This window comes from Tamandua tetradactyla, chromosome 6 (genome assembly GCF_023851605.1).
Source record: "Tamandua tetradactyla isolate mTamTet1 chromosome 6, mTamTet1.pri, whole genome shotgun sequence".
Classification (NCBI taxonomy): Eukaryota; Metazoa; Chordata; class Mammalia; order Pilosa; family Myrmecophagidae; genus Tamandua; species Tamandua tetradactyla.
Window position 1 is genome coordinate 44,014,940 of NC_135332.1, and position 72,089 is coordinate 44,087,028.

General features: G+C 46.3%; 2 pseudogenes; one reads left to right on the forward strand and one right to left on the reverse strand.

Moving 5' to 3' along the window:
- The first annotated feature begins 18,108 nt into the window (after nucleotides 1-18,108).
- LOC143685634 (small ribosomal subunit protein uS10m-like) lies at nucleotides 18,109-18,719 on the forward strand (annotated as a pseudogene).
- Nucleotides 18,720-41,677: 22,958 nt separating this feature from the next.
- Nucleotides 41,678-44,497, reverse strand: LOC143685635 (keratin, type II cytoskeletal 8 pseudogene; annotated as a pseudogene).
- Nucleotides 44,498-72,089: the final 27,592 nt, after the last annotated feature.

Consider the following 72,089-nt stretch of genomic DNA (forward strand, 5'->3'; position numbering starts at 1 on the left):
TCATTGTAGTTCCCAGTTGATTGACTGACTCATCCATTCAACAGAGGGCTGACTAGGTGCCAGGAACTATTCTAAACAAAAGCAGTGAATAAACAGACAAAACCCCCTGCCCTTGTGGAGCTGACGTTCTAGTGGAGGAAGACAGACAGTAAACAAGAAAAATAAGAGAATGATGTTGTTTATCAGGTGGTGGTAAGTGCTAAAAAGAAAAATAAAGCAGGGAAGAGGGTATAGGAGGTGTTGTGGGAGTGAGTTTCAATTTCAGTGGCGTGGTTACGGAGGGCCTCCCTGAGAAGTTGCCTCTGATGGAGGTGAGTCCTGCAGAATTCTGGGGGAAGAGAGTTCTGGGCAGTGGGAACAGCTAATGCAAAAGCCCTGAGGCAGCATTGGGCCTGGCACATTCGGGGAAAGCAGGAGGCTGGTGAGGTCAGTGGAGTGAGAGAAAGAAGAGGGTATGGTGGGACACGAGGTCAGAGAAGGGCAAGCGAGCTAGGATAGGCCTTGTAGACCATTGAAGAGGGAGCCATAGCAGGGTTTGAGCAGGAGAGGGGTATGAGCTGACTTAGGTTTTAAAGTGTCCTTCTGGCTATTGGGTTGACAGTAAATTGTAAGGAGACAAGAGTGAAAGCAGGAGCCCATCTGAGTCTACTGCAGTCATCCAGATGAGAGGTGATGGCAGCTCAGGTCACAGGGGTGAGGGAAAGTGATTGAATTTTGAATGGATTTTGAAGGTTCTGCTGTCCAGACTTGCCAGTGGCTTGGCTGTGGGGGTATTTGAGAGAGAAGAAAGTTTCAAGGGTGAGGAGGCCAGAAGGGGGTTGAGGTGTGTGGGTGTGGGTGTGTGGTGCTTCTGGTTGTGTTGAGGGTGAATTAGTGGTTTTCCTTGCAGAATATGCTCAGGTCAGTGCCCCCAGCAGCCTGCATTCTCCCGTCCCCTTCTCTCTTCTGCCACACTGAGGTCCGTGGCAGGCATGTCTTCTTGAGCATGGACCTCACCTGACACACACACAGACACACACACACACACACACCCTGGCTGCTCCCAGAACTTCAAGATGCTGTTTTGTGGGGCTGGGCTCAGATCTTCCTCCTGCTGAAGAATAATTAAGAAACTTCAGGACAAGCAGCTGGAGCCCATCCTGTAGTGGGGGCCTTGATGTGCTCATCTGAGAAATGGGGGCAAAGAGTATGGAAGAATCTTGGGCTGGCCTCAGGGCTGTAAGTGGGAACTAGAATGTCTGATTGTTGTTGCAGTGAGGCTAGGAAAGGGAATGGAGACTCAGGAGGGTGTCTGAGTTCTTGTGAGGTGGGTAGAAGGAGAGAAGCTGGAGGGAGTGGAATGGGCCCAGGTTATGGGCTTGGGGAAAAGTGTTGGGGTGGGAGGGGTGCTTGACAGGTGCTGGGGCATGGCAGGTGTTCATGGAAATGTGCTGGGTGCTGCAGCATGTGAACTGGGTGCCTGATGCGCACTCAGGTGTGTAGGGCCCTGTCTGCCTTGGCCCCATCACCTCTTCCACCTCATCTCCCTGCCCCTCCCCCTTTCCTTCATGCCACGCTGCCCCCAGGCTGTAACTCGTGTGCACTAGCCACGCTCCCATCTCAGGGCCTTTGCATTCTGTTCCCTCTGCCTGAAATGCTTCTCCCCCCAGGTAGCCACATGCTCGCTCCCTCACCACCTTCAAGTCTTTGCTCAAAGGTCACTTCAGCAAGGCCTTCCCTGGCCACCCTGTCTAATCCTGCAACCCAACCTCTAGCTCTCTATCTTCCCTGCTCCTGCTTAATTTCTTTCTATAGAACTTGTCACTATCTTTCAAATCATATATTTTCTTTTCTTCAGTGTCTGTCTCCTCCATGAGGGCAGGAACTACTGCCATTTTGGTCACAGCTGTATCCTTGGTTCTTCGCATAGTGCCTGACTCATAGACTACTCAATAAATAAAGATCTGTTGAATGAATGAATAAATGAATGAATGAATGACAGGACTGTGGTATATGCCGCCCATTGAGTTTCCGTGGCTGTTGTGGATGGAGGGAGATTTAGAGAGAATGGGCCTCTGGGAAGAGGAGCAGAGGTGTGAGGGGGCTCAGCTGCTCTCTACCCCTTGCGCCTGAGGTTCCTTCCTGCTCTAGGCATAGCCCCTCTGCCCTCCCTCACTCTAGAAGAGACTGGGAAGTGGTCTTTGGGAGAACAACTTAAGGCTCCCTGATTCAGCTTCTTTTCTGCCTTTGGGATCCTTAGATGTATGCAGGGTGCCCTGCACCTGTAGAAGGGGCCCTGGGCCTGGCTCGCAGGAGGTGGTGCCCCTGCTGGGCAACTGTCCTCGGCCTGGGTGTGCCGAGGGTCTGAGCTCACCTATGAGAGGGTCCAGATGTCCAGCCTCATTCCAGCTAATTAGTGTAATTAATTAGCAAGTGGCTCTGTGGCTCTGGAAGTCCCGGACACTCTTGGGGTGCTGGAGCAGAGGGCACAGGTGTTGAGGGCTTGTGGCAGACGGTGTAAGGAGACAGGACTCCAGGCTGAGCCTGCCCTGGGCAGAGAGGCCTGTGCCCCCTGGGGTGTTTGATTTCTCTCTAGCCCAGGAGAGCCACAGCTGGGAAAGGGTCTGATCAAGGATAACTAGACGGGAGGGGGCTCGGCTAAGCCCCACCTGAAGAAGCCCATGTCTCCTGGAGAGAGCCGCAGAAGGAAGAGGAAACATGGTGTTACCTTTTCCAAGTTGAGAGAGGGGACACGAGCTCTGTCAAGAGGACCCCTGGGCTGACTGGGCGGGGGGGTACATTTCGTGGCATGTCTCTGATGTGGGAGACAACCCCTAACCTGGGAGATTCCCCCAGTCTGATGGGGGAGACGCAGCCCCTGTCTCAGGGGAGCACCCACCCTCGTGCAGGAAACACAGCCCCAGCCCTGGGGAGCACCTAGTCTGATGGGGACACCTGGCCCCTGTTCTGACAAAGCCTCTAGTGTAGCAGGAGAATGAAATAAAGGCCACAAATTTGAGAAGGAGGCTCTTGGTCCCTGGGGTAATGCAGAGATAAGTGCCGAGGGAGGGTGTCCAGAGGAGAGGGGCAGGTAGGGTCTTCTAGGAAGCAGCTGTCCTCCTGACCTTGGAGGAGTTGAGAAGGGTTGAGGACACCTGGGCAGATTCTCAGCTCTCAGTACCTCCCAGAAATAGACAACTGCAGCACTGAATTGGGGTGATGGATAAGCTGGCCTGAAACAGAGGACTCATTTGCGGTAGGGGGAGAAGCGGGTGAGGCATAGGCGAGAATGGGGAGTCCAAGTCAGGGCTTAGGTACTCAAGAGGCAAGAGGTTTCCTGTGGGGAGCAGGGAGCAGGCAGTCAAGTGCCGGTGGATGTTTAACAATGAGCTCTTTAGGGGGGAAAAAAGTCCCATTTGTAGTGCCAGTTCCCACTTGGTGGATTTCAAGCAGCCATCCTGATGTCACTGATCACGGAACTGGACAGCAGTGAGCACGGTTGGCTCTGGGATGACAGATGCACCACTGATTCCCATGTGCGAATTTATGTTCTTGGCCGGAAAGAAGTATTGGATGAAACTGAATCAGTTCCCCCGTCAACTTTAACCTTTTTCCACCTCCCCCACTCCTGTAAGTATGGACAGGTGGACAGAAAGACTGATGGACAGATGGATAGATGTGCTATGCTAGTACCTCTGCAGTGTGGTTAGCTTTAGATGTTGTAAGTGTCTGTCTCCCTCCTTGGGGTTAGACTCAGTGACATGGTGGCCTCTGCCCCCTACTCTAGCCAAATGCCACGCTTAGCCAGCCTGCATTCCAGTATGTTCTCTCCGGAGCATTAGCAGTGGAAACTTGGAGCCCAGGCCTGCTTTGTTGACTCTTTTCATCTGACGCCTGATTTCTCCTAAGACCCAGCTCTTGGCCTTTTGGGTGATGCAGAGATAGAAGCAGGTAACCCGGCAACCCTGCTCCACAGCCAACCCCAAGTGTAACCTGTTTATTCTATTCCACCCAGCACCCCTGGGTCTACCCCCTCTCTCATCTACTGCAAAGTCCTGGGCAATGGGGAGTCTGGGCAGAGAGCTCAAAGCTCTGGGTTCCAGCCTTGCCATTGCTGCTTACATGGGTGACCCAGGAAGCCCTTTGTTAAAATATACATATCCATGCAGAGTGCTCTCACATTCCCAAAGCACTGGGACATACATTGTCTCACTGTATCCTGCTGTCAGTTCAGCAGGGCAAGTCCCTCATACCTTTTAGTTGGCTGTGGAAATGGGGAATCTGTGGCATTTAGAGAGTTACCCCAAGTCAAGAGCTGCTCCCTGCTATTGCTGCACCCTGCTGCGCCCCAGCCTCCCCACCTGAGAGTGGGACTAAATTCTCCTTTAAATTTGAGCATTGACATTCTGGGCATTTGGAAAGATATGGGGCTCCTTAATATTTTTTAAATATACTGAAAATTTGCACAGTGGACTGTGTATAGTGAGTGTCTGGATCTGTGTGTGTGGATGTGTATGTATGGGCACACATGCATGGGTGGGTGTTGTGAGCTTGTGGTTGTGTCAGGTGTATGTTTGTGTGAGGTGTGCATGCAAGAGTGTATAGTGCACAGGTGTACTTTTGGGTGTGGGGTATTGTGAGCGTGTGTGGGTGGGGGCGAAGGTGCATGGATGTGATTATATCTGGGTGCCTAAGTGTGCATAGGTGCACCAGTGTACCTACGGGCATTGGCTGCTGTGAGGATATGGACATGTGGCATGACAGTGAGGATAGAGTGTGTGAGTGACAGAGTGTGTGTGAATATGTGAAAGAGTGTCCACACTGGGTGGATAAGCAAGTGTGTGTTGGGGGAGATAAGAGGCAGCACAGGGCAGATGGACTTCTGTCTGCCCTCCTACCTCCCCCAGGACTCCCACTTCCTCCTCCCTACCCTGTGGTCCCAGCAGCATGCCCTACAAAGGATCTGTGGGAGGGTGGGAGCTGAGAGCCCTTACCCAGACCCTGACTGCACTCCACAGCGGGCAGGGTCCCCTCCTGGCCTGAAGTGGGTGGCCGTAGCCCCTTTCTAGTGCACTGGTGCCCACAAGACTGCTGGATTTGTGCATGAGTGAGACAATGGGTGTATATGGTCCCAAGTGCCAGGTCCAGCCCAGGGCCTTTACGCAGAGCTGCTAGGATTAGACCTAATGAATTGGAAGGAGTTAACAATGCTTCAGGCCGGCCGAAGCCCGGGAGGTCCGCTCAGACCCTGCCGTGGCTGCTTTTCACCACTGAGGTGTAATCCGCTTTGAAATCAAAGGTGGTACAAAGTATGAATTTAAATTTGACATTTCCAGCTCCGGTGAGATGACGTAGTCTGGAAAGGTCTCTTCTTAAGGGGGCTGGGGTGGAGAGAGAGGAGGAGAGGGCAGCCATCTGCTCTTCAAGGGAGGCCCAGGTTGGCCCAGTCCAGGCCAACTTGCCAAACCGCATGCCTTGGGCCTGGGGAGGGGGGGATTGGGGACAGCAGCAAAGGAGGAGGAGGGCAGCAGGGTACAGCCTCCCACCTCCAATCTGGAGGGTCCACTGAGTCAGGGGCTTCTCTGATCTTAGGCTAGTCCTCAAGAAGACAGCGGAGGCAGTATTCTTGCCAAAGAGGTTCTTGGTCCCATTTTTATAAATAAGGAAGCTGAGACACTAAACTCTCATGTATGTGGCATTCTGGACCTTTCACCATTTGGCCCCAGACACCCTCCAGGCTCTTATCTTCCCCCACCCTTGTACCTCCCAGCAGCCACAAGGGACTCCCATGTTCCCCAGACGTCTCTTGGGCTCTGCTGAGCTCCAGGCCAGGTAGAGGGAAAGGAGGTGGTGTCTGTCGTGTGCACGGTGCCATTTAAGCACAGCCTCTGCCGAGCCCCTTCTCTACCTTCTCAACACGGGCTTCCCACTCATTCTTCCAGGCCATCAGAGAGCATCTCCTCTGGGAAGATTTCAACATCTCTCCTCCAGGCTCCTAGAGAGCTAGTTCTGTTTGAGTCATCACGTTGAGCTCACCATGGTTACAGTAAGTGTAGGTTTGGGTTCATTTTCAGGGGTCTTCTCCCAGAGCAGAAGCTATGTTCCCTTCCCTGGGACCTCAGCACTTAGTCTCTCCCTGCTTCACCACATCTCAATAAACATTTGTTTGGAGTGGGAATAGGAAAACCTACTTTCTAACATTTATTGAGCCCTTCTTATGTACCAGGCATTTGCTAAGCTCTCCCATTGGTATTATTTGTCTAAACTTCACAACAACCCCATGAGGTAGATACTTTATCTCCTTTTTGCAGAAAGATTAATTATCTCCTACATGCAGAAACCCACAGCTGGGTCCAAGGAGGCCTGTTTCCCAGCCCTGCCCTCATATCTTTGATGTCCATCCTTAAGCCTCCCAAACCTTCCCGTCCTTTCCCCACTTAGTCCTCCAGGGCTCTGCGTGCCATGTCAGCTCACATCTGCCTTCCCCCCAGCGACGCATGGGGGTGACTGAGGATAGTCCTGCAGGTGAGAAAATAACGTCTGCCTCCTCACCCACGTGAGTGCCTTGAGGCTTCCAGAGCTCATCCGCAAGTATCGGTAAACCCTCCCCATGGTCAGTAAGGTGGGGTGATTCTCCCCAAGATACAGGTGAGGAAAGTAAGGCTCAAGAATTAAGCAGTTTGTTAAGATAGTGAGAGGGAGACTGGCCTCAGCCTCAGATCTTTTGCTCTGAAATCCAGAGCTCTTTTCTCTAACCAAGTTGTCTTTTTTGATCCAAAGGCTGGTTTCACAAACCTGTGACAGATATTTTAGAATAAAACCCCATAGCAGCATTATTCACCATAGCCAAAAGGTGGAAGCGACCCATGCCCATCACAGATGAATGGATAAACAAAATGTGGTAGGTCCGTACAATGGAATATTATTCATCCATGAAAGGAGTGTGGTGATGATACAAGTTACAACTTGGACGAACCTTGAAGACATTAAGCTTAGTGAAATAAGCCAGGCACGAAAGGACAAATAATTTGTGATTCCCCTTACATGAGGTTTCTAGAATAGGTAACTTCATAGAGACAGAAAGTAGCAAGAGTGGTTACCAGGGGCTGAGGAAACAGACAGGTATAATACGGGCATAGCTTCTGTTTGGGATAATGCAAATGTTCTGGAAATAGTCATGTTAATTATACAACATTGTGAGTGTACTTAATACCACTGAATTATAAACTTAAAAACAGTTAAAATGACCAATTTTTATGATGTATATTTTATAGTAAAAAGATGATTTACCAAAAAACAAACAGCCCCAACTTTATGTTGCTTTCCTCCAACCCTTAATTTTGTCATCCCTGAAATGGGAATAATAAAACCTACCTCCTAGAGCTGCTGTCGGAGGCAACAATGATTGAAAAGCATCTAGCACAATGCTTGGCACGTAGTAGGTTCTCCATAAATTACGTTCCTGTCACTCTTTCAGCAGAGTGTCTGCTTTTCTTTTCTTTTCTTGAGTGTCTGTCATGGTGGGAAATGAGAATTTCTGGGTTGGGGGGCGGTTGCCCTCGTTTGAAGTGACAGTGACAGATGGGTGCGGTGGCTCTCCCAGGCGCCCGGCCAGCCCCGTGGCCCGTGTCCGCCAGTCCCCGGACATGTCCTCCCTCTTCCTGGCCCACGATGAAGTGTCATTTGCTGCCTGTCCCTTCTCGTCATCGATTTCCAAGTCGTTAATTAACGGGGCTTGTCAGTTGGGAAGATGAATTCTGTCCTCGGCTCTCGGGGCCTTTTGTTTTGGGATTGTAAATGTTATAGATCTCCCATGATGGAAGGCCGTGGGGTCAGGGGGCTTCAGGCTGCCCTGCGGGGGGTGGCAGTGGGGGAGAAGCCTGTGGGCCTGGCTGGGCTCTGCTGGCCTGGGACGGGCCCCTAGTGGCCCCTCTCTGGCTTGGCTCCCTGGGGTTGGAATGGGATGGATGGGGACATTTTTCTGTCATCCAAAGCTCCATTCTGGGGAAAGCTGCCCTGGGCTAAATGGTAAAGATTTGGTCATGCCCAGGATGGGGACTGGCTGGAGGGGGCTATAGATCCTACTCAGTCAGATGGGGGAGACAGCATTGTCTTCGGGGGGGTCTAGTGTGATGGGGAGACCTAGTGTTACCCATGGGGAACAGCCAGTTGGATGAGGGAGGCACAATTCCAGTTCCAGAAGAATCTCCAGTCGGATGGGGGAGGTGTCCCTCCACCTTGGGGACCCCCACACCAAGCTGATGGAAAGACACAGACCCTGCCCTGGGGGGAAGTATAGGCATTGAGAAAAAGAATAAAATATTTGCAGGCAAAAAGCCACTGATGGCTTGACTGAACTAGGTTTGGATCCTGTTTGCCTCTATCTGAAGCCAACCTCTCCCTGTGCAGGGGATCCGGGCCATCCTCCAGCTTCCCAAGAGAGAGCTCAGGGCAGGCAAACAAGTTCACCATCAGCAGAGCTGAATGCCAGGAGGGCAAAACTGATGCCCAAGGACATGGGTTAACATAAAATGTAACGTTACACATCTGTTTTTTTTTTTGCTGATCTGCACCGTGGGTTTTGTGTTAAGAGGTGATTGTAGGAAGAACTTACAGACCACTGGCCAACAGCAATGGAACAGCCATGTACATGGAGCGGACGGGGAGGGGGAGGGCAGGTTCTCCCTTGCCTGGGTGGTGAGGGCTGCTGTGCCCCAGGGCTCGTGAGGACAGGCTGAATACAGAAGAGAGCCCAGGGTAGGCCCTCAGGAGACAGATGGACCAACAGGATTGCTTCCATCTTGCTGTGTGACCTTTGGGAGTTTTCTCCAGGTCTCTGGCCTCATCCATAACACAAGGGGAGTAAAACCTGGGTGCCACCCCCTCTAATGCTCAGAAGCAGCATGGGGGGCCCCTGGGGTTTCAGTCTGTCCCTGGTTACTTACTTTGGCCAAGAGGCTCAACCTTTTTGTGTTTCGTTTTCCTCATTTGTAAATTGGGGATAATAGTAGTACATGTTTCTTAGGGGTATCATGATGGTGAAATGCGCTGATGTGGGTAAAGCGCTTAGAGCAGGGTCTGGCTCAGTAAAGGTGGTCATCACTATTATTATCTGACTTTGAGATTACTGCAAAATGTGGGCCTCAGAAAACCCAGAAGAGAAGCCCCGCTTGGCTTAGAGGGACCGTGGGCCCCAGGGCACAGCTCTCAGCTCATCAGTCATTTATGGGACTGCAATGTTTGTCATACCTCAGTAATGTCACACCCACTTTTCTTTCTGATGTCTGGAGCTCTTTATAGAGCTACCCCAATTGGTACCTGGGCTACCCTAATCCTTCCTGCTGCTGGGGATGCTTAGAGGAGATACACCCCCAGTCTAGACCGCCCAGAGGCTCCTGGGCTCCCCAGTTCCTGCTGGAGCAGAGGGAAATGAAGCCTGGCTTGGGCAGGCATGTGGGGTGGGGGTGGGGATAAGAAGCCCCAGCTCCCCCCAGGGCTGGTCGGGAGGACCAGACTCTGCTCTGGGGCCTCAGGGTGTCTGCAGAGGAAGGCAGGAGAAGTCCCACTGGTAGTGGTTGGGGGGGAGGGGGAGCATGCATTACCAAGGGCCTGTGCCCTCAGGCAGAGGTAGGGAGGGGGCCTTTTGCCTCAGTGATGCTCCTGGGGTGAGGAGGACGCATTAACAGCAGCTTCCCACCCGTTTTATCTTGGGAGTGGGTCCAGGACAGCAGTCCCCATTCTCCATCCTCCCCCAGAATCAATGGGTGGGAGGCGGGTGGGCAACATAACATGCCTTGGGGTCAGGGCAGTCTCTGAGGCAGATCGGTGAGTGGCGCTCCCAGGTTGTAAGGTAGAGTCCAGGGAGGGAGGGCCACCTGGCCCAGGCCCACTTTACAGCTATGGAAACTGACCTCCAGAAAGAGCCAGACACTTACCCTAGGGAATATAGGGAGTTACTGGCAGCACTGGGACTAAAATCCAGACCTCTGGACTTGTAGCCCAGTGCTCTGTCCTCATCATGACCTGGTGGAAAGTGGCCCAAGCCCCAGCTAGAAAATGAGCCTGAAAGCTCCAGCTGCATTCCCCACGGACACTCCCCAGGTTCCTTTCTGTGCATTCTGGGGTCCCCCCTTGCTTGAATGAGTCAATACATGAGTTTAAAAGAAAGGGTGAATGCTCCTGGAGTGTTCCCCATTTCAGAGTGATCCCCCAGTAGTCCCTTCGCACAGATGGAAAACTAAAGGCCACAGGCAAGTGGCTATGGAATGAGCCTCTATGAGTTCTGATGCTTCCTGGCTCCCCCCGCCTCCTCCCAGGGTTCTTGGGGCCCAGGAAACCCAGGGTAGGGTAAGAAGGGAGACGGGGGCCCCAGCTGAGGATGCCAGCTGGGAGGCAGAAGAGATGTGCCCTGGAGACCTTTGGTGGATGACTGGAGTTCCTGCCCTGGGTCTGGGGTGAGGATGTGCCCTGCATCAGGGCTGCAGGCGTCTACTTCCCTCCTGCAGAGGCTGAACTCCTGAGGTTCCTGCTTCTCCCTCTATAAATCGCAAGCTAAGGGGCTGGAATCTGGGAGGAGGAGGCAGGTGGGGTGTTGCTTGGGGAAATTTACAGCTGTGATTTTCTCCTCCACATCAGGAGCTGAGGGGGCTGCCGTAACTCTGCTGTGGTTCCCTGCAAATATTATCCACGCCCCCATAATGATGTTCCATTTAACACACTGGGGCAGGGGCTAGGCTAAGGCAGAGAGGATGGAGGGTTGACTTCACCCAGAACTTTGCAGACTCTGGGGGGTCTGAGGACACAGAAATGGGTGAATGATGGAGGCAGCAGTGTACAGAGGCTGGGAAATAGATGGGATGGAATATGAGGTACTGCTCTTCCATTTAACGAATATTTAATGGGTGCCTGGTATGTGCCAGGCCCTGTCTGTGCCAGGTGCCGCTGAGCATGACAGATGTGAGCCAAGGTGCGCGGTGGACTTTAATGGAATGACTCCACAAACGTACCCCCGTGGGGATGGGGAGCCTGCCTGCTGATTCCTTATGGCCAGAGGAGATCTGAAGGAGGACCCTTACTGCCTTCCGACCTCTGGGTCAGGCCTGAGGTGGGGTGCCACCTTCTCAACCCATAATGACCTCCAATTGAGGGCTTAATTGCAGCTGCCTGCACTGTGCCCCCTTCTCATAGTGACATCTCATAGTGACAACTTCAGCGTCAGTTTTTCTGGCTGCTCCTCTCCGTCTCTTCCAGCCAAGTCTCAGGAACTCCTGCTTTCTGTGGGATAAAGCCTGGGCTGGCTCCGGGCTGGGCAGGGCTATGGAGATAGCCCTGCCCCTCTCCCTCTCACCTCTGCCTTCCAGGACAAAGACTCAGGAAACACTTCGTAGGCAGTGGGGAGGGTGGGTGGGTAGGGGCAGGGCCATATTTATGGCCCTCAGAGCATAACTGAAGACGCCCAACAGAGATCCCAGACCCAGAAGCAACCTGGTGAGGGAGAAACAACAAGTAGACATCAGGAGCCCTGACTTCCGGCTGGACCAGCCACCTGCCTGCTCTGGAGCCTTGGGCAAGTCCCAGAGCCTCGTTTCCCTATCTATGAAATAGGGACAAAGCATCCACTGTCCCACACTGTCGTGAGAATGAAATAGGACTATGCTTTGTAAGTTGAAAAGTGTACATGTGCAGGTGACGTAAGGGAACAGATTGAATAATAATAATAAACTTTATCAACCACCTACTCCAAGCCAGGTATTGCCTTACCTCATCGTCAGAGTAACCCAATGCATTGGACATTCGTGTTTTCACATTTTATGGGCAAGGGGGCCTTGGTTCAGAGAAGTGAAGCAATCTGCCACAATCTCACGAGCGCTGGCAGAGGGGATCAGGGCTCAGACATCTGCCTGCCGAGTTTTATCTCTAATGGGGGGGCGGGGTGTGGACTGGGGGGTGGGGTACAGCCTGGCCTAACCCTAATCCTATCCAGAGCCATGCCACCCAAGGAGTCTAAGTAATTTATTTTCAAAAATATTTTACTTAGTGTTTGACCAGGTAATACGTGGTATAACATCCAAAAGGTACAAAAGGATGAGAATCGAAAGTGAATCCCCCCCACCCCTGCTCTCTGGCTCCCAGTTCCTCTTCCTAGAAGTAACCATTGTTACTTGTTTATTAAATAGCCTTCCAGAGACAGCTTCTCTGTGCAAGGTCGGTACATGTGTATGTATATATACTGAGGTAGATTGGGGGTGGGGGCAATAGATGGGCATGCACTAGACGCATCTTATTTCCAGGAAGCACCTTCCGATGGTAGGAGCTCCCCATTACAAGGCATTTCAGACAGGGGCCGGGTGACTCTCTGGGGTGTGGCAGAGGAGGGCCCAGCGTGAAATGGGGCTGGTGGCGCTTCTAGCTCAAATGACTTACCGAGCCTTCTCTGCCCCCACGTTTTGCAGAGGTGGAAACGAGGTGTGGAGAGGAAAAGGTACGTGATCTAGGTCCCACAGTGAATTTGTAGAAGAGCCAGAGAAGACGAGATAGGTGAAAATGCCCCTGGGGCCAATCCCATGGGGAGATGCCCAGTGGTTTGAGATAGTGGCAGGCTAAGGGAAGCCCAAGATATCCCAGGAGAAAGCCTTCCCTGCCTGGGATTGAGCAAGGAAGGGGAGCAGCATAAGCACGCCTGCACATTTCAGGTTTGTTTGTAAAGTCTCAAGCAGGAATCTGCCCTCCTGATCCCGAGGCCTCAAGTCACAGGGCCCAGAGCTGGCCCGGGGGGCGACTGGTGTCTTATCCCTTAAACCCGGTGCCTCCAGCGATCACCAAGCCAGATAAGGGATGGGTTGACCTCTGACCTTTAAGCCTTGGGACCCATGGCCCAAAGGGGGTGATGGTGCTACAATTGGAGGAGCCCATTCTTGTTTAGGGAAGCCCCTGAGAAAGCTTCTTGTCCCCTATTTCATAAACTTTAGTCACTTGTATTCTACTTTCATGATGTTGGCCATTTCTGAGTTCCTATTGCGTATATATATTTTTTGCATTCCCCATCCCCTGTGTTTTTAAAGTTAAAATAAGCATATATCTTAGGTCTACACCTCGATCAATTTTCACACACATATTCACCCATATAATCATCTCCCCATCACAATACAGAACATTTCCAAAACCGCTCATGCGCCTTCTCAGTCAATAACCCCTCAAAGTAATGACAGTTAAGTTTTGTCTGTTTTTTAATTGTTTAAAGGGAAGTTGTAGGTTTTCAGGGAAATCAGGTAGAAAATACAGAGTTACCATATACCACTCCCCACAGATCTCCTTATTGTTAACAATTTGTATTTAGTGTGGTACTTTTATGTCAATTGATGAAGCAATATTATAATAATTATACTTTTAACTATAACCTATGGTTTATTCTAGGGTTTACTGTTTATACTGTTCAGTTCTATGGTTTAAATTTTTTTTTTTATTCTGGTAACATGTCTACAACTTAAAATTTCCCATTTTAACCACATTCTAATACATACTCCAGTGATGCTAATTACAGCGACGATGTTGTGCCACCATCACCACCATCCATTACCAAAATTTTCCATCACTCAAAACGGAAATTCTGTGCAGTTAACATTAACTCCCCGTTCCTACTCCAACCGTGGTCCCTGATAACCTGCACTCTAGTTTCTGACTCTTTGAATTTGCATATCTGAATTATTTCATATAAATGAAATCATTTAATATTTGTCCTTTTGTGTCTGGCTCATTTCACACAGCATGGTGTCTTCAAGGTCCGCTATCAGAACTGCATTCCTCTTTTGTTTTTAAACCCTTGCATGGGCAGGCGCCGGAACCGAACCTGGATCTCCGGCATGGCAGGTGGGAACTCTGCCTGCTGAGTCACCGTCACCGTCCAGGGCTTCAATCCTTTTTAAAGCTGAATACTATTTCATCGTATGTATATACCACATTTTTTGCATTCATCTCTTGATGGATACTTGGGTTGCTTCCATCTTTTGCTCATTGTGAATATAATGCCCCTATGAATATCGGTGTGCAAATATCTGATCCAGTCTCAGCTTTCAGTTCTTTTGAATATCGTTTTAGTCTGCTAGGCTGCCAAAATGCAGATACCATGAAATGGGTCGTATTTTAATAATAGGGATTTATTAAATTGCAAGCTTACAATTTTGAGGCTGAGAAAAAAGTCCAAATCAAGGCACGATCAGGCGATGCTTTCTCCCTGAAGACCAGCTACCAGGGATCCTGGATTCCTGCACCCCAGGACAAGGCCTGTGGCGGTGTCTGTGGGTCTCTCCCTTCTCTTCTGGGTTTTGTAGCTTTCAGCTTACTTCTGTGGCTTTCTCTCTCTCTCTCTGTCTGAATTTCATTCTCTAATAAAGAACTTCAGTAAGAGGATGAGACCCAGCCTGAATGAGGTGGGTGACATCTTAAGATTCTACTCGCGCAAAGATCCTATTTTCAGTGGGTCCACAGGAATGGATTAACTTCGAGAATGTGCTTTTCTGGGCCTCAGCTTCACACCATCACAGCTATATATCTAGAAGTGGGATCATTGAGTCATATGGTAATTTTGTACTTAATTTTCCCAGAAACCACCAAACTGTTTTCAACAATGACTGTACCATTATACATTCATACAAAAAAAGCAATAAATTTCACAGCACACCGCAACAATCAATTGTAGAACAGATCGCAGAGTTCAGTGTGGGTTAAGTTCACAATGTTAGGTTCTTACTTCTAGCTGCTCCAAGATACTGGAAACTAAAAGAAGTATCAATATAATAATGATTCAGCAATCACACTCATTTGTTAAACCCTATCTTCTTTGTGTGACTCTACCTTCTTCTTTGATCTTTCTCCCAAACTTTAAGGTTATTTGGGCTATGCCCATTTTAACTTTTTCATATTGGAAGGGGCTGTTGATAATATGGGGAAGGAGCATGGAACTAGGAGATATTGTGGGGAGGCTGTCCTCTCTGGGTTTCAGGACTTATCTGACCTAGGAACCCATCTGGAGGTTGTGGGTTTCTGGAAAGTAATCATAGTGTATGGAAATTTTGCAGAATCTCAGATAAGCCCTAGGTGTTCTTTAGGGTTGGCAAGAATGGTTTTGGTTGGGGTTTGGCAAACCATGATAGGTAGCAATGTCCAACTGAAGCTTGCATAAGAGCAGCCTTCAGAGTAGCCTCTCGGCTCTATTTGAACTCTCTCAGCCACTGATTCTTCGTTAGTTACACTTCTTTTCCCCTTTTTGGTCAGGAAGGCATTGCCGTTGCCACAGTGCCAGGGCCAGACTCATCCCTGGGAGTCATGTCCCATGTTGGTCAGAGAGTATTTTACCCCTGAATGTTATGTCCCATGTAGGGGGGAGGGTACTGATTTCACTTGCAAAACTGGGCTTAGAGAAAGAAAGGCTACATCTGAGCAACATACTTACATCTGGAAGTAACTCTTAGGCATAACTATAGATAGGCTGAGCTTTTCTGCTATATAAATAAACTTCACAAGAGCAAGCCTCAAGATCAGGGACTTGGCCTAATGACTTAGGAGTCCCCAATGTTTGAGACAGTATCAGGGGTTTCCCTGGTGGTAAAGTTTAACAGCTCCGTATTTTTTCTCCATTCCCTTAAGAGACTTTGCAATTTTTTTTTATTATCTGCGTAACATACTTTGGGATGTATCTGGGCATTACATTAAGCTGTACAGGATTACAGGTCCTCATTCTCATTCTGGGCTCTCTGTGTTTTGGTTGTTTAAATGATCTCTCCAAACAGGTTGAGTTAGATTATGTGCTACCGAAAATTTATGTTTTGGACAAAATAAGCATTTCTTCCTTTGGTCTCATAGGTGAAGTCCTAAAATACAGTCAATGTCTTCCTTCCCCCTATATTCTGAGTTACCTTAATCCTGACCTGATTGGCTTCATTCTTATCTCTAACTGAAGCCTGATCTTTTTCAATTTCTTTAACAGTTGTTGTATGTGGCAATGCTGACCTTCAGAACTGCAGAACTCCTACTCTGAGTTTCAGGTGTAACAGTTGCCGAGAGTTCCATGGAAATACCAGGTTATACAGATATAGCCCAGCCTCTCAACATCTAGAAATAACAATTACCACTCCGACTACATGTGACTGCTATGAGTTTACAATCTAGGCCTCAATTTTTTTTTTGAGTTTTATGAATAAAACCAATCAACATACAATATGAACATTCTTTTTTTATCACATAGTTGTATATTCATCATCATGATCATTTCTTAGAACATTTGCATCAGTTCAGAAAAAGAAATAAAAATAAAACAGAAAAAAATTCGCATATACCATACCCCTTACCCCTCCCTTTCCTTGATCACTAGCATTTCACTCTACTAAATTTATTTAAACATTTGTTCCTCCTATTATTTATTTACTTTTAATCCATATGTTCTACTCATCGGTCCATGTTCTAGTTTGCTAGCTGCTGGAATGCAATATACCAGAAACGGAATGGCTTTTAAAAGGGGGAATTTAATGAGTTGCTAGTTTACAGTTCTAAGGCTGAGAAAATGTCCCAATTAAAACAAGTCTATAGAAATGTCCAATCAAAGGTATCCAGGGAAACATATCTTGGTTCAAGAATGCTGATGAAGTTCAGGGTTTCTCTCTCAAATGAGAAGGCACACGGTGAACACAGTCAGGGTTCCTCTTGCATCTGGAAGGACACATGGCATACACGGCGTCATCTGCTAGCTTCATCTCCTGGCTTCCAGTTTCATGAAGCTCCCCGGGAGGCGTGTTCTTTCTTCATCCCCAAAGGTCACTGGCTGGTGGACTCTCTGCTTCATAATGTTGCTCTCTCTCAATCTCTCATTCTCCAAAATGTCTCCTCTTCTACAGGACCTCAGAAACCAATCAAGACCCACTCAAATGGGTGGAGACATGTCGTCACCTAATCCAGCTTAACAACCACTCTTGACTAAATCACATCAACAGGGAGATGATCTCATTACAGTTTCAAATATACAGTATTGAATAGGGATCATTCTACCTTTATGAAATGGGATTTATATTAAAACATGGCTTTTCTTAGGGGACATGCTTCCTTTCAAACCAGCACAGTCCATAAGGTAGATAAAAGAAGCATCAGACACAAGGTTTTCACAATCACACAGTCACACTGTGAAAGCTATATCATTATACAATCATCTTCAAGAAGCATGGCTACTGGAACACAGCTCTACATTTTCAGGCAGTTTCCTCCAGCCTCTCTGTTATGCCTTAACTAAAAAGGTGATATCTACTTAATGCATAAGAATAACCTCCAGGATAACCTCTCGACTCTGTTTGGAATCTCTCAGCCATTGACACTTTATTTTGTCTCATTTCGCTCTTCCCCCTTTTGGTCGAGAAGGTTTTCTCAATCCCTTGATGCTGAGTCCCAGCTCATGCTAGGATTTCTGTCCCACATTGCCAGGAAGGTCCACACCCCTGGGAGTCATGTCCCACGTATAGAGGGGGAGGGCAGTGAGTTTGCTTGTCATATTGGCTGAGAGAGAGAGTAGGCCTCAATTTTTTTATAAGTATTTTCTAAATGAGAGCAAACAATATTTTCTCTTTTGTTTCTGGCTTATTTTGCATCACACAATGTTCCACAGGTTCACTCACAGAGAGATCATCTATTGATGCACGAAAGTTATTGATTTTGATATAGTCCCATTTATCTATTTTTTTCTTTTGTTGCTCATACTTTTAGTGCAAAGTTGAAAATCGCCTAACACAAAATCCTGAAGATATTTACTTGTTTTCTTTTAGGAATTTTATAATTTGTATTCTTATATTTAGGTCTTTGATCCATTTTGAGTTAATTTTTATAGGGTGTGAGGTAGGCGTCCACCTTCACTATTTTGCATATGGATATCCAGTTTTCCCAGCACCATTTGTTGAAGAGACTATTCTTTCTCCATCGAGTGGACATGGCATCCGTGTCAAAAATCAGTTGGCCAGGGCAGTGTGATGGTGGCTCAGTAGCAGAATTCTTACCTGCCATGCCAGAGACCGAGGTTCAATTCCCAGTGCCTGCCCATGCAAAAAAAAAAAAAAAAAAAAAAAAAAAAATTAGTTGGCCAATCAAAACTACAAGATGGGAGCACAAATAATGCTGAGGGCTACGTGCTGCCACGTTTGGCAGGGTTCAGGGAATTTTTCTATAAACACGTCTCAGAGCAGTACAGCCAAGAATGGTGGCTTTCTTCCCAGTACTAAGAAGTGGGTACTGTTTTCACATCTATACATTGATATTCCCAAGGATTTGACTAAGCCTGCAATAACCATTTCTGATGAATCAGACACATTATATAAGCACCTGTCAGTTTTTTGGTAAAAGACCACAATAAGGCTGTTTTGGGACATCGCAACCATTTTGCCATGTTTGCTACTAAAGAACTTGTTTTCTCTATTAAAGTACAGGAGCCTCCAAGGAAAATAGAGCAATTTACTTTTCTCAAATCAGTGCATATTTTCAAGAAGTACAGAATTCAGTATGAAATGAGAGCACTTTACAGATGTTTAGAGTTAGAGCATCTAACAGGAAGCGGAAGTATAGAAGATGTCTACCTGGAATATATTCAGTGAAACTTACCTGAAGGAGTTGCTATGGAAGTTACAGAGTTGCTATTAGAATGGTTACCAGAATACACCAAGGAGCCAATCTGGGAAATGGTACCAGAAGAAAAAGAAGTGAGCAAGTCATAAAGGCTCAAAGAGGCCATTTGTGCCTTGAGTTTGAAATGAGATTGGACCAGATGTGCGTGTCTAAATGGAGATTGTTTCCAGATGAAATAATTTTGAGCCCACCAAACTGCTCTTTTGAGTCCACATGCTGTAATCAGTGGAGAGCAAGGAATTTAACTTCAATGATAGACTAGACTACGGTGAAATAACTATTTATCCGTTCTTTCATATATGCCATTGTTTGAGATCTGATTTTAACAAATGTGAATAAATGATTTGACTACTATGAACTAAAGAAAATTTATATTTTATTTAAAAAAAATCAATTGTCCAAAGATGTGTTGGTTTATATCTGTACTCTTACTTCAGTTTCATTGGTCTCTATGTCTGTCCTTGTGCCAGTACCATACTGTTTTGATTTTGTAGCTTTGCAATGAGTTTTGAAATACAGATGAATAATCCTCCAACTTCATTCTTCTTTTTCAAGATGGTTTTGGCTATTTTGGGTCCCTTGTCCTTCCATATGAATTTATCAGTTGGCTTTTCTCCTTCTGTATAGAAGGCTGTTGGAATTTTGATTGGGATTGAATTGAACCCGTAAAATCCTTTTGGGTAGAATTGATATCTTAATGATATTTAGTCTCCTAATCCATGAGCATGGAATGTCCTTTCATTTATTGAGGTGGTCTTTGATTTCTTTCAGCGATGTTTTATAGTTTTCTGTGTACAAGTTCTTAACATCCATGGTTAAAATTGTCCTAGATATTTGATTTTTAGTTGCTATTATAAATGGATTTTTTCTTGATTTCCTCTCCCAACTGTTCACTACTAGTGCATAGAAAAGTAACTGATATTTGTATGTTGCTATGAGACCATGCCACTTTGCTGAATTTGTTTATTAGTTCTAGTATCTTTGTTGTGGATTTTCAGGATTTTCTATATATGGGATCATGTCATCTACAAATAGGGAAAGGTCTACTTCTTCTTTTTCAATTTGGGTTCCTTTTATTTCTTTTTCTTGCCTAATTGCTCCAGTGAGAAATTCCAGTATAATGTTGAATAACAGTGGTGATAGTGGGCATCCTTGTCTTGTTCCTGATCTCAGAGGGAAAGTTTTCGGTCTTTCCCCATTGAGCATGATGTTAGCTATGGGTTTTTCACAAATGACCTTTATCATGTTGAGAAAGTTTTCTTCTATTCCTAATTTACTGAATGTTTTTTTATCAAGAAGTGGTACTAGATTTTGTCAAATGCATTTTCTGTGTCAATTGAGATAATTGTTTAGATTTTTCCCTTTGTTCTATTAAAGTGATGTATTAGTTAATTGATTTTCTTATGTTGAACCATCCTTGCAGACCTGGGATAAATCCCATTTGTATAATTCTTTTAATGTACTGTTGGATTTGGTTTACTAGTATTTTGTTGAGGATTTTTATATCTATATGTATAAGGGATATTGGTCTGTATTTTGCTTTGGCGGGGTATGTTTTTCCAGCTTTGGTATTAGGGTGGTGTTGGCCCCATACAATGAATTAGGAAGTTGTTCTAGTTTGCTAGCTGCTGGAATGTAATATACCAGAAACGGAACGGCTTTTAAACGGGAGAATTTAATGAGTTGCTAGTTTACGGTTCTAAGGCCAAGAAAATGTCCCAATTAAAACAAGTCTATAGAAATGTCCAATCAAAGGCATCCAGGGAAAGATACCTTGGTTCAAGAAGGCCGATGAAGCTCAGGGTTTCTCTCTCTAGTCAGAAGGCACATAGTGAACACAGTCAGCGTTCCTCTCGCATCTGGAAGGGCACATGATGAACACGGCATCACCTGCTAGCTTCATCTCCTGGCTTCCTGTTTCATGAAGCTCCCCGGGAGGCATTTTCCTTCTTCATCTCCAAAGGTCGCTGGCTGGTGGACTCTGCTTCGTGGTGCTGCTCTCTCCGAATCTCTCATTCTCCAAAATATTTCCTCTTTTATAGGACTCCAATAAACCAATGAAGACCCAGCCAAATGGGTGGAGACATGTTGTCCCCTAATCCAGTTTAACAACCATTCTTGACTAAATCAGATCATCCAGGGAGATGATCTGATTACAGTTTCAAACATACAGTATTGAATAGAGATTATTCTACCTTTATGAAATGGGATTTGTATTAAAACATGGCTTTTCTTAAGGGCATACTTCCTTTCAAGCCAGTACAGAAGTATTCCTTCCTCTTCAATTTTTTGAAGAGTTTGAGCAAGACTGGTGTTAATTTTTGGAAGTGTTGGCAAAATTCAAAAATGAAGCCAACTGATCCTGGGCATTTCTTTGTTGGGAGGTTTTTTTTTTTTTTGTTTTTTTTTTTTATTTTTATTAACGGAAAAAAAAAGAAATTAACACAACATTTAGAAATCATACCATTCTACATATGCACTCAGTAATTCTTAACATCATCACATAGATGCATGATCATTGTTTCTTAGTACATTTGCATCGGTTTAGAGGAACTAGCAACACAACAGAAAAAGATATAAAATGTTAATATAAAGAAAAGAAATAAAAGTAGTAGTAATAGTAAAAAACAACAACAACAAACAAACCAACAAGCAAACAAAAACAAAAAAAACCCTATAGCTCAGATGCAGCTTCATTCAGTATTTTAACATGATTACTTTACAATTAGGTATTATTGTGCTGTCCATTTTTGAGTTTTTGTATCTAGTCCTGTTGCACAGTCTGTATCCCTTCAGCTTCAATTACCCATTGTCTTACCCTGTTTCTAACTCCTGCTGAACTCTGTTACCAATGACATATTTCAAGTTTATTCTCGAATGTCCGTTCACATCAGTGGGACCATACAGTATTTTTCCTTTAGTTTTTGGCTGGATTCACTCAGCATAATATTCTCTAGGTCCATCCATGTTATTACATGGTTCATAAGTTTATCTTGTCTTAAAGCTGCATAATATTCCATTGTATGTATATACCACAGTTTGTTTAGCCACTCTTCTGTTGATGGAGATTTTGGCTGTTTCCATCTCTTTGCAATTGTAAATAACGCTGCTATAAACATTGGTGTGCAAATGTCCGTTTGTGTCTTTGCCCTTAAGTCCTTTGAGTAGATACCTAGCAATGGTATTGCTGGGTCGTATGGCAATTCTATATTCAGCTTTTTGAGGAACCGCCAAACTGCCTTCCACAGTGGTTGCACCCTTTGACATTCCCACCAACAGTGGATAAGTGTGCCTCTTTCTCCGCATCCTCTCCAGCACTTGTCATTTTCTGTTTTGTTGATAATGGCCATTCTGGTGGGTGTGAGATGATATCTCATTGTGGTTTTGATTTGCATTTCTCTAATGGCCAGGGACATTGAGCATCTCTTCATGTGCCTCTTGGCCATCCGTATTTCTTCTTCTGGTAGGTGTCTGTTTAAGTCTTTTTCCCATTTTGTAATTGGGTTGGCTGTCTTTTTGTTGTTGAGTTGAATAATCTCTTTATAAATTCTGGATACTAGACCTTTATCTGATATGTCGTTTCCAAATATTGTCTCCCATTGTGTAGGCTGTCTTTCTACTTTCTTGATGAAGTTCTCTGATGCACAAAAGTGTTTAATTTTGAGGAGCTCCCATTTATTTATTTCCTTCTTCAGTGTTCTTGCTTTAGGTTTAAGGTCCATAAAACCACCTCCAGTTGTAAGATCCATAAGATATCTCCCAACATTTTCCTCTATCTGTTTTATGGTCTTAGACCTAATGTTTAGATCTTTGATCCATTTTGAGTTAACTTTTGTATAGGGTGTGAGAGATGGGTCTTTTTTCATTCTTTTGCATATGGATATCCAGTTCTCTAGGCACCATTTATTGAAGAGACTGCTCTGTCCCAGGTGAGTTGGCTTGACTGCCTTATCAAAGATCAAATGTCCATAGATGAGAGGGTCTATATCTGAGCACTCTATTCGATTCCATTGGTCGATATATCTATCTTTATGCCAATACCATGCTGTTTTGACCACTGTGACTTCATAATATGCCTTAAAGTCAGGTAGCGCGAGACCTCCAGCTTCGTTTTTTTTCCTCAAGATGTTTTTAGCAATTCGGGGCACCCTGTCCTTCCAGATAAATTTGCTTATTGGTTTTTCTATTTCTGAAAAATAAGTTGTTGGGATTTTGATTGGTATTGCATTGAATCTGTAAATCAATTTAGGTAGGATTGACATCTTAACTATATTTAGTCTTCCAATCCATGAACACGGTATGCCCTTCCATCTATTTAGGTCTTCTGTGATTTCTTTTAACAGTTTTTTGTAGTTTTCTTTATATAGGTTTTTTGTCTCTTTGGTTAAATTTATTCCTAGGTATTTTATTCTTTTAGTTGCGATTGTAAATGGGATTCGTTTCTTGATTTCCGCCTCAGCTTGTTCATTACTAGTGTATAGAAAAGCTACAGATTTTTGAATGTTGATCTTGTAGCCTGCTACTTTGCTGTACTCATTTATTAGCTCTAGTAATTTTGTTGTGGATTTTTCTGGGTTTTCTACATATAGTATCATATCGTCTGCAAACAGTGATAGTTTTACTTCTTCCTTTCCAATTTTGATGCCTTGTATTTCTTTTTCTTGCCTAATTGCTCTGGCTAGAACTTCCAACACAATGCTGAATAATAGTGGTGATAGTGGACATCCTTGTCTTGTTCCTGATCTTAGGGGGAAAGTTTTCAATTTTTCCCCATTGAGGATGATATTAGCTGTGGGTTTTTCATATATTCCCTCTATCATTTTAAGGAAGTTCCCTTGTATTCCTATCCTTTGAAGTGTTTTCAACAGGAAAGGATGTTGAATCTTGTCAAATGCCTTCTCTGCATCAATTGAGATGATCATGTGATTTTTCTGCTTTGATTTGTTGATATGCTGTATTACATTAATTGATTTTCTTATGTTGAACCATCCTTGCATACCTGGGATGAATCCTACTTGGTCATGATGTATAATTCTTTTAATGTGCTGTTGGATACGATTTGCTAGAATTTTATTGAGGATTTTTGCATCTGTATTCATTAGAGAGATTGGTCTGTAGTTTTCTTTTTTTGTGATATCTTTGCCTGGTTTTGGTATGAGGGTGATGTTGGCTTCATAGAATGAATTAGGTAGTTTTCCCTCCACTTCGATTATGTTGAAGAGTTTGAGGAGAGTAGGTACTAATTCTTTCTGGAATGCTTGATAGAATTCACATGTGAAGCCGTCTGGTCCTGGACTTTTCTTTTTAGGGAGCTTTTGAATAACTAATTCAATCTCTTTACTTGTGATTGGTTTGTTGAGGTCATCTATTTCTTCTTGAGTCAAAGTTGGTTGTTCATGTCTTTCCAGGAACCTGTCCATTTCTTCTAAATTGTTGTATTTATTAGCGTAAAGTTGTTCATAGTATCCTGTTATTACCTCCTTTATTTCTGTGAGGTCAGTAGTTATGTCTCCTCTTTCATTTCTAATCTTATTTATTTGCATCCTCTCTCTTCTTCTTTTTGTCAATCTTGCTAAGGGCCCATCAATCTTGTTGATTTTCTCATAGAACCAACTTCTGGTCTTATTGATTTTCTCTATTGTTTTCATGTTTTCAATTTCATTTATTTCTGCTCTAATCTTTGTTATTTCTTTCCTTTTGCTTGCTTTGGGATTAGTTTGCTGTTCTTTCTCCAGTTCTTCCAAGTGGACAGTTAATTCCTGCATTTTTGCCTTTTCTTCTTTTCTGATAAAGGCATTTAGGGCAATAAATTTCCCTCTTAGCACTGCCTTTGCTGCGTCCCATAAGTTTTGATATGTTGTATCTTCATTTTCGTTTGCCTCTAGGTATTTACTAATTTCTCTTGCAATTTCTTCTTTGACCCACTTGTTGTTTAAGAGTGTGTTGTTGAGCCTCCATGTATTTATGAATTTTCTGGCCCTCCGCCTATTATTGATTTCCAACTTCATTCCTTTATGATCCGAGAAAGTGTTGTGTATGATTTCAATATTTTTAAATTTGTTAAGACTTGCTTTGTGACCCAGCATATGGTCTATCTTTGAGAATGATCCATGAGCACTTGAAAAAAAGGTGTATCCTGCTGTTGTGGGATGTAATGTCCTATAAATGTCTGTTAAGTCAAGTTCATTTATAGTAATATTCAGGTTCTCTATTTCTTTATTGATCCTCTGTGTAGATGTTCTGTCCATTGATGAGAGTGGTGAATTGAAGTCTCCAACTATTATGGTATATGTGTCTATTTCCCTCTTCATTGTTTGCAGTGTATTCCTCACGTATTTTGGGGCATTCTGGTTCGGTGCATAAATATTTATGATTGTTATGTCTTCTTGCTTAATTGTTCCTTTTAATAATATATAGTGTCCTTCTTTGTCTCTTTTAACTGTTTTACATTTGAAGTCTAATTTGTTGGATATTAGTATAGCCACTCCTGCTCTTTTCTGGTTGCTGTTTGCATGAAATATCTTTTCCCAACCTTTCACTTTCAACCTATATTTATCTTTGGGTCTAAGATGTGTTTCCTGTAGACAGCATATAGAAGGATCCTGTTTTTTAATCCACTCTGCCAGTCTATGTCTTTTAATTGGGGAATTCAGTCCATTGACATTTAGAGTTATTACTGTTTGGATAATATTTTCCTCTACCATTTTGCCTTTTGTATTATATATATCATATCTGACTTTCCTTCTTTCTACACTTTTCTCCATGTCTCTCTCTTCTGTCTTTTTGTATCTGACTCTAGTGCTTCCTTTAGTATTTCTTGCAGAGCTGGTCTCTTGGTCACAAATTCTCTTAGTGACTTTTTGTCTGAGAATGTTTTAATTTCTCCCTCATTTTTGAAGGACAATTTTGCTGGATATAGGAGTCTTGGCTGGCAGTTTTTCTCTTTTAGTAACTTAAATATATCATCCCACTGTCTTCTAGCTTCCATGGTTTCTGCTGAGAAATCTACACATAGTCTTATTGGGTTTCCCTTGTATGTGACGGATTGTTTTTCTCTCGCTGCCTTCAAGATCCTCTCTTTCTCTTTGACCTCTGACATTCTAACTAGTAAGTGTCTTGGGGAACGCCTATTTGTGTCTAATCTCTTTGGGGTGCGCTGCACTTCTTGGATCTGTAATTTTAGGTCTTTCATAAGAGTTGGGAAATTTTCAGTGATAATTTCTTCCATTAGTTTTTCTCCTCCTTTTCCCTTCTCTTCTCCTTCTGGGATACCCACTACACGTATATTTGTACGGTTCACATTGTCCTTGAGTTCCCTGATACCTTGTTCAAATTTTTCCATTCTTTTCCGGATAGTTTCTGTTTCTTTTTGGAATTCAGATGTTTCATCCTCCAAATCACTAATTCTATCTTCTGTTTCTTTAAATCTGTCATTGTAGGTATCCATTGTTTTTTCCATCTTTTCTACTTTATCTTTCACTTCCATAAGTTCTGTGATTTGTTTTTTCAGTTTTTCTATTTCTTCTTTTTGTTCAGCCCATGTCTTCTTCATGTCCTCCCTCAATTTATCGATTTCATTTTTGAAGAGGTTTTCCATTTCTGTTCGTATATTCAGCATTAGTTGTTTCAGCTCCTGTATCTCATTTGAACTATTGGTTTCTTCGTTTGACTGGGCCATATGTTCAATTTTCTGAGCGTGATCCGTTATCTTCTGCTGGCGTCTGGGCATTTAGTCAGATTTCCCCGGGTGTTTGACCCCACAGCTTGAAAGATTTTTCTGCGCAATCTCTGGGTTCTGTTCTTCCTATCCTGCCCAGTAGATGGCGCTCGTGGCACACGCCTGTCTGTGGGTTCCACCAGCGAAAGTTGCTGTGGGTCCCTCAACTCTGGAAAACTCTCGCCGCAGGGGAGGTTCGGCAACCGAAGCGTCTTGGAAGAATGCCAGCCGGCCCGGGGTTCCAAACGCGGGGAGGGTCGCCGGCCGTCGCAGCACAGGAGAGCGTCCGGCCAAATTAGCCAGTCGGCCCGGGGCACCAAGCGTGGTGGGAGGGCGCCAGCTGTCGCAGCGCGGGAGAGTACACTGTTCCCAGCCGACGGGGGAGTCACGTGTTTGGAAGGGATCCCCCGGTCACTGTTCTCCGCAGTCTGGGGATTTCCGACCCAACTATCTCAGTTGTTCCGGGGGGCCTCGTGTGGTGGGGGCACCAGCCGCCGCGGCCTAAGGGGACCGCCTGTCCAATTCTACCAGCTGTCCCAGGAAGGTGGAAGGGAGGGACTCCGGTCGCTTGCCGTCCCACCCAGGAAAGCCCGTGCCCCTTGGTGATCTCACCGGAGCTGGTTCTCCCAGATAGTCAGCCGTTCCAGGATGGGGTACGCTGTCCCTTTGATCTCCGTCGTGGCTCCGGGAGCTGCTCTGTATTATCTCCACTCCCCCAGTAGCTGTTCTGGAGGAGGAAAGGTGAGGGCGGCAAGGCTGTCGAGGCTGGTGGCGGAGGAGCTCGGTGAAGGCGGGGGAAGAGGGCACCGTGGTGGTTGGAGAGCAGCCGGAGCAGGAGGGGGAAGAGAGGGGAGAAGGAGGTCGGGCGGCTCGGCTGCTGCGGGGCTTGGGCGCCGCGCGGCGGGCCGGCGGAGGAAGAGAGGGGAGAAGGAGGTCGGGAGGCTCGGCTGCTGCGGGGCTTGGGCGCCGCGCGGCGGGCCGGCGGAGGAAGAGAGGGGAGAAGGAGGTCGGGCGGCTCGGCTGCTGCGGGGCTTGGGCGCCGCGTGTTGGGAGGTTTTTGATTACTGTTTCAATCTCTTGTTATTGGACTATTGAGAGCTTGTATTTCTTCTTGCCTCAGTGTAGGTAATTTGTGGATTTCTAGGAATTTGTCCATTTCATCTGGTGTGCTGGTTTGAAACTATTATGCACCCCAGAAAAGCCATGTGGTTCTAATCCACTCTTGTGGGGGCAGACCTATTGTTGGATGGGATCTTTTGATTAGGTTGTTTCCATGGAGGTGTGACCCACCCAATAATTGTGGGCGGGACCTTTTATTTAAATGGAGATGTGACCTCAGCCATTCAGGGTGGGCCTTAGTCCTTTTACTGGAGCCCTGTATGAAGAGAATAAAAGGCAGAAAACATAGAGCTCAGAGCCAACACAGAGGTCAGAGAGTGGAAACAAGAGACACGGATGCTTGGAAATCAGAAGAAAGGCACCCCGGGAGATGCCAGAAGCTAAGAGAGCTATGTGAAACCAGAAGTCGGGAGAGAGGGACAGCAAATATCGCCATGTGCCTTCCCATGTGACAGAGAAACCCAAACACGATTGACCTTTCATGAGTGAAGGTATCCGCCTATTGATGCCTAAATTTGGACAATTTCATGGCCTTAGAACTGTACATTTGTAACCTAATAAATCCGCTTTGTAAAAGCCAATCTATTTTTGATATATTGCATTCCAGCACCTTTAGCAAACTGAAACATCTACCTAATTTCTTGGGGTACAGTTCATAGTATTCTTTTATAATCCTTTTTATTTTTGTGGGGTTCATAGTAATGACCCCCCTTTTATTTCTGATTTTAGTTATTTGCATCCTCTCTGTTTTTCTTTTTCAGTCTAGCAAAGGTTTGTCAATTTTATTGATGCTTTCAAAGAACCAACTTTTGATTTTGTTGATTCTCGCTATTGTTTTTATGTTTTCAATTTTGTTTAACTTCATTCTAATCCTTCCACCTGCTTTGGGTTTGGTTTGCTCTTCTTTTTCATTCCTTATGGTGTGAGGTTAGGTTTTTGATTGGATATCTTTTTTCTTTTTTGATATAAGCATACTATACATTTCTTTCTCAGTACTGCCTTTGCTGCATCCCACAAATTTGGTATGTTGTGTTTTCATTTTCATTGACCTCAAGATATTTCCTAATTTCCCTTGTAATTTCTTCTTTGACCCCGTTGGTTGTTTAAGTGCACTTTTTAATTTCCACATATTTTTGGATTTTCCAATTCTTCCTCTGTTATTAATTGCTAGCTTCATTCCATGTAGTTGAAGAAGATTCATAGTATAATTTCAGTATTTTAAAACTTATTTAATTTTTAAAAATATTTATTTAGTCATTGAAATTAAAAAAAATTATTGATACTTGTTTTGTGATCTAACATATGGTTTATCATGGAGAATGACCCATGTACGTGAGAGAAGAATGTGGAGTCTGTTGTTGGATGAAGTATTCTGTATGTCTTTTAGGTCTAGTTGGTTTATGGTATCATTCAAATCTTCTATTTCCTTATTGATCTTCTGTCTAGATGTTCAGTTTTGTCTGGTTTTGAACTTCATATAAATTGATTCATCCAGTAGACCCTGTTCTGTGTCTTTCTTCCTTCAGAATCATGTCTCTGAGCCCCAGCTGTGTGGTTGGCTGAGGCAATAGCTTGCCCTTTTTACATTGTGCCTGGTATTCAAATGCATGAACATACCAAAATGTATTTGTAGACATTTGAGTTGTTTCCAGTTTGGGGCTATTAAAAGTAGTGCTGGAAAAAAGAAAGTAGTGCTGCTGTGAACAGTGCTGTATGTATTTGCTGGTGGACACATGAACACATTTCTGTTGGGCATGCACCTGAGGAGAAATTGCTTGGTCATAGGATTCCCCCCTTTATTACTATTTACTCAGAATCTTTTAACATGCCCACTTTTATGTAAAATTTTATTGTGTATGTTCTAGAAAAGTGCACAACTTCTGAGTGAATAGCTATATGAATTTTCACAAAGTGAACACACCTGTGTAACAAGCACCCAAAATGAGAAACGAAATATTGCTAGAACCCCAGAAGCCCCTACAAGCCCCCTTCTGGTTTCAACCCCCTTCTACCTATTACTGCTTTCCTACTCCCAACACCAAAGAGCAATTTTATGTTTTTAAATAGTCTTTGTTTTTGGCTTCTTGCATTCAGCATTGCTTGTGATAGTAATTCATGTTGCATATAGCAGTGTTTTGTTGTTTTTCATTACTGTATAATATTTCATGGTATGAATATACCACAATTAATTGGTCTACTCTTGTTGCGTGGCTATTACAAAGAGTACTACCCTGAAAAATCTGGTACATGTCTTTGCTGTACACATGTATACATTTCTAGAAGTGAAACTGCTTATTTCCAATATTGTAAACTTAATAAATTCATTTGAAAATGAAACTTCATGTCACAGGAGTAGTAGGGAAATCAGAATCATTTGCAATGAGAAAAAGGTAACTGTTGTGGTTAGTTAGTATTGTGTCCTTCCATGTGGTAATTAGGTTCAGGTGTCAACTTGATGGGTGATGGTGCCTAGTTCTGTTGCTTTGGACTGGAGTCATTTGTATGTGAAACTCATCTATGGCTGATTGCATCTGAAGTCAGCTAAGGGGAGTGCCTTCCTCAATGAGTGATGTCTAATTTAATTCATAGGAAGCTTAAAAGAGAGAGCTCAGTGCATCACAGCCTAAGCAGCTCAGCATACCTCATCTCAGCACTTGCAGCTCAACCCAGACCTTTGAGGATGCAGAAAGGAATTACCCTGGGGAAAGCTGTTGGAATCCAGAAGCCTAGAGAGAAGGCCAGGAGAGATCACCCTGTGACTTCCTGCGTAAGAGAGAACCTCAGATGAAAGTTAGCTGCCTTTCCTGGGAAGAACGATACGTTTTTAACTAAATAAATCCCCTTTTATTAAAAGCCCATCCAACGGCTATGGTATGTATGAGATTTTTATTTTTCGTTTCTTTTTCTGGAGTGATGCAGATGTTCTAAAAAAATTATCATGGTAATGGATAAATAACCATGTGATGATGTTGTGAGCCATCAATTGTACACAATGTATGAAATGTTTATATACTAAGAATGTTTGTAATGTAAAGATTTATCAATAAAAATATTTTAAAAAAAAGAACAAAGTTGGAGGAGTCACACTTCCCGGTTTTAAAATTTATTACAAAGCTACAGTAATCAAAACAGTGTGTGGTACTGGCACAAGGACAGTCATATAGATCAGTGGAATCAAAATGAGAGTTCAGAGATAAACCCACACATCTATGGCCAATTGACCTTTGAGAAGAGTGCCCCAAATTCACTCTATGGGAAAAGAATTGTCTCCTCAACAAATAGTGCTGGGGAAAATGGATATGCACATGCAAAAGAATGAAAGTGAACTTCTATCTCACACCATATACAAAAATTAATTCTTAATGGAGCAATGACATAAATAGGAGAGCTAAAACCATAAAATTCATGGAAGAAAAACTTAGAGAAAATCTTCAGAACCTTGTTTAGGCAATGAATTCTTAGATAAGACAGCAAAAGCATGAGCAACAAAATTAAAAATAGGTTAATTGGACTTTGTCAAATTTAAAAACATTTGCACACTAAAGAACACTATTAAGAAAGTGAAAAGACCCCCTACACAATTGGAGAAAATATTTGGAAATCAAATATCTGATAAAGGGGCTGACTATCCGGAATATATAGAGAAACTCTACAACTCAACAACAACAACAACCCAATTAAAGCAGAGCCAAAAGATTGGAATAGACATTTCTCCAAAGAAGATATCAAATGGCCACTAAACACATGAAAAGATACTCAATATCATTAAGCATTAGGAAAATACCATGAGATACCATTTCACACCCTCTAGAATATGGCTACTAGTAAAGAAAAATGGAAAATAACAAGCGTTGGAGAGGATATGGAGAAATAGGAACCCTTGTACACTGTTGGTGGGAACGTAAAATGGTGCAGTGACTTTGGAAAAGTTTGATAGTTCCTCAAAAAGCCACACATATAATTACCATTTGACCCAGCAATTCCAGTTCTGGATATACACGCCAAAGAATTGAAAACAGGGACTCAAACAGATGTTTGTATACCAATGTTCATTGCAGTGTATTCACAATACCCAAATAGTGGGAGCAACCCAAGTGTCCACCAGTGGGTGAAAGGATAAATAAAATGCGGTATGTCCAATGGAATATTATTCAGCCATAAAAAGGAATGAAGTTCTGATACATGCTACAGTGAATATGGATAACCTTGAAGATATCATATTGAGTGAAATAAGCCAGACTCAAACTGACAGATATTTTGTGGTTCCATTTATGCAAAATAACTAGAATATGCAAATTTATAAATACCAGAAGTAGAGTACAGGTTACCAGGGAGGGTGGGGAGGGAGTTAATGCATCATGGCTGCAAGATATTTGTTGGAGATCATGGAAAGGGTCAGTTAAGGATGTTAGTGATGGTAGCACAACTTCGTGGATGTGATTAATGCCATTGAGTTGTATGCTGAGGAGTGATTGAAATGGGAAATTTTATGTTGTACGTTTTACCACATTTGTTTTAAAAGACAGAAACTAGAATACAGAGACATGTAATACATGATCCTGGAGAAAATGTGCCACATGATTAGAACAATCAAAATACTCCGAATATACACAATATGTTTTTTATCAATACTAAATTTCTTGAACTTATTAATTGTACATAATGTGATTACATAGATGAATATCTTTGTTCTTAGGAAAGATACAGGAAGTATTAGATGGTAAAGGAATATGACATGCTACTCTCAAATATTTAGAATATATATTAAAAATTAGATAGATTAAATAGAATAGATAAATAGAATTATATAATAAATGTGGCAAAATGTTAAAAGTTGGTAAATCTTGGTATCTGGGTAGGTGGTATATTAGAGTTCTCTGTATTATTTTTGTATTATGTTTGCAACTTTTCTGTGAGTTTGAAATTATTTTAAAATAAAATGTTTTAAAAATACAACACTACTCATATACTCCTCCCACTTTTACACCTTCCTGGAGATGTCACATGGACATGCTGGTGATCCTGTGGCCAGGCAGACAAAGGCATCACAAAGGGAGCCTGGTTCTTGTATGTCTGAGTGGAGCAGAGTAGCCGTCCTGCCCACTTGCTGTGTGAGAATGAGGTCAGCCTTTCTGTCTTTAGGCCAGTGGTCTTTGTCACAGCATCTCAGCTTTTTGCCATAACTAGCATTAAGGTAAAGTCTAGGTGAGTAGAGGCAGAGGGGAAAATCACATGACTCCTCAGGGCTGAGTTCTGAGGGTCTCTACAGACTAGTTGCTGCTCCTCTTGTGAGGAATCCATCCCCTCTCCCTAGGTGATGGCTATTAGTCCATTCAAATGGAAGGTCCCTATCCAAAAAAATAAAATAATAAACAAATTAAAACAAAAAGGGAAATAAAGGAGGGAGGAAAAGGGAAGGGAAGGAAAACAAGCCAAAGAAGGAACCCTAGGGTCACAGAGCTATAAGAGGCTTTAGGGGTGGTCGTGTCCTCCTCCAGCCCTCCCCACCCCCTCTCCCCCATTATCCCATTTTGTGGAGGAAGAATTCGAGTCTAAGGGAGATATAGTTGAAGCATAACAGTTTGAGGTTGAGGACAGGCTGGCTGATGAGGGCATGCATGTTGCTGGCCATGGTCCTGAAACAATTCGCTCTCCAAATCATGCATATCTCGCCTGCTCTGGAACAGTGGTGATTCTTGCTCATTCTCTTCCAATAATAGTGAACCAAGAGAGGGTGGTGGATCAGAGGAGGTGCCAGAAAACAAGAATGGCACATGGACACAAGTTCTAGAGAGGCATGGCTGTGACACTGTGACAGATCGTCAGGGAGAAAAAGAGACTTGTTTTGACATTGTTTTCAAATAACTGCAGTTACCTGGAAAGAAACTAACCACTACTAACTCTAGCCTAGACATAAAATGACTGAAGAAAAGTAAGAAATGTGTGTCTCAAGTGATGCAAAGCTGTGCATATGTCAACATGAGAAAACTAATTCATGGGGGAGTGCCAAATCCAAGTGGGAGGGGTTGATTGTAGTTATTCTTTGTTTTTCTTTTCTAGCCTATTGAAAAATTTGTAGTTTTTACACTGTCACAGAGCAGTCAAAACTGTTATTATCTTTCACAATGTTGACAGCTAATTTCATGTACTTTAAGTAGTTCTATCCCGCTTTAGACAATTTGAACAATTTACTTTTTCCTGGGAAAAAGTAAGAAGAAGGACTACACACAACTCCACTTTCCACTAAACTTTTGTAGAGAGAGTAAGCCATACAGCTGGCATTTTTTGAACACTTCTGTACGTTGTTATGAATAAGAGAACTGATTTATTTTTCCTAATGACTCAGGGAGTACCGCAGATGAGGAAACGGAGTGTCAGAAGCACAAGTAACTGGTCCATGTCACCAGCTGGTAAAGGCAGGGTTAGAATTTGAACCAGGTCATCTGACTCCAGAGCCAGCATTCTCAGCCCTTAGCTAGATTGGCTCTCGGAATCTTACTTGGCAATAGCAGAGCCAGACTCATGCTTCCTGGTTTTCAGAGTAGAACCCTTTCCTATCTGCCATCTCCATGGAGGCACATCACAGAACTGGGTAGCATTTGAGAAGGGAGATGTGATGGTAAGGAGTTCTGCAAATCTCTGCAATCTAGGCACAGAGTTGTATTTAGAGGGGCCCATGGGGAGGGGAAAGCAGGCTCCAACTGACCCCCCAGTTTCCTTCATGCCTCAGGGAACTCTGACCAGGGAGAGGATCCAATTTCCAGGCCTGGTTGAAACTGGAGCTGGGCTGCCCCCTCCTCCCTGCCTCCTGTGTCCCTCCTTCGTGTGTGCTGATGTGGAATAGGCCGAGGGCACAACGGGAAGCATTGTTTCTGCCCCCACCTCGTACGACCCGGCTCCCATCGGAGCGTGGAGGAGTTTGTCTAACTTTCCTGGGGTTAAAAGCAGGTCAGCACAGGGCTGAGCCCAAGCTACTCTCCCAGCAAAGGGAGCCTCAGGCTAAGCCAGGCAGCCCCGTGGGAACAGCAGCGCATACCTGCTGCCCATGCCCTGAGACGAGAGGGCAGCCCCCAAATCCCCCAGCTGCCCTTCTCCCGGCCTGGGTGATGGGCACAGCAGCAGATCACAGAAGCCAGAACCAACGAAGAACCTGGAGCTCAGTGCCCATATTAGATAGAAGGGCAGACTCAGGCCCAGAGAAGAGAGGAGAGAACATGAATCGTGCATCTTATTGCCTGCCATTCACTCAACAAACACTTGTGGAATGTTAAGTAAAGACACTACCCTATCAGGTTCATTTTGTTTCTCATTCAGATTGGCACTCTGGTACTTGACAGTAGAGGAAACAGGGGCTCAGAGAGGGAATGAAACCTATCTAAGGTCACACAGCTGGTCTCAGACAGGTTTGCTGACTACCAGCTCTAGACTCTCTCCTATACGAATATGCAAACGTGAATATATATATATACAGTGCAAAGAAAGTCAGATGGAGGAGGGGCTCCTAAGAAGTAATCTGATCCCTTCCCATCTCCTGGCAAGTGATATGACAGAGTCAATTCCATTGAACAATTTATTTAGTAGGTAGGGCACTTAACTGATTTTCTTCTTCTGGGAAGATTTCCAGGAATCAGCAGGCTTCTGTGTTGGGAAGTTAGTTCTCATAAAAATCTTTCCTCCTTTAATTCAAGCCATTTTCCTACTTGTAGTATACAAGCCATGAAGGTAATTTGTGTTTCAAGCAAAGTTCTTCCCCATCACCGGACGTGTGAAGCTAGAATAGGGTCATGAACGTGGTAGCACCAAGTTGCATTCACAGGCCAGCACCTGGTTAAGAGTCAGAGCTCAACAGAAACTGTGAAATGGATGAAAATGTACATAAAATCCAACATTTAAGTAGTCTTTCAAGGGTTTACAGAGGATATTTATATATACACTCTCTTTCAGTCCACAAAGCAATCCTGGGAGGTAGATGTTTTCTCTCTATTTCACAGATGAGAAAAATGGAGGCTAAGAGAGTCAAAGTGGGTTGCTTAGGACCCCAGAGCTCATGGGCAGCAGAGCTGAGATTCGAGCCCAGGCCTCCTGACTGGGCAAGTGCTCCTTCTATGAAGAGTGTTATTCAGGTAGATGCACCTGGTACTGGTAGGCCAGTATAATATACTGAGAGTGGCAGGTGTATTCTCCGGCATTTTTGCAGGGAAGAAAATGCTCGGTTGGGCTGGAAGTCCAGTTTCTTCTGCCTCTGGATTGGGCGTCCTCTGCAGAAGTGGAGGAGGGACTCCATCCGGAAGATGTGTTGGGAGGGAGAGTGAGTTCATGGCTTGGGTTAATGATCCCTGCAGCCCACATCACTGGGTAGTGGGAACAGGTGGCCAAGGCTGAGGTGACCATCCGAGGAAAGGGGCTGGCCGAGTCAGGAAGGATGGCCTGGAAGGGTGGGTTGGTGCATGAGCTGCAGTTCAGGCATCAATTTTGCAGGTACAGACAACTTTTACATAGTCACTCCGCCCCTAGGAAGCCAGGTATAGGTATCTTATCCCACTGTGCCCACTTTAGTTAAGACCCTCATCTATACTCACCCAGACCTTTACAACTGCCTCCCAGCTGGTCCCTTGCCCTCATTCTCTCCCAGCCCCAAACCTTTTCCTCACTGCTGGCAGAGCTGGGTTTGTACCTCCCAGCTGGTCTTGGACAAGCTATTTAAGGGCAAAGACTCAGTTTCCTCAGATGCAAAACTGGGAGAATAATCCCTATTGCGCAGGGTTGCTGTAAGCATTAAGGTGGTAGATCTAAAGCACTGGTGCCTGGTGCTTAGTAGGTGCTCAGTAAATATTAATTTCCTCTCTCCCCACTGGAATTCCCTGAGGACTTCCTCTGAGGACCTTGTGCTCTTGAAAAGGAGATCTGTCTGAAACTGTCCTTTACCTCTCTGCCCACAGTCAGAAGTGCCTGGGAGCGTGTACTTGACTCCTCTGTATAAGGCCCTGGTCACTTTAGCCTCCCCCCAGCCCCAGACTCCTCTAAGGGTGGAGTGGTGGGAGGACTCAGTCCTGCCCCCAACCTGGGGCCTTCTTCCTTCACACTCCAGTCACTGGAGCTGCTGGCACTAGAGATGTCTGGGAGGCTGATTTAGTTAAGGAGGAAGGTGAAATCTGGTCCTGCTCAAACCACTTTCCCATCCCCATGGTTGGGGGGGGATACATTGAACTTCCCCCTACAGATGCTGTGAGCCCCAGGACCCGGGTTTTGGGGCTTATCTTGCCCTGGGCTAGTGGAGGGAGGGGTGCTCCAGGCCCCCATCTGTCTTATGCCCGAGGCCTAGGGGTGGACTCCTGCCTTGTCTCTTGGCCAAATTCCTGGTGGTCCCACTGTGAATCCCACGGACTGCCCTTATCCTCGCCTGTGTCAGGCCTCGCAGCCTGCACTCCTCAAGGAGGTCTTCCTGGACCCCAGGCAGCTGCTGGGGCCAGTCTCCATGGCAGCCCCGGGACAGACCCAGCTCTGCCCCTCCTGGGCTAGAGTCCTTTGTCCAGTCACCCTTATCCATGTTTTACCGATGGAGAGCCTGAGGCTCTGAGAGGGTGAACAACAGGACACTCAGTAGGATGTGCCAAAACTCAAGTCCAAATCTATCTGGCTCCAGAGTCCCGGCTTCCCCATTCCTATGCCCTTACCTCCCTGGTAACGCTAGTCCTGAGAGAGAGCACTTAGCAAAGGAAGCGTCCTCCCCACCTAAGTCGTGTGGCTTTTTAAAGGGCCTTGTTCCTCTTTGCCTAGGATGGACTCCCTATGCTCCGTCCCTGAGAGGGGGAAAGAAGAGGCAGTAAATTCCCTTTGTGTAGGTAGAGAGACTCTGAAGGCCTGGTGGGAATTGGTCATTAAAGCTGAATGATAACTACAGGGGCAGGCTTGCCCTGGACTGGTTTTACTCTAACCAGGATCATCTGGTGAACATGGCAGGCCCCAGAGAGAGGATGGGCTGTCAGGATAGCAGTGCAGGGAGACAGATTAGAGGACGCTGTTCTGGCTTTGATTTGTAGAGCTCGCTGGGTTCCTTTAGATCTCCGTACTGACCATTTAGTACCCCATGTATGTCCGTTAGGACTCTTCTGGTTGCAGGTGACAGAAAATCCTCCTCAAAGTGGCCTCAGCAAAAAGGAGGAATCTGTTGGTTCACATAATGGATTAGTTTGGTCGTAGGACCCATCTCTTAGTCTGGTTGCCCATGGTTGTCAGCACTCATCAGCTCACCCAAACCAATGGAAAACAAAAAGCTTCTTTTTCCCAGAAGCCTTACATTTCATTGCCTCTAATGAATATATGTGCCCATCCCTGAACCAATCACTGCAGCTGGAGGTAAGGGTGGTAGAAATAAAGATTGAATTAATTCGGAGCCCATCCCTGAAGCCATGGGTGGTATAATCACCAAACCACTTGGGAGAGTGGGGAAAAAACGTCCCAAAGGAAATTTGGGCTTCTGTTTTGAGAAGAATGAGCAGTGAGTGCTGGGCAACCAGTAGCAATAGCCCCCATACTACTACATGCAGCAAAGAGAACTCCAGCCCCACCCAAAAGCCCAGTCTTCATTCTGAAACCCCTCTCTGATCCTCTCCTTTCATCTCATCTCATCCTATCCCTGAACTTTCACCCAATCACCGTTTGGTTAGGCTCTCCAGAAGCAGAGTCTGAGACAAGGATCTGGCTACACATGATTTATGGGGGGAGTGGCCTCAGGAAAAAGACAGTGAAAGAATTTGGCAAGGGAAGCTGGGACTACTCCCTACCCCAGCATGTAGTCTCAGCTGAACTCTGGCTTCAGTCTGACTTTGCTGAGTGCTTTAGAGCATCAATTGTACTAAAGAACTGATCCCTCCTTGAGGCAAGCAAGCCTTTTACAACCCCCTTTTCCCATGTCAGCTAGTCATTGGCTGTGGGCTACCCAGGAGAATGGCTGTGACCTCTCAGGGGAGCATGCTTCCATTCTCCAAGGGCAGTTCTCAGGAGATGGGGGACAACTAAGAGTCCTTAGCAGCTCATACAGCAGGAAAGAGGATTTGGGCAAAGGGTCCATTCCTGGCACCTTGCCTTGCTCCTCAGACTGAACATTCATTTCTGTTTCCCTGGCGGTGACCTGGCTTCCTCAGTGATCCCCTGAGCTAAATCACCTTCATACTAAGAGCCTCCTACCAGTGACGCCACCCACACACTGGTCCATGTTCCTACCTGGCCTCTGGAGCAGGAACCAACCAGAAATAGCTGCCCTGCATGGGATGGAGCCTGCTGCTGAAGTGGCATTTAGAAGGGGCTGCCACAGAAGATCATCTCCAGGGTTCCTCTGCCTCACTCTTCTCCAGCTCTGATCTTCATCTGCTACTTCAACTCTGGGCTTCCTGGAGGCATCTCACGTCACTTTCTGCTATATGTGTTCGTATGTCCTCCCAGGATAGTAAATTCTGTTGGCCCTTCCAGTTCCCCAGCCCTTGATTCTTCCTTTGGCACCTGATCCCTTCTGACAAGAGTTGTTAAAATTAACCTTGTTCCCAGTTGCCAGCTGCTTTTGGAGCCTTGTATTCTGCCTGGCTTGGAGGCTTTGCTTATCTGGTTTAAGAGTGACTACCCTATACAGACTTAAAGGACAAACAACAAACATGTGAAAGACTGCGACCAACAAGAGGTTAATACTCTAATATACAAAAATATTTTATAAATATATGAACACTGCAACAAGGAAATTGGTCAAAGGACATAAACAGGCAATATCACAAACAAAGAAATAGAAATCATCAATATGCATATGAGAAGGTGCTTGACCTCACCAAGTAATCAAATAAATTCAAATGAAAAGTGCAATGAGGAATCATTTTTTCATTTTTCCATTGGCAAATATTCCATACTGATGAGAGTGTAGGGAAATGGCACTTTCCTGTCCTGTTGCTGGGACAATAGGAGAGTATAAAGAGGTTTATTTCAGGAGGGTAATTGAAACCCTTGGCAAGCCTGAAAAACATGCATAACCCTAGAATCTTCCATTCCACTTCTTGGAATTCATTCCATGGAAGCACTGGAAGATATACCCAACAATGTATGTGCAAAGATGTTTATCTCAGCACTATTTATAATAGCAAAAAAAAGGAAAAACTGACCCATCAGTAGAGAACTGGGTAAATCAATTATGGTTCATCCATATAATGGAATCTTATACAGCCATTGAGATTATGATGCACATCTGTATCTACTGACTTAAAAAGAGACCCATGACCCATTAAATTAAAAAAGGAGGTGTATTAGCCAGGGTTCTCTAGAGAAACAGAACCGACAGGAAATCTCTGTAAATATGAGATTTATAACAGCGTCTCACACAACTATGGGAATGGTGGAGTCCAAAATCCGTAGGGCAGGCTATGAAGCTGGCGGCTCAGATGAAAGGTGTGGATGAACTTCACAGGAGAGGCTTGCTGGCTGAAGAAGCAGTGAAAGAGTCTCTTTTAGCCCTTACAATTATTCAACTGATTGGATTATCTCATTGGCGGGAGGCATGCCTTAGTTGATTATAGATGTAATTAGCCACAAATGCAAAACTGAATGGTGATTTAATACACCAGCCTTCTACTTTATTAACCGGCCATGAGATACCCTTGCAACAACAGTCAGGCCAATGCTTGCCTGATCAGACAATTGGGCATCATTACTTGGCCAAGTTGACACCAGAACCCAATTGTGTTAGTTAGATTCAGTTGTCGACTTGGCCAGGTGAGCATACCTAGTTCTGTTGCTGCGGACACAAACCAATGGTACATGAACCTCATCTGTTGCCAATTACATCTGCAGTCAACTAGGAGGCGTGTCTGCTGCAATGAGTGACCTTTGACTTAATTGGCAGGTGCTTAAATGAGAGAATGCAATGTAGCACAGCCTAGCAGCTCGACATTCCTCATCCCAGCACTAGCAGCTCAGCCCAGGCCCTTGGAGATGCAGAAAGAAGTCACCCCGGGGAAAGTTGTTGGAACCCAGGGGCCTGGAGAGAAGACCAGCAGAGACCATCCTGTGCCTTCCACATAAGAAAGAACCTCAGTGGAAAGCTAAGCCTTTCCTCTGAAGAACCAACAAAATAAATCCCCTTTTATTAAAAGCCAATTCGTCTCTGGTGTGTTGCATTCTGGCAGCTAGCAAACTAGAACACCAACCATCACAGGAAGTTACAAAAGATCATGTACAGTGTATTTCATTTGTGTTGAGTTTTATACCTATGTGTGTGTATATTCCCAGGAAGGTGTGGGTGGTAGGATTAGTGGATTCTGTGATTTGTACTTTCCGACGTCCCTTGCCTTTTTGGGGTAACCAGTCCTCAAAGTCCTTCTGGGTTCCCTACCCGCCCCATTCCCAACCTGGTGGCGCTACCTCACCCTAGCATCAAAATGACTGGTTGTGTCCAGGCTTAGGGGATTGACCACAGATGGGGGCACAGTCTGAGCCAATATGGATTGTGCTAAGGCCCCTAAGAGATTGTGTTGAGTGATAAAGCTCTCTAAAATCATATCGGAGAAAACAACATCTAATGACCATGAATGTGATGGTCAGGAATTCGGAGAGGGCACAGTAGGGATGGCTTGTCTGTGTTCCACGTGTCTGTAGCCTCAGCTGGGAAGCTGTAGTTGACTTCAACAGCTGTGGGCTGGAATCTAGAGAGTTACTATTATTATTATTATTATTATTATTATTATTATTATTATTATTTTGGTGTGTGTGTGAAAAGGAGTAAATTTCAAAGTACATTTTAAAAGTAGTTATAGAACTGATTTCAACGTTTGATATGAGTTACAATCACAAAATTGCAGGTTTTTTCCTTGTAGCTGCTCCAAGACACTGGAGGCTAAAAGAAATATCAATAAAATGATGCAGTATTCATACTCATTTGTTAAATCCTAACTTCTCTGTTATAACTCCCCCTTCTCCTTTGATCTTCCTTCCAGTCTTCAGGGATATTTGGTTATGCACATTCTAATTTTCTTCTTTATATTTTTGGCAGGGGGAGGTTGGCAGAGCCAACTGAGGCTTTATTTTGGAAAAGGCAAAATTGGCTTCTAGGCAGGGACATGGGTAAGAAGAGGTACCCTATGTCTCCTGTTCCCTATGCCCCCATCACAGCTCCTTGTCCCCAGGCTCAGGGCAGCCATGGCAGGGGGGTAGCCTGGGAGGGGCTGCAGGGGTAGTTCACTTCGGCAGGTCATCGAAGGACTCGGACACCAGCTTCCCATTGTGAGTCTCAGTCTTCTCCACAACCATGGCTTTGGTGGAGCTGGTGCGGCCGCAGGAGCTGGAGCCCCCACTGGAACTGGAGCTGGACTGGACGGAGCTCAGGCCGTAGTTGTTGCTGGCGCCTGCGAGGGCCCTGAAGGCAGGGCTCAGAGGCTCTGATTAGCCCCTGGAGGTCGTTTATGAATACTCATGTTCTGCATCCCAGGCTCCAGCCTGCTTTCCTCAGCCTCCAGCAGCTGCAGCAGGTGGTGATCTCAATGTCTGGGACCAGCTTGACATCCATCAGCCCCTGGTACTCGCGCAGCTGCGGTGCCATGTCCTGTCTGACCTGGTGTGGCGCAGCCTCCAGCTGGGCCAGCTTGGCACTGGCATCCTGAGCGGCCAGCTCCCCACGCTGCCTAGCATCAGCTATGACGGCTTCCACGGCAACCCTCTGTCCCTTCAGGCCCTTGATCTCAGCTGGACCGGCTGATGCTCTGTCTTCATGCGACAGAAGTCATCCCTGCGCTTCCCAGCCAGTGTCTGCAGCTCCTCATACTTGGTCTGGCACCTGCTCTAGGCCGTGGCCCTGCTTCAGCTGGCGATTCCTCATACTGGGCCCTGACCTCAGCAAAAATGAAGTCCACGTCCAGGGAGCGGCTTTTGTTCATAGGGAGGACCCCAGACGTGTCCGAGATCTGGTCCTGCATCTTGTGGATCTCCTCTTCATACAGTTGCCTGAGGTAGTTAATCTCATCAGGCAGCCCTTCCAGGTAGGACTCCAGCTCCACTTTGTCCATGTGAGCTTCATCCACATCCTTCTTGATGAGGACAAATTCATTCTCCATCTGTTTGCGTGATGATCTCATCCTCATACTTACTCTTGAGGTCCTCCACCAGCCCCTGCATGTTGCCAAGCTCTGCTTCCAGCGTCAGCTTCTCCTGGCCCAGTGTCTCCAGCTGTCTCTGAAGGTCATTGATGTATCTCTCAGTCGTCCATGTTGCTCTGAGCTGTCTTCTGCTGCTGCAGGAGGTTCCATGTGATCTCCAGCATCTTGTTCTGCTGTTCCAGGAACCATAACTTGCCAATGATCGAGGGCCTGAAGGGGCAGAGGGTTGCCGTGGAAGCCACCATTGCTGATGCTAGGCAGTGTGGGGAGCTGGCCCAGCTGGAGGCCGCTTGAGGGTCTTGATCTGCTCCTTCTCCTGCATCTGCACAGCCTGGATATTGGGATCCACCTCCAGATTAAGGGGACGCAGAAGGCGTCAACGTGATGGCTGTGATGCTCCCTGCACTCCCTGCCCTGCTGTAGCCCCTGACGAGACCCATGCCAACACCCAGGCCACCCCGGAAGCTGCTGCTGCTACTGCCCAACCAGGAACAAGCCAAGGAGCTGATGTGGGTGCCAGGCCCACTCGTGTACGAGCGGCTGCTGAAGGCTCGGAGGGCCAGAGGTGAACACCTTGTGGGACTACTGGGTGACCCTGATGGACAAGTGGAAGCTGCAGAAGTGAGCGGGTGGGCCAAACCAGAGACTGAAGAAGGAGCCGAGCACTGCTGCTTCGTGGTTGCCCACCTAATTTTTTTTTTCATGTTAAAAAAGGGTTTTGATGGTATGGGATAGGAGGATGGAACTGGCTGATGTTCTTGGAGAGATTGGCACCTCTGGGTTTTGGGAACCATCTGAAAGTTTTAGGTTTCTGATAAGTAAACTCAGTGAGTACAGCTTTGATAGGACCTCATATAGAGCCCTGGGCGTTTTTTTATTTTTTGTATGCTGTGTGGTGGGGGTCACATTTCATACTTTTTCCATGTCAGTATCCTGTTATTGAAGCCCCATTTGTTGTTGTTGTTTTTTTTTTTTTTGGAGGTGGGGAGTGGCGTGCACCAGCCAGAAATCGAACCCAGGTCTCCTGCATGGCAGGTGAGAATTCTACCACGGTCCCACCCTCGCACCCCCACCCCCAGGTGTTCTTTAGGGTTAACAGGAAGGATGTTGGTTGGTGTTTGGCAATGTCTAGCTGACGCTTGCATAAGAGTAGCCTCCGGGATAGACTCTGGTCTCTAAATGAACTCTCTCAGCCACTGATACCTTATTTTGTTACATTTCTTTTCCCCATCGTGGTCAGGACAGCATTATCGATCCCACATTGCCAGGCTCATCTCTGGGAGTCACATCCCACATTGCCAGGGAAACTCATACCCCTGAATGTTATGTCCCACGTAGTGGGGGGTGGGGTGGGGTAATGATTTTACTTGCAGATTTGGGCTTAGAGAGCGAGAGAGCGAGAGAGGCCACATCTGAGTAGCAAAAGAAGTTTTGTGGAAGTAACCCCTAGGCGTAATTATAGGTAGGCTTAGCTTCTTTGCTACATAAATAAGTTTCATAAGAGCAAGCCCCAAGATCAGGGGCTTGGCCTATTGACTTGGGAGTCCCTAGTGTTTCAAGGGCTTCCCAGGTGGGAAAGTTTAATAGTTCTATATTTTTTCTTCAATCCCTCAAGGGACTTTGCCAATACTTTTTAATTATCTTTCCCACATATTCTGGGATGTATCTGAGTTTTACATTAAGCTATACAGAATTACAAGCCCTCATTCCCATTCTGGGCTCCACGTGTTTTGGGCTGTTTAAATGATGTATCCAGGCAGGTTGAGTTAGATTGTGTACTACAGAAAATTTAGGTTTTGAACAAAATAAAGCTCTCCTCCTTTTGTCTTATACAGTAGGTGAAGTTCTAAAATGCAAACACTGTCATCCTTTACTCTGTATTCTGATTCACCTTAGCCCCAACCATACTGGCTTCATTCTTATCAATCTAGAGAATTCTTCATGTACCGTCTGGCACCTGGGATGACTGCAAGCCTGGGCTTACTTGGGTCTGTTGACTGGAGCACCTACGTATGGGCTGCATGGGACTTGGGCTGCCGGGAGCTGGGTTCCAGGAGGGAGCATCCCCATTAGGGAAGAATCTGGAGCATGAGTGTTTCAAGAGACAAGGGCAAACACTACAAGGCTTCTGACTTAGCTTCAAAAAACTTGCCAGCATTGCTTCTGTCTCATTCTATTGGTTACACATGAATCACTAATGTCTCTCAGATCCAAGGGGACAGAATTAGATTCCACCTCTGGATGGGGAAGTGGCAAGGTCACATTGCAGAGGAGCGTGTGCAATGGGAGATACTCTTGTGGCCTTGTATGGAAAAAGACACTCTCCTGGAGACTTTCTTTCTTCCCCACTGGACTTGAAGCTGAGATTTGTGAGATCCGAAGCAGCCACAGCCACCTTGGAACCAGCAGGGGAAGCCTGTGCATAAAGCCCGCTTGGAGAACAGCCAAGGATACAGGGGAGCAAAAATAAGGGTGAGAGCGAGGCGGGGTGGGGCGGGGGAGGGGACAGGTTCAGGGGCGTGATCACGCACGGCACCTCTTCGAACCAACCCCACCCTTGACTCCTCAGACCCGTGAGCCAATAATCCCCTTATGCTTAAGCCAGTTTGAGCTGGGTTTTCTATCACTTGTAAAAGAAATAATCCTAATCAATACAGGTGGGAGTTTACAGGATTTTTATTCCCTTTTTATACGTTTCCATATTGCTTGAGTTTTCAGCAATAAGAACGCAATGTTTTCATCAAAAAAAAAAACAAAACTGAGCAGCCATTTGTGAGCCACCAATTAACACTAACCGCACACTGATGGATCTGAAAGCTGAAAATCCTTGCCTACCATATTTTTGTGTGTGTCCAAGTACAGCACCTCCCACTCCCACCCCACGACGCCTCACTGGTTCCTAAGTGTTCTCTAAGCTTCAAGCACCTTCCGACTATTCCATTCAACGTGCAGTCACTGGCATGGGGGATCCCAGCCCAGCATGGCACCTGGCCTCCAGAAGACCTCAATCTAGACAGGAGACAGAGGAGGGCGGAAATCATTCTGATGGAGGGAGACTGCTGTAAGTGCTAGGACGGAAGTATCATGTGCTATGGGAAGACAAGGACAAAGAGAGGAAAATTCTTACTAAAATGGGAGTGAAGGGGACATTCCAGACAGAGAGTACAGCCTGACCAAAGGCCTGGTTGTAGAACGGTATACGATGAATGGGTGACATGATACGAAACAGGGCAATTAGAGGAGAGGGAGCATGTTGTGGGAGCCCAGGGAGAGACAGGGAAGGTAGTTGGGAGCCCAAACTGAATGCCAGAATAAGGGGGACTGGCTTTATCCTGAAGATAATGGGGAGCCACTGGAGGATTTAAACAGAGAAGTGTCATGATCAGATTTTGACTTGGGAGAGTGGCTCTAATGGTGGTGTAGAGCGGGTGAGGGTGGGAGAGAGGCGACAGCAGCAATAGGCCAAGTGATCAGGAATGAGGACTTATGTTATCTTTCTTCGAGGATGCTGAAACTCTGTCTCAGCACCCCCTTCTCCCCAAGAGCAGGCCTTCCCTGCTGCCCCATTCCAGGGCCTGTGCTTGGGCAAAAGGTCATTCTAGTGTTCTCCAGAGCCATGCTGTGACCTCAGTCAGAGCTCTCGTCCTGCCAGAGCCCCATTCATTCTTCTCCCTCACTACACTCAGTTCCTGAATCCAGTTAGGGTGTGTGGGATATCCTATATCCACCCTCATTCAATCCACTTGAGTGACGAATCTCCAGCCTGGAAATAAATCTTTAAATAATAGTAGCTTAAAAAAGCAAAAACCACAACAGCCACCACATACTGCAAAACAATAGAAACATTTTACAAGAATTGCATGGATTATCCCATTTAATCCTTCAGTAGCCCTAGGAGGCAGATACCATTCCCATGTCCATTTCACAGATGGGAAAACTAAGTCTGAGTCATTAATATTTATGGATTGAGCTATGTCACCTAAAAAGATATGTTAAAATCCTAAGCCGTGGTCCCATGACTGTGCTCATATTTGGAAATAGGATCTTTGAAGATGTTATTAAAGACAAAGCTAAACTAGATTGAGTAGACCCTAATCTGCTATGACTGGTGTCTATCAATATCCCTTCCCAACATGAAAAAGTTAGAATGGGCATAGCCTGAATACCCCTAAAGAATGGGAGAAAGATCAAAGAAGAAGGTGGAGTTATAACAGAGAAGATAGGATTTAACAAATGATTATGACTGCTGAATCATTATACTGATATTTCTTTTAGTCTCCAGTGTCTTGAAGCAGCTAGGAGGAAAAACCCTAAAACTGAGGAACTGTCGCCCATACCGAACTCTGAAATCTGTCCTGTAACTGATTGTTGTGCTGTGCTTTAAAATTTACTGCTTTTTTTGGATTTGTTATTTTTCACAATAAACATTTAAATAAATAAATACTTTTTAAAAACGTGACCGGCATCCTTGTAAGGAGAGGACATTCGGGCACACAGAGAGAAGGAGGCTATGTGACTGTGGCAGAGATTGGGTGACGCCACGAAGCAAAGAACTCCATGTACCGCCACCAGCCACCGCCAGGATGCTGCAGTCTTCCGGGAAGCGTGGCCCTGTGGGCACTCTGGTTTTGGACATCTAGCCTCCAGAACTGTGGGGCAGTCGATTTCTGTCATCCTAAGCCACGCGGTTGGTGTACACTGTGATGACAACCACAGGACAGTAAGATAACGCCGTCGCCTCTCCCTCTGGGGCTCCCAGTGGTTCCAGCACCAGCACAGAGACTCTAAATAAATGCATGGGAGGTTGACAGGAGGAGTCGGAGGCTCCCTGCTCTGCTAGCTGCCGTGGGGGCTTCCTGTGCTCCAGGGGATGGGCTGTGTCCCCGGAGTTCCCCTGAAGCCTGCCGTGCCCTCTCCTTGTGAGGTCCGGGGAGGTCTTTCCCAGCTTGCGGGGTCCCCATCAGTCCTACCATTTCCCCACCCTCAGCCTTCTCTTTCCCAAACGGCTGCTGATAAACCCAGATAAAGAGAGTCTGGTAACTAGTTCAAACTCATATACCAGAGCCTAGAAACATTTTTTTTCAACCAGGAAAAAATACAGAGGGAGAAAGAGAGAAAGAGACAGAGCTAGGCATTGAGCTGGAGGCAGACGAAGAAGCCAGCGGGAGCAAAGTGCCTTATTCTTTAAGTGTCCTTTGCATCAAGAATTCTCAAAATGGGGGAGAAATTGGCACAGCCTTCAGCAGACAAAATTGAGCAGTTGTGGTGTGTGGCGGCCTGTGGTACTTAAACGCAATAGCCGATCTAATCACCAGTCTCGTTCTCAGGGAAGCTTTTTGCTGCATTTTAGCTACAGAAAAGCATTGCCCTTCTCTCTTTTGTGGCTCGAGCTGCTATTTAAGAAAGAAAAAAAAATCGATATGCCTTCTCTGGCTTTCAGTCTTTTTCCCCCAAAAGGTGTTTCTTTTTGGGGGGGGAAGAGGTGGCGGGGTGCGGGGTGCCGGGGAAGGGGGGGGGAGTCGAAGAACGTTTTTGTCATTCATAAGCCGTGGTGACAAATCCTTGACATCATTCGTGGCTCCTATCGATCAGCTCCATCCGCGGCACCAGAGGACAAATAGAAATCATTTGTCTGTCTTGGCTCCCAAACAGCCCGAGACAAAGGGCTCGGCCAGCAATCAGCAGCTGGAGGTATTAGCAGCGGGTCAAGTTCAGAGGTCAGAGGTCAAACAGGTTGTCATCAGTTTCTCACAGCTATCAGAGCAAGGGCAGGGGAGGGGCCAAGAAAAAAACCACCACCAACACAGCTGGTTCTTATTAGCCAAATCCTGCCTCCCTGTAAAGAGAGATGGGCCAGCCGGACCCATACCCACCCCAGGGACACCCTGGGGTGCTGGGTTTCATGTGCTGGCGGCAGAGCTGGGGGTGGTGAGAAAAGAAGCAAGATCTGAGCTCTGCCTCCCGCTATCCATCCTTCCTGCTCTCCCAGGGGAAATCCTGAGTTATTCTGAACTGGGCCCTGAAAGAGACAGAGAGATACCACAAGAGAAACCAAGCAAGCAAGTTAATCCTGTAAAATTGGAAGTGGCTTAGATGGCCTGGGAAACGGGAGGTAGCAGGGTCAGTTGAGTCATTTTAAGTCCCTGATTACTCACCACCTGCTTTGGTTTCTCTTCCTGCTCTCGGGAAAGGTGTGGGAAAGACACCAGTAGCAAATGCAGCCCAGAGGAGTGGCACACATGGGAGGCGACTTGGGAAGTGCAGGAGAGATGTGACTATTAGGGTGGCCCTTAACAACTCTCATTGCTGAGCACCCAGCACCCATACTGCTCTCACTAGGCCCCACAAGAGTACTGTGAGGTGGGGCTTACTGATCCCATTTTACAGATGAGGAGACTGAGGATGAGAGAGATCAGGTCACCGGTATCCTTGACGCCTCAAAGGGACCCCAGCACAGAAGGACCCTCAGGGAACACAGGTCCACCTGGTAGGAACATGGGAGTTGGCACATCGCCAAATACCCAAGGACTCTATTATTGTATGAAATTGAAAGGACCCAGAAATGGAACTTGCAGCTCCAAGGAAGACCCCACACTCAGGGAGAGAAAGGCAACGGAGGAAATGTGGACCTGGCCAACTGGGGACATTTTGAGCCCTGGCTGACCCAGATTGGACTGTGGGACTTTACCACACTAACCAGGTATTGGATCCAGGTTCCAAGAGCCAAGTGTCCCTCCTAATAAGGTAACAAGAACAGTGGTTTCTCTTCCATGCCTTGAGTCGGCACAAATCTACAGACAGATGAGTGACCTGCCGCTCAGGACGTCTGCTGGAACCAGGAGACCAGGGATGCACCGTCATGGAGATGACTAGGGAATACCGTGATGTACCTGTTAGTCCCAACTCTCTAAGGAGCCTGTAAGAGGTGGGAGGAAAGGAAAGGCAAACGGGGTAGTGGAGTTGGGTGGACTGGGATCTTTGAAAGAAACCTCAGTGATCCGCAGAGCAAAAGTCCTTCCAAAACAGGAGCCTTTAAAAATAACTGAGGGTGGGCAGGCCACGGTGGCTCAGCAGGCAAGAATGCTTGCGTTCCATGCCAGAGGACCCGGGTTCGATTCCCGGTGCCTGCCCATGTAAAAAATAAATAAATAAAAAAATAACTGAGGGTTCAGCTATAAAAGGTTAGCATGAGGGATCTACAAATCTACATGGGATAAAGCCACATGGAACTAGACACACACAGACACATAAATGAGTGCATGTAAAACTGGTGAAATTTTAAGACCAGTGGATTGTACAGTGTCCATCACCGGGCTGTAATAGGCTACAGTTCTGCAAGATGTTACCATAGGGGAAAACTGAGTGAAGAATATAGGATCTCTCTTTTATTTCTTATAACTGTATGGTAATGTACAATTATCTCAAAAAATTTTAAAGTTTTTTTAAAAGTTATAAAAAGTAAAAAAAAAAAAAAACAACGGAAAACTAAATTCTGTTTCCCAAACAGAGCTCCATCCCCTGCTGCTCAACAGGGAGACGGGGAGACGGGGAGACAGGGAGACAGGGAGACGGGGGAGACAAGGAGACAGGGAGACAAGGAGACAGGGACATGGGGAGACAAGGAGACGGGGAAACAGGGAGACGGGGAGACAGGGAGATGGGGAGATGGGAGACAGAGGAAAGCACATGCAGGAGAGAAATAACCCATAGGATCCACAAACTCTCAATGTAGAAAGCAAATAAGAACGATTCACATTATATTCAAAGACACATTATTTTCCAGGTTTTTTGGAGAAGAAAACTGAGGCTCAGAGAGCTGTACTCAACTGCCTGGGCCCACGGTGGCCGAGCTGGCCTCCCGGCCTGGGGGTGAGGACCCGACAGCCTGAGCTCTTTCCACCATCCCCCAGCAGTCGAGCTGGTAGTGTTCCTATTTCCAGAACTCCAAAAACTATGCTCTCCAAGGGAATTTTTAGTCCAAGGAACAAAGCATGTCCAGTCCATCAAGTATTTACTAAGAACTGCCACCAAAGAATATAGAGGGGTAGGTTTAAAAAGAAAAGGGGGAATTAAGGGGAGTAAGAGTTATTGCTTAATGGGTCCAGAGTTTCTGCTCGGGCTGATGAGAGAGTTTTGGTGACAGGCGGTGGGGATGGCAGTACACTGTGCATGTGATTAACACGCCGGGATTAGCTACTAGAAAGTGGTTAAAGTGGGAAAGCTTACATTGTATATATGTCACTACAATAGGAGGGAAGGAAAGGAGGGGGGAGGGAATGGAAAGGAGTAACACAAGCTCCTACCCTCAAGAATCTGAGTGTTTGGGGTGGGCCACGGTGGCTCAGCAGGCAAGAATGCTTGCCTGCCATACCAGAGGACCCCGGTTCGATTCCTGATGCCTGCCCATGTTAAAAAAAAAAAAAAGAAAAGAAAAAGAATCTGAGTGTTTGATTGTGAACATGAAACTAACACACCTAAAGATGAGCAGAACCTTCTCATGAGCAAGGCAGGGTCTGAGCAGGGCATGGAGAGCGGATGGCTAGGAAGGGGGCCCCTTGGAAGGGGACGGCTGTGTCTTAAGGGTCATGGTTTGGTTTGCTTTAATTGCTGCCTTTAAAATAGATAATAGATTTACATGGTTCACTATTCAAAGGGTTCAGAAGAATAGACAGCGAAAATCTCCCTTCCCCTCCTCTTCCCTGGTCACCCAGTTTCCCTCCCTTGAGGCAACTGATATTATTGGCTTCTTACGTATTCTTCAAGAGAGGTTTCAGGCATGTACAAGCCAATATATATTAGAATAATGTATATTAGAAGAGTTTGATAGGAAGAGCAGAAAGAAGGGGCACCAGGGAGGATAGAATAACTGTAGAGGAGAATCATTCTTACACTCAGAAATTTTTTGTCACTTTGTCTTAGGAATGTCTCTTATAAACAGCATATAATTTGATTTTAGTTTTGTCCCAATGTTTGTCTTTGTCTTTTAATAAGGAAGTTTTACACATTTACAGTTTTTCCTGTATTTAACTTATTTGGTCTTCCTGATAGACAACAGAGAACAGAATTCCTTTCGTGAAAACAAATGCCTTTTGGTTTTATCTCCTGGTTAATTTTTTTTTTAAGGTCTGCACATCTTTAAGGACGTGAATGCTATTGATTAACTTAAAAAAAATTGTATTAGAGCAGTTTTAGATTTTCAGAAAAATCATTCAGAAAGTACAGAGTTCCCATATTAACCCCCATGCAGTTTTCCCTGTTATTAATGTTTTGCATTAGTGTGATACCTTTGATACAACTGATGAAACAGTACTCCTATAATTATATTAGTAACTGGAGTCCACTGCTTACATTAAGGCTCACTTTTTGTGTTGGACAGCTCTGCTTTTTTAAAAGTTATTATATTGCGATAACACATATACAACCTAAAATGTCCCCTTTTAACCACCTTCAAATACACAATTCAATGCTGCTAATTATGTTCACTATGTTGTGCTAATATCACCATCATCCATGACCAAGACTTTCCCATAAGCCCAAGCAGAAACTCTGTCCCCATTAAGCATTAACTCCCCATCCCCCACCCTCCACCCTGGTATTCTGAATATTGGAATCTATGAGTTTACATATTCTAATTATTTCATAAAAGTGAGCACAGACAATATTTGACCTTTTGTGTCTGCCTTATTTCACTCAACACTTCAAGGTGTATTCATATTATCACATGTATCAAAACTTTATTTTTTTTCATGGCTGAGCAATAGTCCATCATATGTATGTATCATATTTTGTTTATCCATTCATCTGTTAATGGGACACTTGGGGTACTTCCATCTTTTTGTGATTGTGAACGATTCTGCCAAGAACTTCAGTGTGCAAACATCCATTTGAGTATCTGCTTTCAGTTTCTTTTGTGTATATACCTGGAAGTGAAATTGCGAGGACATATGTTAATTCTGTATTTAACTTTTGGAGGCACCATCAAACTCTTTTTTCACAGCAAATGTACCATTTTACATCCCTACTAACAATGCACAAGGGTTCCTGTTTCTCCACATCCTTGCCAACATATAATTTTCTGTTGGTTTTGTTTTGTATTTTAAATAGTAGCCATTCTAGTGGGTATAAGGAAGTAACCCATTGGTGTTTTGATTTGCATTTCACTAATGGCTAATGATGTTGAACATCTTTTCATGTGCTTACGGACCATTTGTATATCTTCTTTAGGAAGATATTAATATGCCTTGACCCTTTTTTTTTTTCACATGGGCAGGCTCCAGGAATCAAACCGGAGTTTCCCGCATGGCAGGTGAGAATTCTGCCACTGAGAGATCGTTGAACCGCCCTTGACCCATTTTTAAATTGGGTTGTATTTTTGTTGTTGAGTTGTAGGAATTCTTTATATATTCTGGATAGTAAACCCTTATTATATGATTTGCAACTATTTTCTCCCATTCTGTAGATTATTTTTTCACTTTCTTGGTAGTATCTTTTGATGCACAGATGTTTTTAATTTAGATGAAGTCCAGTGTATCTATTTTTTTCCGATTGTTGCTCATGCTTTTGGTATCATATCTAAAAATCCATTGTCTAATGCAAGGTCCTAGAGATGTTCCCCCAGGTTTTCTTCTAAGAGTTTTATGGTTTTAGCTCTTCCATTTAGGCCATCGATCCATTTTGAGTTGGTTTTTGCATATGGTGAGGTAGAAGTTCATTCTCATTCTTTTGCATGTGAATATCTAGCAAATATTTTCCCAGTACCATTTGTTGAAGAGACTGTTCTTTTCCCCATTGAATGGACTTGGCACCTTTGTCAAAGGTCAGTTGCCCATAAATGTGTGAACTTATTTCTGCACTCTCTGTGTTCTGTCCTGTTGGTCTATTTGTCTATCCCTGTGCCAGTACTCCACTGTTTTGAAAGCTTTGAAAACAGGAAGTATAAGTCCTCCAACTTAGTTCTTTTTCAAGCTGCTTTTTGGCTATTCAGGACCTCTTCACACTCCATTTGAATTTGAGGATTGGATTTTTCATTTCTGCAAAAAAGGCTTCAAGAATTTTGATCAGGATTGCACTGCATCTGTAGATTCCCTTGGGTAGTATTGAAGACTTAACAATATAAATCTTCCAATCCAGGCAACTGGGATGTATTTTTGTTTATTTAGGTGTTCTTTAATTTCTTTCAGCAATGTTTTGTAGTTTTCAGTGTAAGTCTTTCACATCCTGGTTAAATTTATTCCTCAGTATTTTATTCTTTAGATACAATTATAAATGGACTTATTTTCTTAATTTACTTCTCCGCTTATTCATTGCTGTTGTATAGAAATCCAACCAATTTTCACATGTTCATCTTGTACCTGAGAACTTGTCTGAATGCATTTATTAGCTCTAATAGGCTTCTTGCAGATTCTTTGGGATTATTATGTATAAGAGCACATCATCTGCGAATAGTAGTAGTTTTACTTTTCCTTTCAATTTGGATGCCTCTTATTTTTCTTGCCAAATTTCTCTGACCGGAAACTTTTTTTTTTCCTGACTGGACCTTTTAAGACAATGTTTAATGGCAGTGTTGACATTTGTTTTGTGACCCATTAAATAGTCTATCCTATAGAATTATGATGGGAACCTGGGAATTCTGCTCCTGTTGGGTAGAGTGTTCTAGCTATCTATATATGGTCTAGTTGATTTACAGTGTCAGTTAAATCTTCTATTACCTTATTTATTTTCTGTCCAAATTTTCTATCCATTATTGAATCTCTTATTTGTTTTAATAGTTTGTCCATAGATTTATCTTAGGTTTTTAAATTTAGAGTATAATCCTCACATATATATAATGATAATGTGGTTTTTAAGTTTCATATTTTTGTATTTCATATCTTTTTCTTATCTTAGTGCATTGGCCAGGACTGCCATTATGTTGTTAAATTGTAGTGGTGACATGAGGGGTCCTTATCTCTGGCTTTAGTGGAAATGTATCTAGTTTCATTATTAAGAACTATGTTTGCTGTCTGTTTGGCAAAAATCTTTTACCAAATTAAGGAAACGTCCTCTATTTCCAGCCTGCAAAGAGTTTTTGTATGAATGGGTCTTGAATTTTAGAGAACTTTATTCTGCATCTGTTGAAATTATTATTTGTGTTTTCTCTTTTCATCTGTCAATTATCCCTTTTTTTTTTTTTTGCATGGGCAGGAACCTGGAATCGAACCAGGGTCTCCGCCATGGCAGGCAAGAACTCTGCCACTGAGCCACTGTGGCCCGCCCCTACTTTTCATCTTTTAATGTGGTAAACTGATAAACTTTCTAATACTGAATCATCCTTGTCATTCCGAGATAGACTCCAGAGTTGAATTAAATTTGATGATCTTTAACATAAAATATTTGTATATTTTTTATAAGTGATATTGACCTATAATTTTTTTCCTACTTGTGGTTTTCATATCAATATTTTACTTGCCCTCATAAAATGAGTTGGGTAGATTTCTCTCTTGATCTGTCTTCTGTGATAGTTTGTAAATGTAGGAATTATCTCTTTATTTAAAGTCTGGTAAAAGCTGTTTGGGTCTGGTGCCTTTGAGAGGATTTATGGAGAGATGACTTTAGTGGCTATAGGTCAACTCAAGCTTTGTATTTCTTTTGGGGCCAATTTTGGCAATTTATATTTTTCTAGAAAATTGTCCATTCATCTAGATTTTCAAATGTATTTGATAATAATTGCTCGTGTTCTCTCAATATTTTAAATGATACAACATTACATCTATTGTCATGTTCCCTTTTTATTGATAAAATTATTATACCTTCTTATCTCTTTTTTCCTGATCAGTTTTACCAAGGTTTGCCTATTTTAATATCTTTTCAAAACTAGCTCAATCAACTGTAGATTTTGATGAATATCTCAGCTATTCTTTTCTTTTCTATTTCAGTAGGTCCTACTTTTATCTTTAATATTTTCTTTCTCTATTTGTTTGTTTGTTTGTTTGTTTGTTTTGTTTTTTGCATGGGCAGGCACCGGGAATCGAACCCAGGTCTCTGGCTTGGCAGGCGGGGACTCTGCCTGCTGAGCCACTATGCCCTTCCCTGTATTTGTTTTGAATGTGTTCCTTTATATTTCCAGTTTCTTGAGCTTCTGTAGTTTTGCAGCAGAGACTATTGGTACCTACCCAACAGCAATCCCTTCCCCCTTATTTTTGGCCAAAAGAACTCCAGTTTTATTCAAGTGTCCATGCACTTCAGGGAAGGCTGGTCCCATCCACAACCCTTGGATGAATCCTGATTAAGCTATGCCATTGTCATAATTTCACTCCCCTTGCCAGTCATTGGCTTAGGAAGGGATATATGAGATCCAGTTCTGGCTGGTAAGATATAAGGAAAAGTCTGTTGGAAGGAGCTTCTAAAAAAGGGTTGCTAGATCTAAAAAAGAACTACAAGAAAAATAAAAACTATTTTTGGCTTCTGGACATGAATATGGCAGCCTGTCTCCTAGATGGTTCTGAATGACTTTTGCCTCCTGCTTGGTATCCATGCTCTTGTACAGTCTCTTCCCATAGTGAATAGGACTGACTTGTGTAATCAATAAAATTTTGTGGAAATGATGGAGTACAGCATCTAAAGTTAGATCAATATTTAAAATGATAAAACATTACATCTATTGTCATGTTCCCTTTTTATTGATAAAATTATTATACCTTCTTATCTCTTTTTTCCTGATATAAAACTATTATACCTTCTTATCTCTTTTTTCTTCTTGTAGCTTCTGCATTGCTTCCCTTGGACTGCCCACTCTGAAAAAAGCCGGCTGCCATGTCATGAGGACATTCGAGCAACTTGGCAGAGAGGCCCATGCAGGAAGAGCTGGGGCCTTTTGCCAATAACCAGTGTCCTCTTGCCAGGCAGTGCCTACAGCCCCAGCCGACATCATGACTGTAGACTCGTGAGAGACCTTGAGTCTGAACCACCCAACTAAGCCACATCTGAATTCCTGATCCTCAAAATCTGTAAAGTAAACAAATAAACGTTTATTGTTTAAGCCACTAAGTTTCGAGGCAACTCATAATGTAGCAAAAGATAATACCATGTATCATAAGGTACTTAACATCTTGCCCCGGTAAAGGAAGCTAGCTAACAAGTGGGGAAGGCAGAATAGGAAGGTGACATCATATAAGCTTTAAATGAACCAATCTTATCTCAGAATGCCTTATTATAAAGTTAATAAATCCCCTTACTGTTTAAGCTATTTTGAACTGGGTTTTCTGTTACTCAACAGTTGAAAGTGCCCCACCAGATAGATATTTTTAAATCCATGCTGTATGAGTCAGGATAAACTAAGTTTTGCTGCAATAAGAAATAACTACCCAAATCCCAATAGTTTAAAACAAGAAAGGCTTTATTTCTCTCTCATGCTACCAGTCAATGACAGGTTGACTAAGGGGCTCTGCTCTATATCACCCTCACTCTTGGACACCAGCAGACGGAGAGCCATTATCTGGAATGTTGGTGGTTGACGTGGCAGAGAGAAAGAGAGCACTGGGCAGTCTTGTACCAATAATTAAATGTTCCCTCCTGAAAGTGACTTTAGTTAATGATAATCCTCTGAGTTGATCAGCCCCATCTAACCACAAAGGGCCAGGAAAAGCAATCCTACCATATGCCAGAAGGCAAAGAGCTGGAAATACTTGGTGATACATGCATTTAAGCCTATACACATTCCCCTCTAAATACTGCTTTAAAAGTTCCTTACAAATTCCCCTCTAAATACTGCTTTAAAAGTTCCTTACAAATTCCCCTCTAAATACTGCTTTAAAAGTTCCTTACAAGTTTTACCTAATACTTTTATTATCATTAAAAAAATAAACTTTTAATTTAGAATAGTTTTAGATTTAAAGAAAAAATCTGGAGTATTCCCATATGCCTCACACCCAGTTTCCCCTATTATTGATATCTGACATTAGTATGGTACGTTTGTCACAATTATTGAGTGAATACTGATGCATTATTATTAACCGAAGTCTATAGTTCATTCAGATTTTCTTAGTTTTACCTAAGGTCCTTTTTCTTTTCCATGATACCGCATTACATTTGGTCATCATGTCTCCTTAGGTTCCTTTTAGCTGGGACAGCTTCTCAGATTTTCTTCATTTCTGATGACTTTGTTTGTTTTAAAGAAGTACCAGTCAGGCATTTTGTAGGATATCCTTTAATTTGGGTTTGCCTGACATCTTCCTCACGAGTAGACAGGGGTTATGGGTGTTCGGAAGGAAGGTCAAGGGGAGATTGTTACACCACTGAGAGGACGTACCACCAGCGTGACTTGGCACAACTGGCGTCAGCCTTGATCACCCAGGTGTGCTTGTCAGGCTTTTCCACTGTGAAGTTCCTCCTTTTCCACCCTTCCACTTCGTACTCTTTGGAAGGAAGTCACTGTGCTCATCCCATAGAATGGAGAATTATGTCCCATTTCCTCGAGGGTGGAGTATCTACATAGATGATTTGGAATTCCTCGGCATGAGAGATTTGTCTACAGTCCCCCATTTATTTACTTATTCAGTCATTTATTTACATCAGTAGGGATTCTTGGATACTTGGAGATTTATTTTATACTTTGGGTAATAATCCAAAATACTACGGTTTTTATTTTGTTGCTCAGATCATTCCAGCTTTGGCCATTGGGGGCTCTATCAGTTGGCTCCTGGGTCTCTTAGACATATTTCCATGGACGTGGATGGTGGTGGTTGTTGAGTACTTCTTACTTTTTGGCACTACAAGGTGCTCCAGGCTCACGCTGTTTATTTCCTGCCCCAGTTCTAGAATCAGCCATTTCTCCAGGGAGCCCTGTTCCTTTTATTGGAGAGTGTTAGAAACCAAGAACTGGGCAGACGTGTGTTCATTGCTACTGGGGAGTTACTGCTGCTCGGCTCTCTCAGATGGTACAGCAAGGAAGTATTTATACTTCCTTGTATAATATGTACATAATACCTGTGTTATGTACATATATCTATAAATGTTTCTATATGTAACCATCTGTATCTATATTAAGCTAAACAGGAGTTCATATTAATGTCTCCAAATGTTATCCCCAGATCATTTTAGCCTCAACCTTTTTGCTTACCTTAACCCCCCACTCCAGCTGTGAGAAACCTGGCTCCCTCCATCCCCTATCCATTTAGTTAAATGTTCAATTCCAGTACCCATGCACTGTGGTTTCAGAATTGTTAACCCTCTTATTATCTTTAATTATAAATAATTAACTTCCATTGATTTACTCAACCACGAATTATTTAGTAGTTTGTCTTTCAGTTTTGAAACATAAGTTTTGTTAGCTCCCTTTCTGTGGATGATTTCTAATTTTCTCGGATTGTGGGCTGAAAACCACTTGTTCCATACAATGTTGATTCTCTGGAATGTTTGAGACTTCTGTGATCTAATATATGTTCAATTTTGGTGACTGTTCAATGTGTGATTGAAAAAACATATAAATTTTGGTACATCTCCTCTGTGCCATTAAAAACGTCATTATGAAAATGTAGAAAGTATACCAACGTTTGAGATAATGTGAAATGAAAACACAAAAGAATGCTCAACGCATGCCATATTTGCAGCAATGTAAACTATTCAGGCATAAAAAACAAAGACTGGAAAAGAACATGCAAAAATGAAAATAATTATCAACATACAGGGTGGGTTTCTGGGTAGTTTTTCCCTCCTCAAAATGGTGTTCAGTGTTGTTAAATTTCTATAATTTCTAAAACTCTTAAAATATTTAAGCTGGTAAATATTGGTTTGGTAAATTTAAAAAAGATCAAAGATATTTAATTCCACATATATATATATTTTGAGCTCCTGCTATCTATCAGACCCCACGTGGGGCCCTGCAACTCCAGGAATGAGAGAGAAATCAAGGTCACTTTCTTCAGACAGTCTCGGTTCAGGGAGGGGCAGACCAAACACAGGGGACCCCTACACAAGGCAGATGGTGAGAGGATCCTGCGGAGGGGCAGAGGTGGTGCAGCTGGAAGACAGGATGGGGAGAAATCCATTTAGATGCATCCGGGGGGGTGGGGTGCGGGCGGGGAGTGCTGGAGACCTTGGAGGGGCGGTGGGATCTGTAGAGCATCTCAAGGAGTGGGCACAGGGAGGGACTCCAGGCAAAAAGAGACCTTGAGTAATAATAAAATTTGATGTTTGGATAAAATGTTATAGTTTACAGAGCCTCCCAAAACGCATGCACACACAATCTCAATTCTGTTTGCCTACATCTATGCTATTTACCCTGTGAGACAGATATTATTTTTGTACCCATTTTTACAGAGTCCGTAACTGAGGTTCAGTGAAGGGAAGCAATTTGCCCAAGGCCACACAACGAAGTGACACAGCCAAGGCTCGGATGCTAGTTTTCTGGCTCCAGGTAGAGATTCCCTTATGCACAACCCTTTTGGAGAATACCTCCTTCATGATGCACTTAGAAAGGGCCATAAAAACAATTCAACAAAGCCGGCTCACTCAGTGAGAAAGAATATTATCAAATACCCTCTGGAGGAGGAGCTCCTGTGAAAACAGAAATCCAGGTCCAGGAAGTTAATCTAGGTGAGGTCAACCGAACTGAAACAAATCTAGTCCAGTGTTCTGTGGAACACAAAACTGACCTCTAAAGTAGCCCGTCCAACTGCCCCCCAGCTCAGAGCTGATGCAGTCATGGGCCCCACAGTGTCTACATCTGTAAAAATGGGGACAGTCATTCGATCCACCTCATATGGGGTTTGGGGAGAGTTAAATGAGAGAATAACTCGCTATAAGTATCTGGTACTGAGCCTGGCACATAATAAGCGCTCAGTAAATATGTGTCATTAGAGCCAGCGGCCTCCTCTACTCCCCTCTTCCGCCGCCCCCCATCCCTATCCCACTATTATTGCTGGATAAATGACAACCAGGGCGGGACAGAGTCAGTAACTGCCGGTTAGGGGGCTTTGCGGGACGTCCCTCCCTCCCCACTACCCGCCCCCTCCCCCCTCCATCCCTCCCGCCTGGCCAAGGGCAACGCCAAGGGCGGCCGCCGAGGGCGCAGCTGCCCGGGTCGGAGCGTCCCACCTCCTCCCGCGTTCTCCGCCCTTGAATGTCGCGCGGTTCGTCCGGTGCATCCAACTTCATTTCCACTTCAATTTTATCAGCGGCCGGGGAGCCGGACGGGAGATAGGAGACCGGCCCTGACACGAATTAGCCCGGAGATTGCCCGATACGGCTCGGCCTGGCTCCCGCGCCCGCGCGCGCCCGCCCGCCTCGCCTCGCCTTTGTGTGCGCGTCGCCTCTCTCCGCCTCGCCGCGCTCCATTCCCCCCCGCGCCCGCCGCCGGCGGCAGAGATTTTGCTTTTGCCCACGTCCACCAAACCCAGGCGGGCGGCGGCGCGGGGCTCCGGGACTCGCTTGCTCCTTCTGTCCTCTCTCCTACAGGGATAAGCAAGGTCACCCCGGGCCCGCCCCGGTGTGCAGGGCTCTCGGTGCTCCCCTTCCGCGGCCCTTCTCCTTCCCGGTAGCGGCAGAGAGGGTAGGGGAGCGTCCGGAGGGGGAGTCCGACTGGGGAATCTGTACCTCTGCAGGGGGCTTCTTCCTCAATATCCTGTTTGATCTTCCCAAAGACCCTGAGAAATGGGGAGCTATCGAAGGGGAGCATCTAAGGCCCAGAGAGGGGAGGATACTCTCCCAAGGTCACACAGCGCCTACTTGGTCTGGCCTGGATTTGGGCTTCAATCTGTTAATTCCAGAGGGCCTGGGTAGGTAGTCGGGCATGCTTACACTTCGGTGCTTTCCCTTTATCTACTATAGAAGTCGCAGGAATTAATTATTCCCTCGAATGTATTGCAAGGAGGCCATGCATGATGAGGGCTATGAGAGCCGGCCAGGCTTCCAAATGGGGTAAGATACTGACATCCTCCCCTTACTTCTGTCTCCACTTGCTCCCCATCACAATGTACCCCCTCCCCAAATCCCCTGCCCACTTTCCCCTACACTCCCTACCCTCACTCCGGGCTTGACCCAGAGAAACCTCCTTGCCGGGTTCCAGCCACACTAACAGTCGAGGCCCCGTCTCTAATGGCAGAGGAACCCTCTCAGGGACCCAGGGGTTCTCACCCCAGCCCCTCTCCATGGCAGGGGGATGGGAGATACAGAGAGGGACTCTATCCCTGCCCGCTTCTCCCCACCTCAATTTCCGGGGTGCTGCTGGGGAAAATTTATGTCCCTCTCAGGTTTGGGAACAGATCCCACACTAAAAAGAAAGGAGAAAGAGAGAAAGAAATGATTTTAATTTTTTTTAGGTCTAGAAATGAAGCAGAAGTGAGTAAATTTTAATGAAACGGTGCAAAAATGACATCATTTACTCAGAAATCATTAATTTGTCAGCATTAATATTTCAGCTACAACATTGCCTGTCATTTTGTGCCTGCAATGACTGATAAATCTATAAAAGCGTGCTGCTAATTTACTGAATATTTATGTGCAGTGTCATTTGCAGAGTAAGAATGGAATTTATTTCGTGCCGAGTTCTGCGGGAGAACATTCCCCACAAACCTTCACCCTGATGGGTGGGGGAGGGCAGGAGGAGACTCCAAACTTCCTGGAAAACTGGTGACAGGATGGAGAGAAAAGGGGCCCCAGGGCTCAGTCCCCCAGCTCCAGCACACAGGGGAGCAGCCACGCCGTTTTTGCCTTGGTGGTGGCCAGTCTTAATTTTCCTTCTCCTCCACCATTCCTTTCAAGGCCCCTGGAGTCTGCTTCCTCCAACACTACAGTGGGAAGGTGGGAGATGGAAGGTGGGAAGGTAGGGTGGGCAGCTCAAAGACAGGACGGCCGGGCAGATGGGCTCCAGGTCCAGGATGGGTTATTGGAAATGGGGGTCCTAGAAATTAGTGCTGGAATATGCAAGTCAGGCAGTCTGGGTTCCAGTTCTGGCTCCGTCACTAACGGAAGGGTGGCGGCAAAATGTTCCAGTGTCCTCATCTGAAGCATGGAGACAGAATCAGTCCCTGTCCCTAGGGACTCGGGGGGGGGGGGGGATTGGCCGACCTAGCACAGGTAAAGCTTCTACAGAGAACTCAGGAGCCATTGGCTGCTGCTGCTGTTGTTTCAGAAGGAATCACTGCCCCATTCCCTGCTCCTGAAGTGCCCCTTGCCTGGCTCTGTTTCCCCAGGTGGGAAGTGGGAAGCCCTGAGATCCCACCCCCACAATTCCAGGCCCAGGCATCTTGCTTGGCCACGTGGTCTGCCTCCCCAGCCTAAGGGAGAGCCCTGTGCTCCCTTCCCCAGTCCCTCATCGCCATATGCCCAAGTCCCCAGAATTCCCAACTTTCCGGAAGCAGCTTCCTGAGGCACCTGGCGTTTCCCCTGGCCGCGGTGGCTTTTGGGAAAAGGGTGACTACTACCCTTTGAAATTCCTCCATTTTACAGAGAGTGAAATCAAGGCTCAGAGAAGGGCACCCATGGCCCGAATACCCCCCTCTCCTCCGCTTCTCCATTCCCCAGCCCACCAAGAGCACAAATCACAAGCCTTCAAGTTTTGCACAATTTTGCTCAATTTCCTGCCTGAATGGCATGGGGCCTGACCCTCTGCAGGTGCTCAGGAAATGTTCGTGGAATCAATAAAGAACAGCTAAATCTCCCATCTTCTGAGAGCTCTTTGTCTCCTTCCTCTCTTCGGCTCCCCACCCTGGGCCAAGGGCTAGTTCCTGCGGCTCCCTCTCCTGTCATGCCTCTCAAATTGTTCCTTTCTCTCCTTTGTCTCTGCCACCGCTCTAGTGGAGTCCCCTGTTAACACCTACCTGGGCCACGGTGACAGCCTGCTCATGGGTCTTCCTGCCGGTCCCCCACCCCACCCCCCTGCAGCCAGCACAGAGTTACCTGTCTCCAAGCCTTTGCTCACACTGTCCTTTCTGCTGGGCGCCCCTCCGTCCCTTGCAGCCACATCCCATCTATCCCTGATCGCAGCCCATCACCGGCCTGCCACCCCCTCCAGAAAGTTTCCTGATCGCTTTGGAAGAATTCCTCCTTGTTCCAAGCAGGGCCAGAGTGCAGGGAGCTACCTTGCCTTCCAAGTGGGCCCAGAGTGGGAAAACCTGTCACCAAAGAGGAGGAAAGTGCCCGTTGTCTGAACTCAGGGGAGCACACTAGACTAGTGGGCAGGGGCCGGTGGCTCTCCATCTGCGGCACCACGTGATCTTGAATTTATCAAACCATGTCTGTGAAATGGACTGGTCTGGTGGTCTGGTTGTCCATTTGTCCGGTTGTTCTCTGAGTCTGTTCACAGCTGCATCCTGACACCAAGTTTAATGCCAGGCATATAAGTAGTTGTTCAAAACAACTTGGGGGGCCACGGTGCCTCACCAGGCAAGAATGCTCGCCTGCCATGCCAGAGGACCCGGGTTCGATTCCCGAGTGCCTGCCCATGTAAACAAACAAACAAAAAAAACAACTTGTGGATTGACAGACAGACCCCTAAGGTCCTGTTCCAGACCAGGGTTCTGAGGGTCTGTGGCTCGGTGTTGGCCAAGCAGAACTTCGGGGTGAGTGTGGAGGAATGCCCAGTGACGGTCACTGAAGAGCAGTGCGCGTTCACATGAATGAGTTAACCCTCCCAGCAGCCCTGTGAGCTGGGCTTTCCTGTCCCATTTCACAGATGAGGAAGGTGAGGCCAGAAGCTTAAGTGATCAGCTCAGGCCTCACACCCAGGTCCTCAGCTCCAAATCCAGTGCTCTTCCTGCCCCGTCCAATGGCTTACCTTTGCTCCCCGAGCAAACCCCGAGCTCTCGGGGCCTTACCAGGTCCTGTGTGTTCTCCAAGCTCACTCTCCACAGGGAGTCAGAGCCGCGCAGGTCTTCCTGCTGCCCTTTGGACACTCTTAAGTCCACCTACCTCAGGGCCTTTGTTCTTTCTGTTCCCTCTGCCTGGAAAGGGGCTACTCCCCACCCAAGTCTCAGTTCCCAGTGCTGCCTTCTTTAGAGAGGACTTCCTCGCCCACCCAAGCTGAAACAGGTGTTTCATTTCCTCTTTCGCCCACCTGAAATCGTCATATACATCTGAGTTCTGCTTATTATCTGTGTCCTCCGTGACAGCGGAGGCCACGCTGCCTCACTCCCCCTGTCCGCCCCAGTGCCTGGCTCCCAGGCCAGTTGGTTGAATGAAGGTGTGCCTTCCAGCTCTGCCTGGATGCGTCAGCGTAAAACTGTGAACTCCCTGTCTTCCAGGAGAAGAGATGGGGACTCTTCGGCCGGTGGGGGTGTGAGGGTATTGGAAGGGGGGGGTACAGGAGCAGAAAGGGCAGCCTGCCCCCAGAAGCTGGATCCAAGAGAGGCTGAAGCTGGGAGATGCCTCCCCACCCTTGTCCTCTCCACTGCCCCCCACCCGCCCTGCCTCACACTCATTTCCTTCCCCGAGTCAGTCTCATTTGCTTTCCCTAAAAGCCGCTGGAGGAGCCAATATGTACGTGATGAATATTTCATCTCCTGAGTGTGAGTTTGCGGGAGCGCTGCGATCACCCAGGGAGGGAGCGTGGCCCCACGGTGCCTGGGAAGGGAAGGGGGGCTGGAAAGGGCACTGGCAATAGGTCTCAAAGAATCAGGTTCCAGGGCCCATCCCGCTACCTCTGCTGACACCCGGGGCATAGGGAGGCCCAAACCTAGGGCACAGACACTCTCCCAGGGAGCACTCCCAGCCCCTCCTTGGGGCTCTCCTCTGGCTGGGACAGGCTTTGCCATGAACTCAGAGGCTCAAACTGCCCAGGCCAAAGGTGCAGCTGGCATTGCAATGGGCAAAGGAGCAAGGTGTCCTGGCCTGCATGGATAGTGGCTTCTCAACTAAAACTCCTGGGCTTGTCTCCCCCCAGGGACGGCAGCTGGGAAACTAGAAACTGAGAAAGGAAGGAGAAGACAGATGAAGCACCCAGGGGAAGGGGACATAGGGACGAGAAGCACTCCTGCCCCAGGCCCGTCCGGCCCCCTCCACTGTGCTCCCTCCCCTCCCCATCCCCATAGTCGGTTGGTCGGTTGTGGTCAGACAGACAGTCCTGGCTGCCAATCCTCTGCCCCATTCACCAGCTGAATTACCTTTGAACTTCTCTAAGCCTCAGTTTCCCTGTCTGAAAATTGGTTTTGGTGACATCATCTGGCAGGATGAATCTGCAGCTTCAAAGAATTTAGGCAGAACAGAGGGACCGAAGTGTTTCTGGCACAGAGTAAGGCCTCACAGGATTTAGTGTTCACACAGCGCACACACACACACACACACACACACACACACACAACCCTGCACAATACCACCATCCCTCTATCGTCCACCTTGTGTTGGAAAACAAAGGACCATCCATTATTTCCTCCTTCACTCAAGTTCTCTCTCTCCCTCCCTCTGCCGTGCCATCCGCCCCCTTGCTGTCCACCCCACTCCACCTTGAGTCTCTGCTCCCTGAGGAACGCGCTCAGCCAGCCCTGGGCCAGGACGGCGACACCTTGCCACGTCTCCCTTGCCCCCAACCCCAGCCCTCTGCCGCCGGATCCCTCCCCTCCCCACCACTGGCCAGGAGCAATCCCCTCCTGCCCGGCGCCCACCCACCGCATTACCCTCTGAATCCTCTCATTATACCATTACTAATTAGGGTGCTCAGCAAATTGGCGGCTGCATTAGAGGGAGCCTGTGTGCGGGAGCATATGGCATAATATCGTATTAATGAACACTCTAAATTCAAACCCGGGTCAGCTGCTCGGCTTCTCGCCGGTGTCACCCACGCTAAAGGGAGGGAGGCGGGGGAAAAAAAGCAGTCAACCTTTCCGTCGCTTTCCTTGCCTCTCTGCAACACACATTCCCCAGCACAGGAATGAGGAGAGGAGTCGGGTCCAGCCCTGTCTGAAAGGTTGCAGAGCGCCCGCCCCTCCCGGGTCATGTGTACACGTACCCTAGTGTGGTTGTGAAAGAGAAATTAATGATTATAAACCAGGGCCTGAGAGGTTGGCCCTTCTCCTGCATCATCTCTGTCTCCCAACTTTCCTGTGGGGGGTGGGGGTGGTACAGAGGGACAGGCCGAGGGCCACGAGGGTACGGTGCCTTCTCAAAGTCGAGGAGGGGCTGAGCTGGGCAGTCCCTGGTCTTAAACTCTGGCTTTTCTGCTCTGCCCAGAGGGAGGGGGCTAGCCTGAGGAGGCTGAAGAAAACTCCAGCCAAGGTTCTTTCCCTCCTCCTGCCACTTTCTCTCCCACCCCAATTTTGGGCCAAATGGACTGCTCCCAGCACCCATTGACCCATAGAGTACAAAGATCACTGGCTTTGTGACAGGGTGCTGAGGTCACCCAGCAAATTCAGAGGCAGAACTCTCTCCTCCATGGAGAGCTTCAAGCCCCTGGGGTGCTACTGGAGACCCACTTTCCCCAAAGGTTGAGGATTTGGCTTGTAGAGCTCAAACTGGCCGACCCAGAGCCAGACAGCATCCTTCTTCTTCTCACCCTCTCTTGCTCTCCTCCTTCCCACATGCCTCCCTTCTGAGTGTGATGCACAAATGCACAAGCTGGTCTGTGAGCCGGGAAGGTCCTCCGGGAAGGAGGCGAGGGGGAGACATCTGTGAGTGGGGCCTGGGGAGGCCTCAGAAAATAGGTGGACCTTAAGCAAGGCTCCAGAGGGACTGGAAAGACCTGTACCAAAGCTGCCTTCTCCTCCTCACCCCCTCCCCCTGGTCAGGGAGGGCAGTGCCCGCAGATGCCCAGTCTTGAGCCTGCCCAAGGCACTCTGATTCTGCCAAAGCCAAGCAAGAGCCAAAAGAGCCTTCCTCCTGGCGTCAGCCTTACTTTGTAAGGGGTGATGTCAGCTGATCTTCTAAAGAGATAACTAGACCCCGGAGCTCGTGATTCCTAATCTCCACTCAACGTGAATGGCTGTGCCATGGCTGCTGGCTGCTGGACCCAGAGACTGGGGAGAGGGGAAGGGGCTGGCCCACTTGGGCCTCCCATCTCTGTCCAGGCTCATCTTTGCCTTGCTTAAAGCATCCTTCAGCTTTGCCTCCCCTGAGAATTATTCCCTGGTTAGGACTTGACAGTGTCTTAGATTCATTAATGTGATGCCCACAAGTTGAGGACTGGGTCTCTCCATCAGAGAAGGGAGGAGTGAGGGAACCTGGCCAGATTCCCCCCAAAATCAGCCCTCCTCCCTCCCCCTACCCACCCCGAACTCCAGGAACCAGGTTCCCTAGGATGAGACATCCTTGCAATGTGTCAGGGATGTGTATGGATGTGTACTTCAGTTCTCTCAGCTGCTAAAACATATCCTATACATCGGGTTGGCTTAACAACAGAAATTTATTGGCTCATGGCTTCAGACGATAGAGGGCTTCCTCCTTGGGTTGGTATCTTCTAACTGGATAGTAATCTTTAGGGTTCCTTGGCTTTTCCCATTACTGGACAATGCACATAGCATCTTCCGAATTCCATTGACTTGAGCTTGGCTTTTCCCCATCGCTTCCGCATCCCGTTTCCTTTGCTTGTAAGGACTTCAGCCACATTATACTAGGGCCCACCCCCATTCATTTTGGGCACGCCTTAACTAATGACATCTTCAAAGGTCCTGTTTACAAATGGACTCATGCCCATAGGGTCAGGGTTTGGGATCTGGACATGCCTTTTGTGGGGGCCATGATTCAATCCTTAACAGTCTGCCCTCTGGACCCCCAAAACACAAGTTCTTCCCACATGCAAAATACATGAATTCCAGCACCACATTCTAGAGGCTGTAAGCTGTTTTAGAACAATGCTAAGTGCAAAATCTCATCAAAATCAATTCTGGAAGTGGTCCATCCTGGGGCAAAATTCCTTTCAGTCTGTGGTCCTATGAAAGCTAGAAAACAAGTTAACTGCTTGCCTGTTGGGCCAGACAGAGGATAAAATTCCCATTCCAGAGGGGAGAAATTGGAAGGAAAGTGGGGGTCACGGGTCCCAAACATGTCTGAAACCCAGCAGGACAAATTCCGTGAGATGACATGGTCTGAGTGCCATCTGTGGGTGGATGTTTCGTCCTCCCACCCTGCTGGAGCCACAGCTCCACCCCTTCCAAGAGCTTGCTCTCCCCAACACTGGGGAGGTAGGCCCCACCCTCTCTGAGCATCAGAATGGTGGCCAGGCTCTCTGCAAACACTCTCTCCAAGCATTTGGGTGGTGGCACTTTCCCTGAAGAACAGGGTGCAAAGCCCTGGTGCAAGACTGGTTTCCATTCCAGAAGGGTCCCAACGCAAGCCCCTGCCAACCCCTTCTCTGGCCATCCATCTTTGCAAATTCAGTTCCTGACATATCCCTGCCTTCCTCTTCCTAGGGCTGTGAAGCTCACTAAATGCTCCGGGCCAATGAAAAGGTTTATTAGGACACATTGTTTGGGGAGCTCCTGTTAAAGCAGGGGTGCCTCCAGGAGGAGCTCTTCCTCTCCCCTCCTCTCTCAAGCAGGGCTCCTGAGGTGGAGTGTTCCTGTCCGCCCCTCCGCGTGTCAGTGTATATATGGGGGTGGGATTATGGTGGTAGGGGGCTGGCTGCCTTAGCAGGATCCCAGCCAGAACCAGGGAGTCTCCTGAGGCTTTAACCTTCATGTTGCCACAGGTCTCCAGGGAGTACCTTGTCACTTTACTTTTCCATCTGTGAAATGGGTGTATTCTCAGAGGTCTAGCCAGAAATGGAGCTAAATAAAGACCTACCCGCGGAGGCATAAGACTGGGGCTTGAGGCTCAGGCCAAGCTGAGCAGCGTCACCTACCCCCACCACCTGCCCCAGCGTCGGCTCCATCAGAAAGAGTTGTCTGGAGGAGCTGTCAGACAAGGGTGGGGGTTAAGGGTACCCCTACATCCCTGCTGGGCCGCTGTGGGAGGCTACTCCTCACAACTCCAGACCTGCAGCCTCCAGGAGAGGCTGCCCCGACCGCCTGCGGGGGTAACTAGGACCCACCGCGAGGGCAGGGCAGAGGGACCTGCCGAGATGGCTCCCCCTTTCCTGACCCTTTTGGGTCCCCCTTTGGCTTCGGTGCACCCCCAGGTGCTCCGGCCTCCCTAGCCGCACCATGTTCTCCCTGCCCATTCCCTGGCCACTCACGTCACAGTCATAGGATCATTTTCCTTTGTCTGGAGAACCCGCAGATTCTCACCCTTTTTCCCCATAGCTCTCCTGGCAGGGGAGCCGAGGAGGAGTAAATAATTGTCGCCCCTCCTTAGCCCAGGCCAGTCAGGCGGAACTGGGGGGTGTCATCGCCGATTACTTTATCTGCCTCTCCCCCACTCAAGCCATAACCACCCCCACCCCCCGCAGCTGGAGCCCCAGGGCCCCAAGTAGGGAAATAAACAAGTCCAGGAAAGGTGTTGGCTGGCCTCTGGATTTTAGAAGCAGCTTGTCAGGACTTGCCTGGGCGCAGGAATACGCCCCCCACTCACTCCCACCCCTGTCCCATCTTCCCAGAGACAGTGATGCGGCTCCAGGCTGAGGCTTTGGCTGTGTGTGTGTGTGTGTGTGTGTGTGTGTATTTGTGAGAGCCGTGCTAACCAAGGTTCCAAGGTTTGGCCTCTTCCCAGGGAGGAGTAGTTGAGCTAAAAAGGAGCTGAGAGGTCTTCCCCTTGGAAGACTGAATTGAACTTGGGACCCAGAGGAGTAAGGTGATTTGCCCGGGTGACAGAGCCAGCAGGACTGGCCCTGGACCGGGAACAAGTCCTCTGCAAAGGTGAATGCCTTGGGTAGAATCCCCTCCCACATTCTAGAAGCTTCCCCCACTGGAGTCAGGGTTCCACAGCCACCCACACCCAGCCCTGCTGAGCAGTGGGTCTGGCAGCCCAGCCCCTCCAGCCTGGGGAGAGAAAATGGAGTGGGCCCTCACAATCAGTGGGGACCTGGCCGTGGATCACATTGGATCTCTCAGAGATGTCAAGGAGTGCAGGCTCAGGCATCCAAAGGAGAAGCTGCCCAGAGCCAAGGTCCTGGGGACTTCAGAAGCACGCAGGGCCAGCATCTCCTGGGGACTGGTTCCTCGGTGTTTCCGTGTCTCAGAGAGGGCCATACAGGTGTTATTTATTCACTTTTGTGGATGTGTAAAGTTATGTGTGAAGGGGATGGCCCTGTGCAGGGTGCTTGTTATGTGCGTGGGCTGCACAGACACCTGTGGGTGCCCTCAGAGCCTGAGTGCAAGGAGGGTGCCCCAGGCCTACCCCCTCCCCACCTGTGCTGCCCCCGTGGGTGCCCTGGCCCTCTGATGTGGAGGGCATGTTCCTATCCCCAGGCATTCTGCATTGGAATTCAGGCCCTCGCCAGCCTGTTCCCTGCTCGCTAACTATAAACTATCTGATTTATATTCATTAACCAGTTCTAGACAGCGGCAGCCGCAGCAAACTTCAGTGGGGGACATGCCTCCATCGACAGGCGGGCTGCGTTTCAGTTAATTAAGGGGCTGTAATTGTTGTCCAGGACAAGGGTCCCGAGGGCATGGGCTTTGTAAATAACTGCCCTCCAATGCCCCCACCTCTCACCCCGTCCTCCTCCCCCCTCCCTCCCTCCCAGGCCTCAGAAGTCAGGGAAAGGGAGCTGGGGCAGAAAAGAAGGCTGGGGGTGGGGGGGTGGAGGCCTGGATGTGGGGGCGGCCCCTCCCATTCCCTTGTCCCATTATAGCCACAGTTCTGGGGCCTGAGGTAGGCGAGGGGGCGGTCCTGGGCAGAGTGGAGTGTGGCCAGGGGGGTGGAAGCCTGGATTTTACTGCCCAAACTGGCTAAGTCCGGGAAGGCAAGACACACATGCACACGCATATGCACACACGCTCACACTCACATACTCACGCACGTCCACCCCCGTTCCCAGGCCCAGTTGCTTATGCTGTCTACCCTCGTCTGCCTACATTTCTGCCCTGGGAGCTCAGCCTGCAGCCTGGGCACGGAGCAGGCTCTCTGACATCTGCCCGGCCCGGGGGACTTCAGGGGCTCAGGCAGAAAGCCAGCAGCAAGGAGGTGCCATCTCAGCAGGCCACGCAAATAGAGGGGGGCGCCTCTTACAAAGATCTAAAGAGAAAGGAGTCTTTGGAACTCCCAGACTAGCTAGGACTCCGTGTCCCAGCCCCCAGTCCGATAGGTTTGTGGGGTGCAATGCACGTCCTTCAGCAGCTCCCACTTTGATAGAGGAGAGGGTCCCTCCTCTCAAGAACTTCCTAGTCTGACACGGAGCAAGAGAAGACTAGTGTGATGGAGGGCCGTGCTGAAGCCAGCCACAGCAACCAGTGTGAGCAGCTAGCAAGCGGGCGGGCGGGGGAGTCCTGAGAGCCCCTCAAAGCCAGGAAGGCTTCTTGGAAGAGGAGAGTCTTGAACAGGGCTTTGCATTAAGGGACGCCCTCACATGTGAGCAAATGAACTTTGCTAGAGATGAGTTTCATCCAGCTATTCTTTCCGCAGATATCTCCCAGGTGTCCACTATGTGCCAGGGATAAAATGACATATAAGACTGCCAGGTTCCCTGCCCTTCCAGAGAACTGAAAAAAAAAAAAAAA